We start from the raw sequence: 68660 nt of genomic DNA, 5'->3' as shown, positions 1-68660 counted from the left end.
TTCATGGTGCAGTAGGTGAGCTCCAAATCTGAAGACCTGCTGGATTTTGCAGGTTTTGGGATTCAGGTGGAAAGGCTGGGATAGTGCATTAGAGAAATAAAGGCCAGTTGTGAAACATAGATCCACATCTGAAACGATTTGGATCTTGCTGCAGACTAAACAACTGTGATTCCGCAAGGCTTCTTAGACGATACACACTGCGAACAGGGACAGTTGCTTACATATGCATTAGACGTGTCTCTTCTGCTTTGCAAGAAGCAGCAGTTTGTTGTGAAAATGTAGAAAGAATTTGAATTTTTTCTTACAGGGTAGGATTTAACTGAGGAATAAGGGAATGCTGTCAGTCTTGGTTCCAACCCCACCTGCAGCAAAGGTGAAGCAAAGTAAATAAGGGGGGTAATGTGCGGATGCTTTCTTAAGTTAGTGATGTACACAGGATTAGCTTAACCTATTGGGAATCTAATGCTAAATACATCTGGTTAGGCAGCTAAATACATCTGGTTACAAATTCTGTATCTGCTAGGGTTTTTTTTTTTTCTGTGAGGGGAATGGTTTTGTCCCTTCTGCTTAGCAGCTGGAGGTGCAAAGGGTGTTTGCTGCTGAAGGAGATTTGCTCCAGACTAATTAGGGATCTTTCTGCCCTTCCTTCATCAGCCAACAGCCAGGACCTGCCCCAAGCATTCCCCTCTCCTTGCTGCCAGGCCAAGTCTCCCCTCAGATTTCCAGTTAAGGGGTGGCACTGCTTAGAGCTGAGCTTCACAGCCCGTGCAGGCAAGCAGTGGGGTTCAGAGATGCTTCCACACGTGTCTGCGCACGCAGATGTGTTTGTGCACACACGAACAGATGCAGCGTTAGCCTGGGATGCTGCGTTCACAGATTGTGCCTGGGCCTGATAGCTGTGCATTTTCACTGTGGTCTGGGCAGTGTTTGCTCCCTACAGTTTTCTCTTAAACTCTAGAGAACTGAAGAGAGAAGACCCCTATAGCCTTTAAGTCCCCCCTCCCTTCCAGTGAACAATTGATAGGCTGGGTTTTTTTTTTTTCTTTTTTGGTAATCCTTCAGCCTGTAGTGGAAATCAGTGTTTCTGTAGCAGCTGCCTGGTCTTTCCCGAGCAGCATTACGTGCATATTCACACTGGTCTGTGCAGTGTTTGCTCCCTGCAGTCTGTTTTCTCTTAAATTAAGCTATCTGAATTGCTCTCTGCTTGATGTTACTGAGAAACAAGAGCACGTAGAGAGCATTAGAAGGTGAGTTTGGAGGGAGCTGGGTGGGATTTGTAAGTGATTCAGGACTCCATGTCAAAACATCCCCACCCCATTCCTTGCATGGCTGGGATGGTTTGCAAAAAGCTCAGGCTTCTCAGTAAATTGCAGAGAAATTGGCACAAAAGTGACTCTCAGAGGGGCCTGGTCCCGGTCCCATAAAATCCACAGGGAGTCTTGTTTCGCTATGCTGCTGTAGCCACTGGTCACTGAAATTGTGCTTATTTCACTTAAATTTTAAGCTGGCAGAGAAGGGGCAGATGCCAAAGCTTGTTACGAGCAGTATAAATCAGGAGCAAAGTGGTGGTGTGGGGTTGAGAAGAGTCAGGCTGAAGTTAGACTTAGTTTGCCAGCTCTGCTGCCTGTGGACAGCAGCATCCTCAATACTGTTGCAAGCTGGTCCCAACACCTCTGTCCTGTTCACGCTGTCAAGCACCTGCCTCAGGTACAAACCTAGGGATAATCTTGGAATCGGAGCTGTGATGATGGCAGGGTTTTAGGAGGCTCAGGGGCAAGACGTGCTGATGCTGCCTCTGCCTTGTGCTGCTGGAGGACCTGGATGGACAAGCACCGCCAGGCTGCTATGGGTTGTTTTCTTTGCTTGAGTGAAGAATTTGGGGGTCTTTCCTGGTTGGGGTGGCAACAGGATTGGAACAGATCAACCCACTTTAGGAAGGAGAGATTGAAATGCTGACCCTTCCCAGAACCAAGTGGTGAATAAGAGCTGCAGCCAAGAGGCTATTTTGAGCTGTGAGCCAGGTTTTTAACCAGTGCAGAGGGCCGGAGCGTTGCTGCAGTCAAGGGCTGGTTTATAAATTCAAAGATGTAACTCTGAGTTGCTTCTTACTCTACTTAAGGTCTCATCAAGGACTGAGAAGCTTCCAGCAAGGCAGAAGTTCATGTTTCTGGGTTACAGTCAGACATTTTGTATTAAAATTCAATCCTGCCAACCACCAAATCCTTTACCTTGGTCCAGCTGGGCTCCCCCAGGACCTTGCCAAGTCAGGGGCATTTCTCTGGATCCACTTAGATAACATGTGTTGTATAACCTGCAGAGCTCACTCCAGATATGTATGTGGGCGAATCCTCCAGGGAGAACTGAATTCGGTGCTCAGGTCAGAACACGTCCCATAGGTGTTTGTTGCCATGAGCGTGAGCTGGCTGTCCGGGCAGCTGCCAGCGGAGCACATATGGATGGAGTCGTCCTGCTGCATCCAGAGACTCCACACCACCTCGGTGCACTCCAAACTGCGTTGGAGAAAGCACTGACATGGAGGCTGAACACCGAACCGTTTGTGGGAGCAAAGGGCTTGTCTGATGCTACCTCGGGTCTGCCTCTTAAGGGGAATAAAGATGTTGCATGCTGCGAAGATTCAGGTTTCCCCTGGGCAAATCCAAGGCTAAATGAGTTTCAGGATTTTTGTAGTGTCTTGTGGTTCACTGCTTTAAAATAAAAAGCCATTTGGGGTTGTTCCCTCTTGTCTAGCTTGACTTTTGGGGTCCCGGTTTTTGCGTGTTCTCTGTTGGAGGGCTAGAGCTTTGGTTTGAACTAGGAGAGCAACCGTTCTTCCATGTTGCTCTGACTTCAGGAACTGGGACTTAAAACAGTGTCACCCACTGGGCGAGCTGGCACTGGGGGGATAACACTGAAGTTACACCTGCTTCTATCCAGTGAAGTGCTAAGGGGATGCTGGACTGACCTTGTTGAGGTCAGTGGGACAGGCAGGTGTAAATCTAGAGTGGATCTGCAGCTATGGATCTGAATAGGTGTTATCCTACTCCTTGTCTGGTATTTCGAACCTCTGCAAACTATCCAAAAGGCTCCAAATCAGCATTAACAGTGGTAGTGGTGTCTTTCAGCCCTACTGCACTTATCCTGCACAAAGGAGCTGACAGGTCACTTTGGCTACATGATAAGGCTCTGGAAGAGTTGGAAACCAAGCCCCAGATGTTTTATATTCCCTGTAAGTGTGAATGTTTTTCCTGTGTGTGTGGTGGGGGGGCAGCTCAAATGGGCCAATGTTTGTTGGGTGACAGAGATTCCCGGCCAGGGAAGGTCTTGGTGTTGCACTGGGATATCACCAGCCTGAGAAATGTTGGAGGCGAAGGAGATTTTGTGACTCTTGGAGTTGATCTCAGTGCCATGGAGGTGGGTAAAGCTGGGCATTAGGGAGCTGGGAAACGTGCAGGCCAGGTTTGCTAATGCTAAAAAAAAAAAAGCCAGTCCTGTTTCCATGAGCAGAAGTTGGGCCGTGATGGCACCAGCCCCGCTTTGCACGAGGAGCTGGGTGCTGGGTGACACTAGCAGAGTCCTTTGCGCAGAGGGGGCTGCCTTGCCCTGCAGGATCCCCTTGCAGGGCTGCAGCCCGGCTTCCCTGACCCTCTCCCCGGCGTTCCCAGCCCCGATTGCTTCCTGCGTCAGAGCCCCGCCGTGAGTCACGGCTGGGATTCCTCAGCTCTGAAGTGGTTCCTTCCCTTTTTTCTTTCTCCCCCCTCCTCCCCAGGTGCTGAGCTCTTTTTCCAAAGCCTTGAATCGAAGGGTGTGTCTATGAAATCTCGCAAACACACGCAGGCCCCGGCAGGAATGGGTGAGCACTGTTCCCATTATGTTATGAATACCTGGCTGATTGCCACGGGGATCCTGCCAGGCTGAGCAGCCAATCTCAAGCACCTAGACCTGCTGAGCTCTGGGGTTTTGCTCCTCTCGCTAAGTCATTGCTTTGCAGAGATGGACAGTTTTAATCTCCTTTCAGCAACAGCCATGTTTTTGTACCCGCTTGGCCTGCTGCGATATCCCAGTTCCCACGGTTAGCAGCTTCCCAGGGTACTGTGCTGGTAGGGGTGGAGAGTTGAGCAGGCAGCTCCGGCAGCTGGACTGCCCATCCTTGTGTGTGACTCATCCCGTCCAACCTGCATTCTCAAATATTTTCTGTTGCCCTGCCCTACACACTGGGCACTGCCCCAGCTCGCCCAGGCCCCTCCATGGATCTCCACTCGCTGTGCTGCATCAGGGTTGGAGGCTGCCTGGTGTATTTGTGCATTGGAGTGATCTGTCGGGCTGGGAGGGAGCACAGCTGGGCGGTCTGGACCTGAACCAGGGTGGACATGTGCCGTGTGTTGGGCTTCTTCCACTTCCTCCAGTGCACCACAAGCCCTTGGTTGTTTCTGCTGAGGATGTTGAGGGATATGTGTTGTTTAAGTAGCCGTGCTTAAAGCTGGCAGAGAGGGTGCAGTAGCTGAGACTTCAGCATCACCTCTCAAGTGGACACCAAACCCCGAACCCCAGTTACAAGCTCTGGTTTCTAATGTCCACAGAGGCCGAAGGGAGCAGGTCTCTGGGCTAGCAGTGCCAGTGCAGGTCTGCAACCCGTGCCAGGATGTGCTGTCAGGCTCCACGGTTAAAAGCTGTCTCGGACACAGCTGTCGTCTGTGCCGAGCGGAGATGGTGGGTGTGAGGTTCTAAATGGTCTCTGGACCATACTGGGCTTGGAGCACATGAAACCTGGTGCAGACAGAACCTGATCTGAGCTGCAAAATCTCAGTCCTGATCACTAGTAGTAATTTGACCTGAGCTTCCTTCTGTTTTCCTTTGTTTGCTCAGCAAAATGGACAACAGCTCATGCACATCTATCCTTGGCATCCTGGCTGCCCTCTGGACAGACTGGCCTTTCCAAGCCCTGATGAACGTTCCACACTGGGAAGAGGAGCGTCCCCATCTGTGCCGAGACCCGATGGAGGTTAGCACGGGCCATGATCCACACTCCCCTCCTGCCAGGCATGGACAGGCTTGTCATGTCCCCCACTCCGTGGGCAGAGCCACTGCCTTTCCCAGTGCCCCTTCGCTTCTTGCACTGGATTCCCAGAGACTCCCACTGCCGCTGGGTGATGTTGCTCTGTAGCATAAATGGTGTGTGGGTAGAGGGGAGAGCAGGTCAGGAGATTGCTGGGAAATATTATTTTGACTCGTGCCTTCCAGGGAGCGAAACGTTGCCTTCCCATGCACATTGGTCCCCACCCTTTTTTGCCCCCTCATCTGGGCTCTGTCCTCCTGGAGGGCTGTGCAGGATTAAATGTGGGCAAACATCAAATGGCCATTTCGTTTCAGGTGAGGCTTCCTCCAGGCCTGTGAGGCCTTGTGGATATGCAGGAATTTGGGCTGGGTGGGGAGTGTGTTGAAGCAGCAGCTGCTGCTGCCTCGCTGCGTGTGCGAGTCCCTGGCATGCCCGGAGGCAGAGGTGTGGGACCTGTTGGCACTCCCACCCTGTAAAGCCCAAGGGCAGTGAGCTGACACAACTCTCCTGGAATCTGTCCCGCTCTAACCAGGATTGTTGGCAGGCGGGTACCGAATCTTGGCAGCACAACAAGGGAGCACTAGTTTCTCTGAAATTCTTGGGCTCGTTTGGTCAGGGCGCTGGCACGCGGAGTCAGGGCAGAGTTGGTGTGTGTGTCGCTGCGGCAGGCGGCGAGGCCTGGAGACGGGACTGTGGGGCTGGTGGCTCAGGGTCTCTCCTGTGTCCCTCCTGGCTGGTAGTAGCTTGGGTCTACCTTTTTTTTCACTAATCTTGGGGTGCCAAGAGATGAGCCAACTTGTCCTTCATTCTTCCTCTCACCTCGGACTGAGGCAGTGAGATGTGGTACCGAGACTGGGAGCCACTGGGCGAGAAGGCTGCCAGCCCTGTCACACGCTGGTTTTGGTACTGCTGGGTGTCCCAGCCATAACAGGGCGACTCATGGAGTCCCCGCACCGTGATCCAGTTCCCCTGAACTAAGGCCAGGCTGAGGACATCTCAGAGGTGAAGCTCCCGTAGCAGGTCTGTGCAGGCTCCTGTCTCCCGGGTGCTGTCTGGGAGGTAGAGACCCCAGGGCTGCTCTGCGCCAGCCAGGTGCAGGCGGGGATGGAAACGAAGCAGCAGGGATGGCTGCGGGACAGAAGAAGAGAGTTCACATGTCTGGGATGGTGAATAACTGGAAATAGTTGAAAGAAAGGGGCAACGCAGCCTTGCAGCGGCAACCTTAGCTCATTTTGGCCACCCTGGGGAGTCTGAAGGGTTGCAGGAGAGGAAAGCCCCGGCTGGGCCACTGTCCCCAGTGATGAAATTATTGTGCAGGGCAGAATTTCCCCCTGGTTTGTGCCAAACATGGAGTGGGCTGTGTGGAAGCGGCCTCCCCTCTGCTGCAGGGATTGCTCGGCACACCTGGCCGAGGACGCAGGGTGTGGGCAGGGGAGGGTGGGCCCTGGCAAACCGGGCAAGGCTCAGGTGTTCACATTCCTCCCCGGATTGGCCACGGAGAGAAAAACCTGGCCTTATTTGGTCAAAAATGCCAGTGCCGGCTGCTCCTCCTCCTCCTCCCTGCCAAGGGACGACGTGTGGAGAGGTGTGGATGGGCTGATGGGGTCGGGCATGTTTTCCTCCACCCTTCCCTGCTCTCCCCTCCCTTCTCCCGGTGCCCTGGAGACAAATACAGTGTTGGCTTTGCAGCCAGCGTGGCTCATTTCTGGGGCTTGCGAAGAGACTGGTTCCCCGCAGCGAGTGTGGCTGGTTTTGTGTCCTCCGAGAGGCAGGGAGGTGATGGGTGAGCAGCCAAGGGTGCCCCTTGGTGGGGCTGGAGATCTCTTCAAGCTCAAGTACACACCAGGGACAGTGAAAATCACTGATGGTTAAGCCTCTTTCCTGCTTGCTAAATTCCCTTCTCTCTGTCCTGGGCTGGAACGTTTGGTTAGGAAAACTAAATTACCGCTCCCCCTCAACTTGATCCCATCTTAGGCTGCAGGCAAAAACAAACAGGAGAAACCGAGGCATAGTTTTGTCCAAGGACATGCAGGGAAAAGAAATTAAACTCTTGTTTTTGCCCAAGACTGGGGGAGTTTCTTTTCCCAATGTCTCATTTCTTGGGTTTTGCTGCTTCAATTCCTGGAAATGGCTGTGCCAGGCCACAGGCCTGGGAGATGAGCCTGGAGGATCCATCTTTCTCCTCCTGTCTTGTGCCCTGTCTCCTGGAGTCGTTCCAGACATGAGCTGGAACCAGGGGGAGCAGCTGCGGGTGAACTGGGACTGGCAGATTAAACTGGGTTGGAAATTGGAGTGGGCTTGAGGGTATTTTTGGAAGAGCACAATTGCCCGCAGTGGGGCTAGGTGTAGTGGAAAGTCTCTAGAGCTCTAGGCCATCCTTTCACCACCCCAGGAACACATTTCCATCTCACTTCCCACACATTTAACAACATGGAACATGTGGAGGGATTTTTTTCCGCCCCTCCGGTACAGAGCATGAACACAGCTTGTGCCAGATTTCCCCAGTCTAAATGTACTTGTCTGTGTGAGCCTGGCTGCTCGGTGCCCTGGGGAGCACTAGAATATCTCTGCTTCTGCCCAGAGGAGCATCCCTACATCTGGAGGGAACGGAGAGCTGGGAGAAGAACCAGAAATGCTCCCACGTGCAGCTGGGGAACTGTTTCATGGGGAGCAAATGGGCTGAAAGCTGAGTTTCCAAAGGAAAACATGGTTCATCTCTTTATGAAGTTATTTTCAGTGTTTTCTTGCAGGATTTAGCCCTAAAAGGACCAAGAAGTGGTGTGTCTCTGCAGGTTAGAAATGGTCCATGGCCTTTTTCAGAGTGGGGCTGGCAGCACAGCCCCCAGCCAGAGCTTTCTGGAGTTAGCCACCAAAGCCAGACACCGAGGAGGGGAAGGTGACGGGCTCATCCCCTGGACTGGTGGGATCTGATTGCGGGAGGTGTTTCTCACTCTTGATAACTCTGCTGGGAACCGATTTGCCCTCCCCAAGCAGATCCCCAGACTGATTCGAAAGTGTGTGTGGGCTATGAAGGAATGAGATCTCAGTCTGTGTGCGGTGAAACAAATCTAGGCCAGCCAGACGGGGTTACAGGCATGATTTCCACCGGGATGTGAGTTCTTGGTGGATGAGGAACACGCTTTAGGATCAGGCAAACCTCTGTGTCTCAGTCTACCTCTGTACTCAACCACTGTTCTACCCTCTTGAAGCATTCAGGGAAGGATCTTGACCATGCTTTGGTGTCCTCTTTCTCAGTGCCTGGGAGATGTTTTCCCGTTCTCCTGGGAGGCTGGGCTTGCTGGAAGGAAGGAGGGGGTGGTTTGGGATGTGGCAGCTTAAGGGATTCAGGGCTTGGAGGCCTCTGAGCCTCCTCTTTGGAGGCGTTTGCAATGGTGTCACCTGCCCAGGAGAGGGAGCCTGGAGCTCACACTTGGGTGCTCCCCACCCCAGGAGGCTGCGGCCCAGGTATGCGGTGCCCTTAGATGTGGTCTGGGGCTCAGACTCTCCCTGCTTGGAAGACAGCAGAGGAGCCCTGCCGCTTCCCTCTGTCTGCTCTGGCTTGTCTTCTGGACTCCAGCCCAGTTGCTGTTGCGCGGACGTGAATATTTCCCTGGTGATCTTCCCTGTCCCACTAAAATCAGCTCTGCCCCCTGCTTTCAGCACGCGGATTTATCTGTCCCTGGGTTTTGCCCCTGGGCTTTGACTTGCAACTGGGCCGTGTCCTGGACATCTGATGTCTCCTTTCCCCACGCTTGGGCAGATACTCCAATCTTTGGCTCCAGACAGGGTTTGAGATCATCTTTGGGAAGCCTGTTGCAGTTGAAACTGATACGACTTCACCTGGAGATGGCTGTGCTTTGGATTGCACTGATGTATCTCGCCAGATAACATGGATGAGCTTGCCTTTATTCCACTGATCCCCTTAGCAGCAGCTAAATCTGTGTTGATTACTGTGCTGGCTCAGCATCCTTGCCTTTGTAGGACTGTCCCCCAACACCCCAAAGGGAAGCCTGACATCCTGAGTTGATGGTATTGCCCTGGTATTTCTCGAGGGGCGTGATGCCCTTCAGTGGACAAAGAAAAAAAGATACAGAATTCCCCAGTGGATTTAACAGCTGGGTTTAGGGCTGGCTGTGTCTCTGGTGTAAGAATAGCTTCTGAAGTTAGTCCTGAGGAAGGGGCTGGTCCTTCAGGTGAGGTCAGTGCTTAAGGGGTAGTATGGTGGAGGAGGGAGGACGGGTGCACGGGCAGATACAGATGTCCCAAAGCAATGTGACTATCTCAGGCGTAGGTCAGCTCCCATCAGTGGGGTACAGGAATTATTCTGCTGCATAAAATCATTGCCCTGATGTGGCTTGATACACCCTTTCCAATTGTCAGTAGGGAAACTGAGGCACAGAGCAGTGAAGTGACTGAGACAGTGAAATAGTGAGTTGGGTCCTTCTCTCCTCTGTCCTAGAACAGTAAACTGGACCCAGGAGTCCAGTTTCCTAGTCTGGCCTCAGGGCTCTCTCCCATTCCCCTGGCTGGTGAAGGCTCAGAAGCAGTAGAAAAAAACAAAACAAAAAAACATATGGCAGGGAGGGAAACAGCTAGAAACTCTCTTCTTTCAGGACCGGGCTGCTGTTGAGCCTCTGCCCTTTCCAGCCTGACTGCGAACACACATCTCTGACCTCCCTCTCCTCCAGTTCCCCCAGGCTGAATGTTCAGGGCTCCCAAACCCTCCCTTTCCATTCAGGCTTCATTCTGGGCAACACTAGAAACTCTGTGTTTCTCGTCCCCCCTCCTTGCTCACAGAGCCTCAGACACCCCCCCCCCATCACAAGGACGCTGGGCTGTTCAGTGCAGCCATTCATCTTCTGGGCCTCACGCACCTTTGCGCCTTGCACAAACCCAGCATTGTTCCTCCAGCTGGAAGGGCTTTTGTCGAAGGGCTCTGCTGAGTCCTGCCTCCAGGGGAAGCTCTGCACTAAAGCGCCGTCTCCTTCTGAGCTGCAAATGGCTTGTACTGCTGGGAGCTCACTCATAGCTCCCCCCTTTCCCACCCCTGCCAGTTTGAGAAACCAGATTTAGCAGGTGGGGACTCTCTCTGCTGGCCTGGACTGTCCTCCCCTCCGCTGCCCCTGGCCCCTTTGAGCTGACCCTGGAAGTGCAGGGTTTCTCTTGGGTGGGCTGCAAACCGCAGAGCAGAGATGCTCCCCATCTCAGGTCCTCTAGCACCCCTGGAGGCCTCGTCTCTTTTGGATCTCCCACATAAGTCCCTTGGAGGAGGGTGGTTTTGAGCAAGAAGCACCAAGAAAACCCCTGTGCTCTGGAGGGGCACCTCTGGAATGAAGGGTGTAAGTGTGAAGCACGGAAGTGTGGTTCCCCAGGACAGATGTGGGCCCCAGCTGCACAGAAGTTCCCCTTTGCGCAGGCGCAGGGGGAGTTCAGCGAGGGGAAGCTCCGTGTAGGTGAGTACGGGGGTGAGAGTGTGGTGGCCTGTGCAATAACCCTTCATCTCCTGAAACATGCTTGAGCTGCTCTGGGATTTGAAGCCACATGGGAGCCTGGTGGCAAAACAGCAGTGAGCTCACCAAAGCCTTGGCTGCTGGCCCTGTGTCTGCCCCTCCAGGGCCGTGTACTTCTCCTGATGGGGACCAAATCAAACCTGGGATGCAATTTCAGCTTCAGCCAGAGTTTAGCCAGAGCCCTCAGCTGCGACCTGCTGGCAGCTGGGGAAGGAATTCCTGCTTCAGGTGGGCTGTTGTAAGAAATTTGGAGAAAACCGACAATACAATGCATTCTGTGTGACACTCAGTGCTTTATTATAACAGCCATAACCCCAGAGAGCCAGTGTTCTGGCTACAGAGACGCTACAGTAGTTGTCTATCCTACAGCAATGTGGAAATACTGCAATGCACTCAGTGGAAATACGCCAAGAGACTATTAACAACTCCTCCTGGGAACTCAAAATCTGGGAACTCAAGTGGGGCTGTGTGGCAGTGGCTGAGGCCAGAGCCTGGCCTCATAAAGGAAAACACTGCAGGGCACTGTCTATGTTAGTTTGTGCAAGAAGGCCCCAGAAATGTCTGTGTGGAGACCAGAACATCCCCCCCACCTTGCTCGCAGGGGGACACGGCATCTACAGAGTTGGCTCTGGTAGCTTTGGTGCGACCTGACCGGTGTGCACTGGCTGGTATCAGCCAGGTAAAGGTAAAAGCTGCTGTGTGAGTTCAATAAATACAAAGACAACTCCCGCTCCTTGCTTTGAAATGGGAACCAATATCCCATTTCTAGGACTGAGCACCACTGTGTGTGGAGTCTGGAGAGCCTTTACATGAGACAAGCGGAGATGCTCTGTTAGAGATGGCTTCTGAAAATAAAAGTTTGGAAAAGTTTTAGCTTTGGTGGCTTGGGAAGCAATGAAGGGTCACCCAAAAGGCACTAAAATCAGTTAAATACTCTGGAGTGGCCCAGGCTCCCCTGGCATGTTTGTCACCAGATATGCAAATCCAGATGTCGCAGATGTACCTGGCTCGGGTTGTTTACCTCCACCTCCCCACCAGCCTTCCTCCAAAAGCCACATCAGTGACACCTCACAGACACACACAGAGCAGGGACAGAGCAGAGAGAATGATTTTGTAATACTGGTAAAATGGCTGGGCTGATGGCTTCTGGCTGTTGTGTTAAAAGCTTGTGTAGTAATACTTTCCCCTCCTGCCAAGTTTCCTATAGGTACATCTCAAAGGTGGTGAATGCAAATCCTCTGGGGAAACAGATCTAGAGAGGATGATGTTGGTGTGGGTATCTGAGTGGGAGAGTCTCTAAAATCCTGGGTTGGTTTCTGCTTGTAACTGGTAACAGAGATGTTAACTGGGATGTTGTAAAGACAAACTTAAAAGAGACAGCCTGGAGTGGATGCTCATCCTTTGTCCTCGGACATTGGCTTGAGTTCAGGAGAAAGTGCTTTGGCCTCATTTGGCTACAGATGCCAACGGGTCTTGTGTTTATGCTGCAGGGCTCCAGGTCTCTTAGGAGCATTCTTCAGCGGGCAGGGAACTGAGTTTTGGCCGGACACTGGTGCTGAGGGCATCTGCTTCAGGTGTCACTGAGCCCTCACTGTGGCTTCTGGAGGGCAGGATCTTTGTGCTGCCTCCGTTGGCCTTCGTCTCACCATTGGTGCTGCCTGTTCCTCTTGCAAACAGCTTGGAGTTTCTGAAGGTGCTGGCAGAAACTGCAGGGGTGGGGGGAAATGAGAGCAGGGAGGTTAGAAACGTTTCATTCACACTCTGCTTTACCAAACTGTAGGAATAAAACCACTTACGGTGCTTTGGTCTGGAGTGGACGGTGCTGATGACTGTGGGTATTGGTTGCTCCATGCTGTGTACACAAGGACAGAGTGTGAGGACATGTATTAACCTCTGCAGTGCCAGAGAGATGTAGAGTTTGGCCCACGTGAGCTGGGCTACACGGGTAGAGCCAAGTGCATGGTTGGATGGTGAAGGCTAACTCAACAGCATCTGGGCAAAGCATCATCTAGAGGAGTGCTGGAACCCTCCAACCTGGCGCATCTAGGGAAAGCTTCAGAGCAAGAAACAGGGCTGAACTGTATGGGATCTGCTGGGATTTGTGCTTTCTTTGATCAAACCTTCAATACCAGACTCAAAGCTTGGGATGTCTGCTTTCTCCCTAGGTGTTTGGGTGCATCCCTTCCCCTCTTCAGGCACAAGGAAGCCCAACTTACCTGTTCTCTTCCCCTTCCATCAGCTTCCTGTAGGTGAGGATCTCCACATCCAGTGCCAGCTTGATGTTCATCAGCTCCTGATACTCTTTCACCAGGTGAGCCATATCCTCCTTGCTCTTCTGTAGGGCTGCTTCTAGCTTGACCAGTTTGGCTTTGGCATCCTTGAGGGCCATCTCACCGTGCTCCCCTGCTTCTTTGATATGTTCCTCTAAGTGCAGGCACTGGTATTGCAAAGGGAGAAGGGTGGTGGAGGTGTTAGGTGTGTTGTAGTTTCAGACCTGTACGTCAGAGTGTTGTCACCCACCCCAGGACATACCTGGCTCTTTTGGGACACGATGCAGGACCTCAGCTTCTGGATCTGTATGTTCAGGTCTGCGATCTCCCGTCGGCTGTCAAGGAGGTGACCCCCATAGGTGCCTGACTGGGTGCTTCCTTCATTCAGCTGCAGGAGAGATGAAAGAGTGGGCTATCTGCACGCCTCCTCTGCTGTAGCAAAGGGATCTGCCAGGATTCCCACTGCCCTGGAGGAGAAACACCCGACAGGGGAAGACTAGCGGGTGTGTGGAAGGATTTAGGGCTCATTGTGATGTCCTCTTTTGGCTGTAGCTGTGCCAGGTACAGAGCGCAGTCTCTTGGGGTTAACCACATTCTTGCTCTGCTGGAGGAGGCACCAGTGGAAGGTCATTTGTGTCTTAGGTGGGACAAGCTGCCGCTGGGAGATGTCGTTGCCTTTCTCCACTGGCAGCGTGGAGAGCCTAGAGCAATGAGACTGCTAATTTACACACCCGAGTTAGGAGGAGTTGATCTGGGCTAGCACCCTGTCCCTCCCCCCGTTCCCAGGTGTAGTCTGTCCCTCCACATCTTGCTGATTCCTGTAGTTTCTAGGCTGATCTCTCTCCATCTTCTTTCCCTGCCTCTCCCCTGGATCAATCAGATAAGGAGACAAAATACCTTTCTCCTGGTAAGTGCTTCAGCCTCCTCCCAGCTCCGAAGAGCCAGGGCTTCGTACTGGGCCCTCACTTCTTCCACAATTCTGCTCAGATCAAGTTTGCATGCATTGTCAATTCCCAGTACAACAGAAATGTCCTTAATTTCTGTCAGCAGCTCCTCGAGTTCCTGAATAACAAAGAGAGAATAGGACTGAGATACCAAGTAGTCAACAAAGCTACAAGGCAGGAGAGAGCTGAACCCTGGCAGAGCTGCTGTGCTTGGCCAGGCAAAGCATCTGCCATACGCAGTGTGGAGATGGTGAGATTTCCTCGGTTTTCACTCTCCAAAGTTTGGAAGCTGATATTATTTTCTCCATGAAATCCAGACTCAGGTACTAAAGTGTTGGTTTGGGATCTTTGGATACAATTTGTTAAGAGTCGGACAAAATAGTGCATTTGTACTGGATCAAGACCAGGTTAATTGAACTGCTGATCATGCTTCGATATCTATCAGTATTCAGATGATGGGCATCTATTCCTGGGTAAGAAATAGGGCAGCATGAATCATTCTGCAGGCTGGTGATGCTAGAAAGATGCCTTTGCTGAGCTCTGCTTCAGTATCTAGAGAGGCTGTGGCTGCCACTTCTGTTATTATAGTCTGCTTTGTGTCTGGTTAGAGGAGGGAGAGCCTTCTCAGAATCACAGAATCCTCTTGGCTGGAAAAGCCCTTGAAGCTCCTCCAGCCCCACCATGAACCTCCCCCTGACCGTTCCCAACTCCACCAGATCCCTCAGCGCTGGCTCAACCCGACTCTTCAACCCCTCCAGGGATGGGGACTCCCCCCCTGCCCTGGGCAGCCCATTCCAACGCCCAACAGCCCCTTCTGCAAAGAAATCCTTCCGAAGAGCCAGTCTGACCCTGCCCTGGCGCAGCTTGAGGCCATTCCCTCTTGACCTGCCGCTGGGTCCTTGGCTCAAGAGACTCCTCCCCCCTCTCTGCACCCTCCTTTCAGGGAGTTGCAGAGGGCCAGGAGGTCTCCCCTCAGCCTCCTCTTCTCCACACTAAACCCCCCCAGTTCCCTCAGCCGCTCCCCATCAGACCTGTGCTCCAGACCCTGCACCAGCTCCGTTGCCCTTCTCTGGACACGCTCGAGTCATTCAAGGGCCTTTTTGGGGTGAGGGGCCCAAAACTGAACCCACTCATCGAGGGGCGGCCTCACCAGTGCCGAGCACAGGGGTCAGATCCCTCCCCTGTCCCTGCTGGCCACGCTGGTGCTGGTACAAGCCAGGATGCCACTGGCCTTCTTGGCCACCTGGGCACACTGCTGACTCCTGCCCAGCTGGCTAGCAATCAACCCCCCCAGGTCCCTCTCTGACTGGCAGGCCCGTACTCGACGCACATCCATCACTAGCAGACCTAGTCTGCTCCCCAGAGCTGCTCTCATACACTGGGAAAACTCAAGGCGGCCTGGGGGAAGCAGGAGCGTGCACACACAGGCCGCGGTATCACTGTCAGGGATGTTTGCTCTTGATAGCTGACTAGGTCACAGCTTTAGAAAAAGGAGCCAAACAATGATGAATGCAGACTCCCCTCAGTGAACCTAAAAAGGACCCTTAATCCGTGCCTGTAAACTGCGCTCCTGGGTGGTTTATATCCAGGCAAGACGTGACTTGATGTTGAGCAGATGGTGTACATGTTCACTTGGCAGCTGCCCCCACAGCCTCAGACTGTTTCTGCAGGGATGTCACTCTTATCAGTACCTCTGCAGTTGCTTCTGATTTACACCAGTGTTAAAAGGAGAGCAACATACATCTTTCCCCATCTCTTACCTTTCATCTTGATGTTTTTGTTCTTCCCTTTTGTGCTGAGGGCTCTAATCTCTTTAGAGAAGCGTTTGAATATGTTGTTTGCCTTGTCTTCCCCTGACTGGGGAGACAAAGGGCACCCTGACATGGTCATTCCTGAATAACAGAAAAATACCCCACCATTCTTCCAAAGAGCAGGATTATCAGTGTATTTTTTCCCCACTGGTGGTTAATCCTCAAGCCTCTTTGTTAATCTTTGAGTTATATGAGAAAATGCATGTTTATTGCAAACACTTGAGCATCCTCTGCTGGGGGGGTGGGGGGGGAAAGAACCTTATTAAGGAGGATAGAGGCTGGGATTTCTTCTGATTCACACCGACATGCTGTGAGCAAAGCTGTCAAGAAAAGTTTTCCTCTTTTGCCCTTCCACTGCATATGTGTGCCTGTACGGTGATGTCAGTCAAATCAACAGGTACGGGCGAGAAGGTGACTAACCTGCAGACAGGCTGTTGGGAGGAAAGGGCAGAAAGAGAGGTGGAGGGTAATTTCTTTGCATGAAGCATGGGTAAAAAAATGCAACTTTCTGCCAGGACAGCAGTGTGGAACCTGGAGGAAATCCGCTCAAGGAGATCCTCACAGCAGGATGTGATTTCCAGCTACCCTTGTGAATTGCCTTGCACCAGGAATAATCTTATAATTTTTGAGAAAGTAAGGCTTCGTGGTTAGTTGCAGGCAGGGCTTGTGGTCTAATATAGTTCTGATATGCAGGTCCTTCCGCCGCTCTGTGCCTCAGTTTCCACACAGGAATGTTAACATTCCTCTCTCAAGCATTTTAATTGTTTGTATTTGTAGAATTCAGACAAATCATTAGTATTCCCAAAACACTGCCCAGCCTGCTTGGTAACATTTTAGAGGCTCTGAGTAAGTGGCTGTAATCGCTTCACCCTGTTTGAGTAGATACGGGCACGCTGCAGCCTTTGGGTTTGTCTGAAGGGCTGCAGACTCCGTCCTTCCCCCCTGACCGCGCACGTCTCGTTTCAGTGGAAACAGAGTCTGGTGGATTGTGCTAAAGAGCATCCAGCACCTCACCCACGTTCGCCACGGCTTGTCCTGTTTTGTTGTGAGCCCTTCCTCTGACTCTGACTAGAATAATACTCAGTTTACGTGTGACCTGGAGCGCTTGGTCTCAAGGCAGATGCTGTCAGTGGGGGTTGGGAGCTGAGCCCCAAAACATCCAACTCAGGAGTTAGGGGGGGGTCCTGACTGTTGGAGAGGAGACCTGCTGGAGCAGCCTCTCTGCAGTAGCTGCGGGGCAGAAGGAACATCCCGATCAGATTTTAAATGGAGCTGGTTTAGTTAAGGGAAGGGGATTAGCACATGAGACCCTGCCTTAAGCCATCTGATGTCTGCAACACCATGCAACTCCCCTGGCCAAGCTCTCCTTTTGCTGTAAATCTGGAACAATGCCCTCTCTGTAGTGGAACTATCCACAAAAATGCCATTTTTTTGTGTAGCAGCTTGTGTATTCCCAGGCCACTCTCCCAGTTGCATTTTTACCTGCTCGTAGATGGTTTTTTTCAAATCCATCAGCTCTTGGAGCCCCTTGAGTTTTACCTCCAGCTCAGTTCTGTGTAAGGAGCTCACATCTAAATCCTACGGGAGATGGAAAGGGTGTTAATCAATAGTTTGTCTTTGAGTTTGTAGCAAGAAGTCTTTCCCACTGCCACCTCTCCCCCAGCAAGTGCCCTGTTTGCTGTTTATTGGCAGACACTTGTGAAACTGCTCTCCTGCTCTGCAAGTAGGGAGGCTCCTTTGTGGACCTTTTTCCTGTGCAGTGTTTGTTGGGGTGGTTTTTTTTTGAGTGAGCGCTTTGGTGGAAGTCTCAAATGAGGTAGGGTGGAGAAGGAAGCAGGCAGGGCTGGTCCATACCCACTCATCTTTTGTTCACCACAAAAAGCACACGTTATTGAAAACTCTGATGTCGTCCACAAAAGTCACCAGAACTGCCCTTACTGGCTGATGAGTGTCTCAGGGAAAACATGCAATTAGCCATAATGATCACTTGTGGAGAACGTTTCCTCTGTCTAATAATACCCTGCATTCCTGCACCTTGGACTTTTTTTTTTTTTTTAATATAAAGGCTGTGCACAAAGCCTCCCATTTCAGCTGATATTCAAATGCAGCTACTTCTGGGGCGGGATGTTTAAACAGGGTGTGGCCATGTGACAGGAAACAAAAGCAAACACATTTATCAATTTCTAGCCTTTCCCAACCTATGGTGTCATTCTGAGAGAAACCACGCCAGGGAGGAGAGGAGTTGCCTCACAGGGTCCTGGGGTACAGACCCCTGGGGGCCAGATCTGGCCAGTGCAGTTGTAGTGTGGTTGGCTCTGACCCCCAGGCTCTTCTGCCACGAGCCACAGGGCTTGTTTGTAACCACAAGTGGCCCAGACTCACTTGTGCTTTTCCTACTGAAATGGTGACTGCATTCACCGCTCTGCTGCCCTCTTCAAGACCTTATTACCCCCCAAAACATCTGTGATACGAGGACTAGCTCGGACTGTCTTAGCTGAGCCTGGACCATCTTGCCTCGCCAGGCTCTTCTGTGCCTACACCGATCTGGTGTCGAGCCCGTCCAGATGAAAAGCTTCTCTTGCCACTGACCTTTTTGAGCTCCATGAAGGTGTATTCCATGCCGCTACAGAGGCGAATTTCATCCTCGTATCTAAGGAGAGTGAAAAAAGCAGTAAGAAATTGCCCATGGTGAAAGCCTCTGGGATGCTTAAGGTTGTGTTGCTGGCCCCAAGAAGTGTTGGTATCAAAGCTTTCCGCTTTTACTACAATGTCCCACCTCCTTGATGTACACTAGGCAGCAAGGAGAGATGTCTCCTAGGTGTGGGCATCTTGGACAAGAGAGAGGATAACAAGCTGCTACATGCCAGCTGCTCTGTAGCAACACCATGAGCGCTTCAAGTCTGAAAAGCCCCAGAGTCGAGAGGAGGTAGCTTTAATTCTAATTTAATTTGAGGGCTAAGCAACCTCAGGTTACCTCACATTTGCCACAGAAAGAGAGAGTAGGCATGGAGAAGTGGGGTGTGGTGCGTTATTTTCTGTGAAACCCAGTCTCATGCCCAAAGACTCCTAAATCTTCACCCTAAGCCTTCCTCTTCTGTTTCTTTCAGGTACTCTCAGCATTTAATTTCCAGAGTCTGGAGTCTTCAAAAGGAAGATGTTGACTTGTGAAAATTCTGAGAATACTGGACCAGTGTCATAACTTATCCTAAATGTAGCGCAGTTTGTGAAGTAACACAGGACCAGGCAAAGCAATTCATGGAAAACGGTGCCCACAGAGCAGAAGGTAACAAAAACCGGACGGGATAGGGTGGAGGCCTAATGGCTGAATATCCAGCAGAGGAACCAACCCCGCAGGTGTCTGAAAACAGGTTTGATAAGGCAGGACCAGGATAGCAAAGACTTAGTCCGGGGGCAAATGCATTTCTTGATGGCCAGCAGCAGACACGAGAGAGTAGCTCAGGGAACACACCAACCCTTCTTGGCTCCGGGGACCAGCACGTGGCTAGCCCTGATGTTGCTAAAAGCAGGTGTCTGGAAGCCACAGGGTCTCTTTCGGGCCTGGTGTGTGACCAGCAGCAGTTGGTTCGTTTACCGTGCAGGAGCGTTATGTGGTGGGTGTTTGGTATCTCCCACTGTGCTGCTGGACACACTTTGGGCTCTTCTGCTGAGACCAGAGCGGGTTGCGCTCTCAGGGAGGTCATGGCTTCCCTGCTCTTCCATGATACCTCAGGCTCCTTTTAGCCTAACATGCACATAGTGATTCCAGGCTGTGGATGAAACCTTCCCGTGGTTCTCAGAGATGGCACCAAATTAATATGGGGAAGGCTGAGACTTTGGGAATGAGGTAAAATGGCATCTCCTAACCGAGCACTGATGATAAAAATCAGGAATGACAGCCATGACAGCCATGTTCTGTTGTTTGGTGTCTGGTGCATCATCACTCCAGTTACTCTGAAGAGCCTTCCCTGCTGTCGTACAAACCTTTAGGAGGAAGAGGAGCTGTGCCTAGGAGCAGGAAGAGGAGAAGGTATTGGGAACACAGCACAGGGCAAGGGGGTAAATCAGCTCAGGAGCTGATCTGAAATATCAAAAACAGCTCCCTGGAGCTGTCGCTTCCTCAACAGAGGGGCTAATGAGGACAGGGAGGGGATCTGACAGTCCCGGGCTCTACAGTCAGGCACTTCTAAGGTTCCTCTTGAGTACCTCCATGGTGTTAAACTCGCCCTCTCCTTGCCTGCTTTTGTAAGGCCGGGTAGTGTGGCTAACGAGATTTACCTGTCTGGTTTCTCTGCTCTCTAGCTGGAATGTTAGCCATGCTGCCAGCAACTATGTACTGAGCTTAATTACAGCCTGCCACTCTTCCTTCATCCTCATTGCATCTCAGCCCAATCCCAGTCTGTCCCAGCCTGCCGAAGCAGCTTCACACATTGCCAGGCGCTGACATAATCTTACATATTGAACAAACAACAGTCCTGACTGAAAGAGAGCAGGCCCAGCCAGCCAAACGTGCTCACCGCACGGCTCCGGAGGGACCTGGCGGCCGGGAGATGATTCACATGGGGATGGAGCATTCCACAAACACATTACAGCATTTATCTCCTCAGAGATAATCCTCAAGCAGTCATGCATTCAGGTGTAAATCCATCCCAGCTTGATTCGTGCACTTAAGACACACTTGAGACAGGCGTCTGGCCGCCTTGGGCTCCTTCCATAAGCAGTGAAGCAAAAGCAGAGGTGAACCAAATCTCAGGCAGGCTGTGTTCCTCTCTGGATGTGCCTTCAAGACTACTTTAGGGTGAAGATATAGTGGTGGGATTGATCTGAGCCTGGTGGCATGAATTAAGTCAGTCTTCCTCTTGTGGAGCAAGGAAGTGGGACGGGAAGTAGCTGAAAACCAACTGCAGAGGTTGAAGGTAGAGGGGTGTTGGCTGTCTAGTCTTCAGGGGCAAGATTTGACTGACAGAATCCCTGGATCTCAGAGATGGATGCTCTAAGGGCTGTATGCCCCGTATTTTCCTGCAGTATCTCCCCAGTGCTGCACTAGAGTAGGTCAGCACGGGCGAAAATTTCCTGCCCCACACACGTGGGGAGCTGAAGCAAACCCTTGTGTAGCTGAGCATCCCTATTCGGTATGTTTTGGTATTTGATTTTTAGCTTGACTTCCTAAAGAAGCAGGGTTTGAGATCCTGCGGCAGCCTCCAACCTGCATCCCTGTCCCCTCTCCATTCTCCTCTGCATTTGGAATTGCTGGTCAGTGAGAACCTAATTTGAGGAGGAGGTACAGGTATCCCAGCTACTTAAACCTCCCGTATGGTTTTTGGAAAGCAGGCCCTGCGTAGACAAGACAGACGAATTACGGCCTTATAGAGGGGCACTGAAGGCAGATTTCACCTCTGAAGTGACCTGCTGGGCAGCAGCTCGTTGGATGGTCCCTGGGTGCATGGCGTGTTCCCTCTGGAGCGCGTGGATGGGAGCGTACCCAGTTCAGTTAGCCAGGGAAGTTATTAGCTTTTCCTCCCCCCAAAAATTTCCCTTGGGAAAAGAAACCTCCAGAGGAGTTGGAAGCCTTCAAAATTTGCATGGCTTAGGCAGACCATTTGCTGGGCTGAGGCAGCCTTGTTGAAGGCAGCGTGCAGGACTCAACAGAGCCAGCGTGGGTTAGGACGGGCTTGGATCGCTGCCTGCAGAAGGCTCAGCAGAAGCAGCAGTTCTCTCCCCGTGAATCACTAACCGCTGGGAGCAGCGCTGTGGATTGTCACTGTCACAGAAATCCACCTGCGCTGGCTTTGGGTGTTAACAGCACCCAATGACAGGGTGGGTTTTGCCCGTTTGCTGCTTAGGTCACCCCCGGCAGAGCTTGTGCCTTGCAGCTCACAGACGGGAGAAAGCGGAAGGGGAAGGCTCCGCAAATGAAGGAAAAACGCTTTGAGGAGCAGTGTAATTTCTGAACGCTGTTTTCCCGTGGCTGTGAAGTCCCACAAAGCGGGAACTCTTCTCAAGACCGATAGCTGGGCTAGTCATAAGCTGGTGTCCGTTGCGGATTCTCTGCTGTCTAATACTGCGCCTGTGCACAGGCTGCATCCTTATCTTCTGCGTGTGTTGGGTGTGGGGTGGGTTCCTCTAGCCAGTCTCTTTTCCTAATTTTGAGGGATATAACATCCCTATCATGTCTTATCCCGTTGTCTAGCTAGGTAGTAACTGTCCAAGAAAACCAAAACATAGGGGGAAAACAAACAGACAGCCAGTTTGTGTAAGCACCTTTGTCCTTAAGAAATCAGGCTGAAAAATAAACGAAGCGCCAGACGTAGGCAATTAATGAGGCAATTGCTGAGTACAAATATGAGTACAAACTGTGAGAGCAGATAGGGGTGACTGATCTGACATTTATTCACCAGCCCAACCATTTTCCCATCTGGGTTTTCCTGGCTATCAGGGAATAAACCAAGAAGTATCTTTTATAACTGTGGGGCCACAGGGCAGTTACTTCCTCGGGGAAGTGCTAGGAAGAGCAAGTGCTCCAGAGAGGGATGACAGGTTTTAACCTTTTTAGGGCAGGGAGTAAATGGCACAGTCCACATTGTGGCTTTGATCGAAGCACAGGGTTGCTACGTGTCAGCGAAGCAAGTGTCCGTGAGCTCAAGTCTTGTAGCAAAACCAACATCCAAGTACAGAGCAGACAGACACCCACTGCGAGGAATTTAGGTGTTTCTAGGCACCTGGGTTTCACTGCATCACTGCTTGAAGGATGCTGAGCATAATGATTTCAGCATAAGGTCAAGAACCAAACTCCTGGGTCCTATTCTGGCTCTGCCACCAGCTCGCTCTGTGAGCCTGGGTGAGACATTTAACTGCTGTGTCTCCGTTAAGACATCTGTGAAGTGGAGGTATCAGTCCTTCCCCTAATTTGCAGACACATTGAGTAGCTGGTTTAATCAAAGTCTGCAAAGAGCTTTAAGATCCTTGGGCTAAACTCTCTGAAGAGGGCACTGTTATTATTTCTGCATCACTTTGTACATGAGGAAGAGGTTTGGGCTGTTACTACAGTGATGTAGACGGGAAGGGGAGTCCCTTAGCATCGCTGTTCTGACAGTGCCCATGCATGGCTCTTTGCTACAAATCAGCATGGAAGACTCCAGAGATCTCGTGTAGGCAGATGGGTGTAACTGTAAAGGAAAGTATCTAATTGTGGTTCATCTGTGGTATGCAAATGACACCAATAATAAGAAAAGCATTGTCTTCTTGAATGAGCCATGGCACATCTCAGAGGCTCTTATCTGAAGATCTCAAAGCTCTTGGCAAAAGCAGCGATACGCACGTGGCAGCTGGTCCTCACTTAAACTTTCAGCTGCCTCAATATTTTCTGTCAACAGGTTTTCTGGGTAAAAGTCTGACTTTTTGGACTAAAGCAGAATTTTGCATTAAATGTTGTAGGGTGAAGGGGGAAAGGAAGGGATGTTTGTTAATACTAAGCAGCCTAGATCCATAAATGGTTTGGGGATAAAGTTCTGGTTTGTGATAACAGCAGGGACAAGAAATATTTCTCTGCTTTAGTGATTGTCATTCCTGGTAATACTGTTCCCCAGGGCTGTTCTCTGGCCTGAGGCATTTCTCAGATGCCATGCACTCTTTGGTATTTCACTTTTTATGGGTTTCCTTTCATCTCTAATTAATCAGGAAGAGGGCTGGATGCTAACCTCTCAAATACACCGTTCTGTGCACACCAGACTAGGAGTTTGTTCCTGGGAATAACAGTCTGTGTTAAATCAATCCCACGCTACTGTTCATGCACACGCTGAACCGATACCTTCCAAACCCATCCCCCCTTGTAATATCCAGCTAAGCCAGATACCTACTTGCTTCGAAAGTTATCCATGGTGTTCAGGACCTTTGTCAGCTCCGACTCGAGATTTTCCTGCTCGTAGTTGAGCGCTTTCATCTCTTGATTCATTTTGCTCATGTACTGATCATAGATGGCCTTGATGTCTGACTCGGAGTGGGAATTGTCTTGATCCTTCAGGAAGTTCCACCTTGTCATCAGGATCTTGTTCTGTTGTTCCAAGCACTGGACCTACAGAAGACGTTTCAGAGATATTAGTAACACTGACAGCCAAAATCAAAGCTGACTGCTTCTGGCAGGACAGGAGACATTGACCTGGAGACCTTCAGAGTAGTGAGAAGCTGCTGGAATTAGCAGAGATTTCCAGGTAAGAATGAGAAATCCCTTGAAAATTAGGCCTGAGGATGGAGGGTTATAGGGACTTTTAGAGGTTTTACACATTACCTATTAATTAATTTCTTGATAGAACATGTTCACATGAAAATGAATGAGCATCTTTTATTAAGTCTCAGAAAAACAAGGACTGTTCAATGCTAGTCCCCTTCGCCTGTGAACAGATCGAAGCAAAGGCTGAAAATCCACCACAGGTCATGCACAGATGTCCAGGGTGAAGGAAAGTCAGATTTACTACCTCAGAGTGGCACAAACAAAGATAACTCCTCTCAAATCTGTAGGATTACACCATGGTGAAGTCTGGGTAGTGAATCAGAGTCCTGGTTTGTATTGCAAAGCAACACAGACAAGGCCTATGGGAACTCTAGAGAATAAGCAAAATAATTACAGACTCCACGTGAGCTCTGCATGTGCGTGCGCCTGTCTGCTTGAGAGAGGAGACACTGCATTTCATCCACCCACCAGCTGATGAATCTGGCACTCTTCTTTCCTAATATTCACAACCTTAACAGTAATGCTCAGTGTTTAACAGTTTGCATTTTCAAAGCTCTTGGTTAACTTCAATCAATTATCTCATTGCTACCCCTCTCTCCATTTGCTCTGTGAACAAAACCGAATGCCCTCAGTCACCTTTTGGCTGGTGATTGGTGAGTTGCCTCCAACAACATCCTCCGCTCTATAATGGGGATGATTCAGTGCTGATACTGTGCCCTGTGTGGTGTGGGCAGTGGGGTGCAGATGCTATCTGGCCTTGACCTTCTGCTTGGCCTTCAGCTTTGATGAACTTTCTGTGGCCCGAAGCAGCACCAGTGCCTTGAAGAGACAGAGCTCCCAGCTGCTGACCACTGCACGGATACACACGGGGAGAGACAACATCTTCCCACACTGCTTCTTGGCCGAGCAGAGAGCGAGAAGCAGGAGCAGAGGCACTCCGATGCTCAGTTTTCAGCAGAAGGGATGTGAGTGTTGAGATCTTCCAGGTCTCACTGTTAGAGACCTGATCCTTTCTTCCCAATATCTTAACACATGGCCATAGACATCCCGTCAGTAGCCTAGCCTGCTGACTGGCTCCTTTGTCCTGGCACAAAACCAGTGGCACACTGGGTGCATGTGTGAAGCTGAGAGCCAGAAAGGGGCATCGCAGGTGGCACAAGTGGCCTCTGGGGCTACCAGGAGCCAATTGGGCCATTTGTTCTCTCCATCTGAGGCATCTCGGGGACTGTGATAGAGCATCCCTCCGGGGGGCTGGAGTCAACCTGTGGGATTGGCTGTAAGGAACAGCCTCTCATTTTAAGGCAGCTTCCCCATTTGCTGCTGGGATGGTAAATGGTTGAATGTGTTGGCTGTTGTTCTAGGTCCATCTTTGACCCTCAAATCAAGTCTCAGTTCCTGACCTTGCTCCTAATCCTTAGCTGCTCTTTTTCTCCCTCCCTCAAACTCTTCAGTTCCTCTCCTGTTCCCAAACCATACCCATCCATGGGGCTGAACTGCTTACATCTTGGCTTCTTATACAGCGTCCCTCTTAGCAGAAATTCTTCCTCGCAAAGTCTTTTAACATGAGCTTTGCAGCAGAAGAATCACCCAGATCTGGTCTCATTTCCCGGAAGATCAAGCCTGAACGTAGAAGTGACCAAAGGTGCTGCTCAGGCTAAAGGTAGAGCTTCAAACGGGGACTTCATGACTTGGCTTTTCCCTCTCTTCCACCTGGACATACCTGGATGGAAAATAAACACTAGCAGATCTGGAACAGCCTGCTGGAAAACTATCAGCAGCAAACTCCTAAAGTTAGTGTGGTCAATTAGCTGAGGAATTAGCCACTCAGGTTTGAGACCATCTGAATTCCTGATTAAAAAGACAAGTTCTCTTTGACAAGGAAGTGTCATTACTTTCCTCTGGAATGAGAGCCTGAGGCAGATGGCTGAAGTTTGCCACTTGATGCACCACTTGAAGCTACAGCCTTCAAAGCCAAACGCAGGAGCTGCTAGCACCGAGGTCAAAGCCACCCAACAACGGTGGGGTGTTTGTGTCTTCTGTCCATCAGGCCACCAGATTGGGTTTATCAGGAAACCTGGAGGCTCTCTTGCTTCTTCCATCCCTGTTTGCACAGAACAGGCTTCTGCATGTGATCTGGCTCACGTACATGTTGTCACTGCGTGGTCTTGTCCCATCCCCCCTACCCCCATTCCTCCTGCTGAGGTCTGGTTTCTGAGCAGGGCTGACATCCACACAAAACCTGACCTTTCAATCTGGACCAGTCCTGCAGCACGTGCAACACAACCCACCTGGGTGATTTCCACACCAGGGCTTCTCCAAATTCACATTGCCAAGATCTGTGCTTGGAGAAGCACCGACGTGGAGGCTGCCATGTCCCCTCCATCCAAGGTCAGCCCCTTGGTACTGCCGCACGCCTGTTCGCACACGCGGGTGTGGTTGGTTCACAGCTATTCAGGTTGGAGAGATGCTATGGGAGATGGTTCCCCCGCCCTTCTCCTTCCCAGTGTGAACTCAGGTCCTCTTAGAGGTAGAGTTAAAACAAAAAAAAAAAACGAAGCCATAGTAGCTTGGCATTGAGTGCCTGTATTGTAGACTGCAGTGAAGCAATCCTCCTAGGAGATTACCATCTGTTTACAGAGCACCAGGGCTTTGCAGAAACCTGCCTCGGCTAGATGAGTTGTTTTCCTTTGAGAAAACCTTCTGCCTTCTCATGCATCTTAAGAGATGAAAGCGACACTTTCTTGGCTAAGCACGCAACCCCTCACAGTAAAAACCACAGAGGAGGGAGGTGGGGGGGGGGGGGGGGGGGGTCTCCCTTGCCCACCACATTGCTACGGAGGTGAATTTCCAGCTCTCTTTAGCAGTCAGAGAAGACTTGAGCTGCCACCTTATTCAGCGTCACCACCCGTGGCTGTGTGTCCACTCCGGGAGCCAAGGCCTCTCTCTGCAGCACTGTGCCTCCGTGGCCCTGCCTGTGCTGCTCGGGCAGGGCAGGGTCCCCGGGGGCAGAGCTGCCTGTCCTCCCCACGGACCATCCGGCGCAGCAGAGGAGATGCCTGACGCCACTGACCATGGATGCGGCCCGGCTTCACCTAGAGATGATGCTAGCCCTTGTTAAAACAGATAGCACTGAAGGAATAACTAATTGGGTAATTAGCCTAATATTCAGAGCCTGGCAATGGTTAGCTGCAGTTCTTGATAAGTCTCCTGAGGGTCAGGTTAGTGTTTGCTTCCCCACCACCATCCTTGTCCCCATCCTGCACCGTGGTCCTCAGTAGCTCACCTTACCTTCTCAATTAGGGTCACGAACTGGTTGTTGAGCAGCTTGATGTCCTCTTTCTCCTGCTGCCGTATGGCTTGGAAGTCTGAGTCGATATCAAGGTTCACGGGGGCCAGGAGTCTCCCGCTGATGGAGAAGGAGGGGTAAGAGGAGCACCAGTATCCACCATCCCCATGAAGGCTGAGAGAGCTGTAGCCATTGCTGGCCACCCCATCGGGACTGCAGCGGCCCAGGCGATCCGGGGACGTGCTGGCTGCTTTTCCTCTGCTCATCTTCCCTGACACCTCCCAAGAGGAGAGGGAGCCACTGGTGAAGGCTTTGCAAGGGTTAGTCATGCTCAGCTTGTGGCTCTGCAGCTCGAGGGAAGGGGAGGGAAAGGGAGAGGGAAAAAAAAAAAGATGAAGTTTTCTTGCTGCTGCTGCCTCAAAGGGAAAGAGAGTAGTGGCACACTGAGGAGTTTGGTCGGCTTAATTCCTGTCTCCTCAGCTCGTGGGTTGGCTAATGAATTACAAGCACCTGTTCTCCTATGTTCATTAAACGGAGGAGGGTGTAACCGTTGATGTAATCCAGATCAACCTGTTGGCTTTTTATTTTTTTTTTTTTCCCTCCTCTGTCTGTACCCTCCTTTCTTCAGGAGCTTGTTTGTGTGGTGAGGGCATAGGCACTCACAGCAAAAACAAATCACTCACAGGTAATTCGCTGGGCCCCAAGCAGCTGCTTTCCTCATCCTTAAATGGTGAAGAAAACAGTCAAAGGTGCTGGGCTGCAGCAGGCTCGGGGAGGACGGCTCTGAGCACGGCTTCTGCACTAGTACCTAGCACATGGAGCCTGGGTTCAGCCCCTGGCTGGTTTCCAGCCAAAATCTGCAGGAAGGAATTGTGATTTTTTTGGAGCGTGTGTGTGTGTTAAAATCATAAAGAAAAAGACTGAATTGGCTAAAGGTAGGAGTTTGGAAACACATCTCAAGCTCATTGTGCTTAGAGGTGCTCATGGCCTTCCCTTGAGCACACGGGCACATCATGGAAACTTCTGGTGCTCTGAGTGTTTTAGGGGTGCTGAGTCTGGTTTTGAGACCCCTGGGTGTGGGAACCAAGAGTCCTGAGGTTATTCAGTCATCTGGTCTGGCAACAGCAGAGACCTTCAAAACCTCTAGACACAGAGTTGGATCTCAAAAGTGCCCAAGTCCATCTTTGACTACCACGCTCCACATTCCTTGAAAGCCCTTTAAAAGCTTGAGCTGGAGACACCAAAAACCACTGTCTTTTAATGAATTCTAGGCTGCTAAGGTGGCACGCCCTTAAATACCTGTTTGGACCTAGGTATAAATCAATGCTGGACATGGCTCTCTTGAAAGCATTTTCCTGCTTTAACTCAGTTTCACATGTGAAAAATCAGGACAGAACACCTGTTTCTGCCTCTTTTTGTCTGTTGGCATTGTGGAGTTCTCAGGAAAGGGGATGGTCTTCTCTGGCCAAAATTTGGCAGTTCCATTTTGTGGGAAAGCTGCTGTTTTATGGTCTGGTTCTGCCCCGTGTTGAAAGACAAGCTGGGAATTTCCCTACCAAGTGCAGTGAAAGAAAGCTTGGATCTGTCACAGACCTGCTTCAACAAGAAACATGTCTGATGATGTAGTAGTTTTTGCCTTAAGAAGGACTTCAGAAGGAAGATGACCCATTCCAGTAGGGTTAACCTTTTCTTCAAGCATAGTTTCAGTATTTTTTCAAGAACCGTGTGCTTCCACAGGGCGCGTCCATCTTACCAAAACACCCTTTTCAGGGAAAATGTTTCCCCTGATGATCCATTTGAATACCAAGTCCCTCACTTAACGAATCCTTGTCAGGACTTCTGAGTTTAATCCTGATGGTTTATTTTAAGGACTAAAACAAAACTTATGGCTGGGAGATGACAAAGCTCATGGTTCTTGCAAGATGAGGTGAGATGAGCTATCTCATCGTGGGCTGCTCTTTGTGGCTTTGCGGTTGCAGGCACATCAGTGTTCCTGATTAGCATCAGGTCATGGGGTCACCTGGCAGGTTTTTTGCTTCGTCTGGTACTGAGGGCAGTTGTGATGGCTCCCTAGAAATGATCCCTCTGAGGGAAGGAGATAGAGGTGAAATTAGGCTAGTTCAATTTAATAGCGGCGAAGAGCGGTGTTCTGCACTGAGCCAGGCGGGATATTGCGCGGTTACGCTTTGCAAGATCCCAGGAAGCGCTGCTGGTCATCGCATCGGCAGCCACATCTACCTGTGCATCAATCCCTACTCCTTTCTCCTCTAAGTATCAATTTTTTCTCTCACCCCCCCCTTTTTTTTTTTTTTCTTGAAATGAAATTTCTAGCGCTGGAACCAGCCTGTGAGTTTGGCTGAAGTAGCATCTCCCAGTGCACAATGGCACAAAAACCTCTTGAGGTGATCAGATCTAATTGTGACATGTTGCTGGATGCCTTTTGAGTCCCGGTTCCTGCACAGCAGCACATGCTCTATCCCACATCCTCTCTATTAGATGCTGGAGGCAGAGGCCGAATCATTCTGCCACAGAAAGATGCAGAAGGATGATTGTTCAGGATTACAGCTGCCTTTAGGAAAAGGCAGGGTGAAAAGCCGTTTTTCAGTGGGAGCACTGGGGCCACTCTACTCTGAGATGAGCAAGGCTTTTCAAAGTCCTGCCTCCTTCCGGAAGGATGGGTATAATTTGCAATAACCCTCTAAGGAAAGTGTTTGCAAGTGGTCATCTCTGCTGGCAGGTGATGTGAGGATGTGTGGGAAGAGCTTGCAGAGAGAGGATTAACTTGCTTTCTAACCTCTCCCTTCTAGGTGCCAAGGCTGAAGTTCCTGTGTCCCACCTGCTAGACAGAGGGGCGAGGTGGGGGATCCAAGAATTTCAGTCTAACCAGCCTAATTTCAATCCAACAGCCTGATGCTGAAATGAGACTGCTCTTTGGCATCGTAGGTGCGCTTAGCAGTGCAGAAACCTGTCACCTCCCGCTGTCTTTTCAAGGATGGAGAAGGGAGGGCTGCTTTACATCAGCAGCCAAAATCTTGCTATGTGTTTCTCTCCCTTGCTCTCTTCCCAGCCCTATGGGAGAGGCAGTGCTGAGTCAGGGTGTTTCTTCCTTTCCTGCCGATGTTCTCGATGCTCCTCCTTGGCTAGGTATTTGGTTCAATTTGGAATGGGCTGGTCTCTAAAACTGGGCTTTAAGATTTGGCGCCAGCCTTCTTGGCTACGCGGCAAAACAAGCTAAAAAAGGATGGGGACGAGAGGAAGGTGGTAGCAAGGTGGAGAAGGCTCTGGAAGATGCGATGAAAGGTCTGGTCACCTCCAGCTAAACAGCTGTGTCCTCCTGCTCCCATAGTGTTGCCTGTGTCCTCGCAGCCTGGGCTGGCTTGTCTCCTGATCCGTTTGGATGGAGTCATCACCATCCAAAGATGCTGAGTGGACCCAGGATCTCTTCTGGATCTGTCTGGAGGAAAACAACGTGTTGCTTTGAGTTTGCAGTGTGGTTGTTTGGTAGGTTGAAGTTTGCAGACGGGCACAGGGTGGCTTGGGAGTGCTTAAACCTTTGCAGACAAACCTAGAGAGTCTTGTCACCCTTCCCTTGATACATGGAGACTTATCCCAGCCATCTGGAAAATCACCTTTTAGGGTTATTAGCTCAATATGTATACACATAGGAGAATAATTCATTTATCAAGGTTCCATAAGTAATTGCTGTTTATTAAGTATGGGTAATGTATGAAGCATAAACAACGAATCAGCATTTGCCCCAAGGAATCCGAAGGATGAAGGTTAAGCAAGACAGAGACAGGGCTGAAGGATGCAGAGAGCTGTGGAGGTAATGAGTGGGTCAGCAGGACTTATTTAAGCCTCATCAGGCACGCGAGGAGCGTCTGGAGTGGGAACTGAGTGTGTTAAGCCCAGTGACACATCGCAGGGGAATGGCTGATACTGTGGCCACAGGTAGGACAAGGCAGAGCAGCTGCAGGTTCCTGGTTCCGGAGAACCAGGTTCAGTCCACTGAGCTCACTTCAGGCTCAAAAAAAAAAAAAACCAACAGAAGAGGAGGGCCTATTTTGTTAAATGTTTGTTTTGCTTGTGATAAATTTGGCTGCTGGCCCTCATCCTGTGACAGGAGAGGCATTTACCTGCTCTGGGGCATAGGCTGGAGAGAGGTTGATTATGCGGGGTCACAGGCCAGCACCACTGCCCAGAGCTGGGTCTGTGGTGAGGGACTTTGATTGCAGAGACACCTTCGTTCAGCTGTTCTCAGCCCATCTCTGCAGTGCCCAGTGCAGGAGGGACAGGCCTGGGCTGAGCTGGAGGCATGCCCAGACCAGTGCTGTGGTAGGACAGCCAGGGACACGCCACTGACCACAGGGCTCCATGCTAATTTGGGCACGCATGTGGTTTGCCATCGCTCTCCCTGTCCGACCCTCCCCAGCCCTGGGGGACAGTGGATGGGCGCTGAGGGAAGTGCTGTAGCCACCTTGTCCATGCTGGGATTGGGGCATGGTGGCAGGGGGCAGGAGAATTTTGCCCTGGACAGTGGCTCTTTGTGGGCCCTGGTTTGGGGGATGGCTGGGGATAGCTCTGCAGCCTTCCCTGCACGTACTCCATCCCTGCTCCTTCCTTCTCTCTCACTTGTTCCTTCTTTCCCTGCTCATCCACCCTTCTAGTGTCCCATTTCCATTCTCACTTCCTCCTTTCATTCCTTCACGTGCCTGCCCAGAGCCATCCACATCCCCTTCCTCCTGCCAACCCTCTTCCCTCCATGCTCCTTTTTGATTTCTGGGTGAAGCAGTGAGTAGCTAAAACTGCCATCTAAATTGCTTCCCCAAAATAAACGTCACTTGCAAAGAATTTATAGAAGGGTTTGGAAGGCAGGACGGGACGTGCCCACATCCACTTCACACTCAGGAAGGTTTCCAATCCATCTGCTGCGCTTTTGCTCACGTAGTTTCCAGGAAATTTCAGGTATTGAAAAAAAAAAAAAAAGTAGGACTAATTAAGGGGTGGTGACATCACTCGTTTGTGCTGGGGTGCTGCAGGCTCTTCCCTTCCCACTGTACAAAGAGGCTGGGTGATACTGTCCGTGCCTGGGGCTGGGGAAGCAGCTGCTGGGCGCTAGATCTCCCCCAGGCAGCTGCATGGTATCATCTCCCAAATAAAGGCACTCTGCTCCATCTTAGAAACCGCTGCTTTATTTTCCCAGTTGAAGGCTGTCCCAGGGTCTCTGAATCGCCGTGTGTTCTCGGCTCTCTGTCACCGCCCCCCCCCCTGGTCCCTGTGGCAGCCACTCTCCGAGCCCACTCTTTTGATCTATGCTGGGAGCCTGAAGGTTGCCAGTTCCCTTTTTAATAATCTGTCCTGTTACTTTGGCAAATGGCTTCTTCTTTCTCAATATCCCTGCTTATAAAAAGAGCATAAATGAGACACACAGCATGAGGATTTACTGCTGAGTGTTTCTCAATCCACACTTGAGCAAATGACTTCATTCCTTTTAGACAGCACCCAGTATCCACCACTCTGATTACAGTCTGGCTCTGTGCTCTTGTGTCACTTTTAATTAGGCATTTTGTTTCTGCATTGTGTGTCATTCTCACATGGTTTGCAGCATAAATAATGATGTATTGTGTTTCAGTGGGTACTGCGAACTCTTAGCTCTTAATGAGGTTGCATGGATATTTATGAGGCCATCTACCTGGTTTGCAACATGCAGATTCTGAGGCTAAAATACACTGGGATCTTTTTTCAGGGGGGGGGAAAAGACTTAAGACATCAAAGTGATAGTTAGAAGGTGGACATTTGCCTTGGGAATTGCAGAAACGGATCATTTTGCCCCAAGGTGGGGATTGGTGGATGGTCAGAGCAACATTAGTGTAGCAGGAGTGAGCCCAGAACTTTGAGGGATGGCACATGAGGTGAGATGTCTTTGGGTGTATTTTTTCTCCATGAGGGCAGGGATTTGGGCTCCTGCTACATTTGTCATCAGGTGGGAGCCGCAGCCAGGAACAGGGACATGGTGAGGATGGGAATGGGAGAAAGGGACAGTGTCACTGCTTGATGCAGCAGCTGTGTTAGGACAAACGGAGGGACAGTTTGCTGTGAGATCCCACGAAGATCAACGTGGGAGCTCCTTGTGCTGGAGAACCAGTGCCTCTATGCCCCCTCCCTTGATAGCTGCCTTCTGCCCACACTTTTCAGAGGCTACATGCCCAAATAGTCAGGCAAAAGGTCTGAGTTTATTTTTTTCCTGGCCACTTATGTGAATTGGAGTCTCAGTCTCCCACTTTTTACCTTGTGCCACCAACACCTTTCTGGAATAAATGCAGAGTGGGCGTTTGGCCATGCCTACACCTCACCACAGCTTTCCTGGCGCGGTTTGTCGTGCTGCATACTTCCCAAATGATGCAACCCAACCCCTCCGCAGGGGCACGGCCCGCTCTGCTCCTGCTCCTTGCTTGAATTACTGTGAAGGGGCAGTTGCTGTGTGCGTGGTTTTGGTGCTGGGATCCCCCCGGGGGCTGGTTAACTCCTGGAGCCTCCTCTTAGCAGTGCAGCGTGCGGTCGGGAGCTGCTTGTCGTCCCGACGTGGCTGCAAGGGAAACTTTGGCACCAAATGGTGTGCCCTGTAGCGTAGCTCAACGGGTTCGTAGCGTGCAGGCGGTGCAGGCACGGGCCCAAGTCAGCACCTTGAGGCAGAGGGAGGAATCGCCCGCTTGCTTCGCTCTGCCTCGGCTTTGCGAGGATGTTATGACGTGGCGTGGCTGGGCTGCATGTGCCTGTGCGACAGCCCCGCGCAACCCCACGTGTGTGCGTGTGTCAGGGCCACACCGGCACTGAGCCCAGGAGCCAGTCTGTAATCCCTCTTAAATCTGGTACCAGATCTGATTCATCCTGGTTTTTAACTCCTGGGGTCAAATTCTGCGCGACTGATTCATCCTGGTGCACGCCTGGTGAACGCGGTAAACTGGAAGCTCAGTCCTGCTTTGAAGAGCCCTTATGTCTTTTTTCATGCTGGGTAAAGCTCTTCCCCGGCACTGAGGAGCTGCAGCCCACGGTACGTGGGAAGGAAGCACCCTCAGCATCACGGAGACCTGTTCTTGCTCTTGGCACCATTTTCCTCTTCTTCTTTGTCCAGCAAGCCTTTCTCCTCCCACACTATCCTCATGTAATGTGGAAACCTGCCGCAAGCAGAGCTGATGGCCGGAGGTGGCTTTGGGGTGCTGGTGGGTGGAGGGAGGAGGCAGCTGGGTGCTGGGGCTGGAGGAACTTTCTCTGAGCAGCAGACATGGCCGTGGGTAGCTCCAGCTCCATCCGGTGCTGGACCTGATCATCCCTCCCCTCCCACAGACCTGGAAAGAGTCAGTCATGTCATAGGCAATGTGGGCAGACACAAAATAATTATAATCATAGTTATTATTGTCATAATTGAATGTATTGATTATGATGGTGCCAGACACAGACCTACCACACCCTCTGCTGCCATCAGCACCCAGGGCTTGGCTCCCCAGCAGGTCCAAGGCTGCAATCTTGCCCTTTGCTCGTACTGTAAAACCTGATACCAAGTCCCAAGCTGGGAGAAGGCGAGAGGAAAGGGGGGTTGCGCCTTCCTTTTGGCTTTCCTTTGGAAGCTTCCAACTCTGTCATACTTGGTAAAAGCTGGGTGCTGCAGCAGTGCATCTTGCTGGCTGAGATATAAATGCTGAGATAAAATACCTGGCTGGTGCGACAGCAGACAGATGGGAGGTACTGAAGCCGAGATCTTGGGAGCACGATTCTCCTTGTTTCTGTATTTCCCATGTTTGCAATTGTAGGAAAAAACCCTTGTCTCCCTGAGGGCCTGAATTGGCCCCTCTGTGAGCAGAGATAACCATCTCAGCTGGGTGATTATAGCCATAATAAAATACTTGTAGCAAATTAATCATTTGAAATTTTTTTTTGCCCTTCTCTTCTTCCGACACTGACTCATCTGCGAGGAGGTCCTACACCTCTTTGGTTTAGCCCCCCTGCCTTTGCTTTTCCACTTCTCTGCCTTTCACAAAATTGTTTGTATGTTCACAGGTTGAGCTGTTTTGGGCAGATTCTGCGAGCTCCCATTTTTACAAGTTGAATGTGTTAAATTCCTGCGGTTGCACATGGAAAACATCCCTGCTGTGGACATCCCTGGTGCTTGTCCAGGAGAAACCGTCTCGGGAACCCCTGGCTGGTACAAACAACCCTCTGTAGCAGGAGGACAGTTTATATGGGATCTGATGGAGCTTTTGCAATCCAAGGGCCTGAAGATTCAAACGAATATTCACAGCCACAGTTTGGCAACGTGTCACCCCGTGCGTAGGGAGCGGAGGGAGGTGATACGGGTTTTACTCCTGCCTCTCTCACGTACTTCCTGCCTGCAGGACAGTTTATCTCTAAAACACCACATACAGTTTTCTGTTTTCCTTTGTTGTTTTTCTTCCTTAGGAGCATTTATTGGGCAACAGATTTGTTTGGACAGCTTTGATTTTGCAAAAGATCTTGGAATTTGTAATTGGGACCAGAGGTTGTGGAGCAGCTTTGTTCCCGTGTAGTCACCAGGGTGAAGATGGTTATTTATGTTGTGGTAGCTATTAAGAAACCCAGTCATTGTCCACAATTACGTTGCGCCAAGGGCTGTACAAATACGGGTGAATTAGGGTGGCTGACATTTTGGATGCTTAGTACTTTGGGGGAAGTAAGACCTTAATCCATCCTGGAATTGGAGAGGGAGGATCAGTTGCTGTGAAGCGGCATCGTGCCGTTGACTCTGCCCGAGCTGTGTCGGATGAAGCACAATTTTGATAAGAGCATTTCTCGTTGATGACTGTGCTAGATTGTTCCTCTCCTTCCTTGCTCTATTCACTTTGCGGCGTTATCCTTTAACCTAGGCATGAATCAGGCCCTCAAACTCCTGAAATAATGCTGAGTGCTGTTGCACTAGTTTTATTTCAGCTCCTATAAACTGGTGGTGTTCCCTTGACTGGAGTGAAATGAGCTCACGGTTTCCATCTGCTCTGAATGGGGCACGTTAGTTTGCAATTGAGTTAATTAAAACAGGAACACGGGAGGATCTTCTCATGCCACGTGCAATCTCATTGCCGCAGGCTGTAGCGAGCAGCACGAATTTAACCGAGGAGTGGAACAGTAATGGGGAGAGAGGACCAGCAGCAGCGGTTAAACGTGCTGGTCAAGATGCAACCTCCAACTTGGGAAGGGTTAAACACCTGATGGCTGGAGGCTGGAGAAATGGCCAGAGGAAGATCACTTTATAATTGCCCTGTATTTTGGGGCTGGCCAACGTGTATTACTGGCTCAAGATAGATGGACTCTGATCTGACCCGGCTTGCCTGCTCTGTACCGTGTGAGCATCCGCAGAGGTTAGATCAGATCAGCTGTCAGGAACTGGAACAGCCCAACAGATTCAATGGGCAGGACTCAGAAGTTGCCTGTGATTTCGTGGGGACAGAACATGGATTTTCCATTCTCTTCTGAGATGTGCCGTTTCCAGAAAAACTGAGCTCAGCGTTACCAGGCCTTTCACCTCGGCTCTCAGAAATGTAGTGGTTTTTTGTTTGTTTGTTTGTTTGTTTTTCCTTAAGGCTTTAGCTGTGGGAGTGACTCTCAACTTTCATGTAAAAATTATCCATGTAATGATGATTATACATAATTATAACTATATTTATAGTTATTCCTTCATGATTTCTTGTAATCATAAGATCTTGTAATTTGGGGGAGAGGGGAAAAAACCAGCTTTAGGTGCATGTAAAATAGGCTGGAAGGGGGGAAAGTCCGTAGCTTGAATGCCTGCACCGTGCGTCAGGCAGAGAGCTCTTCTGATGAGCTGGTGCCCCGCCACGTGCTGTGTCCCCAGGAAGGATCCCCGCAGCCCATCTGTGTGCGCTGGGTTTGCTTGTTTGTCCAGGAACTCCTGGCAACGTGTGGAGGTTCCCACTGCTGCAGCGTGGGGTGTAAACGCTCCTTCTGCAAAGAGGACAGGGGGCACATGGGGCTCTGTCCGTGGGGCATCGCTGTGCTGAGCAGCTGGAAAATGTTGGAGGGGGAGAGACTCCAGCGGCAGCAATTCCTTTGGGGGGTTCAGGTTGTTCCTGGAGTGGTTTTGTGCTGTCATCTAAACACCTTGAGGTTTAGCCCGATGCTCTTCGGGGATTTCAGCTAACAGAACAAGCGTGGCCAATTCTGAGCTCGAGGCGTTTCTCAGCCGTGGATTACAGAGCCAGCAGCAGGAAGCTTCCCAGGAGTGGCCAGGCAGCAAGGAGCCGAGCTGAGAGCTTCCCAGCCTCAGAGGGGTGGGCAGAGGGAGGAGGGAAGGTGAGAGGCAGCTCCTGGAGGGACAGGAGCTTGCTGGAAGCCTTAACAGGGAGCTGGCTCTGGTCCCCAGCAGGGCTCTGTCACCCCAGGTAAGCTGTGTCCAGCTATTCCTACTGGTCCCAGGGGTGCCCCCTTAGGCTGTTCTGCTTTGTTGTAAAAAGGAGAGGTGGAGCTGGAAGACAGTGTAGTTCAGGTGAGACCCATCATACCAGCCTCTAGCACTGATTGAGACCTGGGGCTGTTACAGCTGCCGGGCTCTAAGAGCAAAATGTGGTTTCCACGTGTGAAACCACATGAAGTTGCAGCGCGAACAACACCGATGCATGTGTCAAGGGCACTGGAGCAGAGAGAGGCCACAGAAGTGATTTCAAGTCCTCAGAAAAGTCACCTGTCTATGAAAGATGTGAGGATTTCAGCCCATTCAGTTTATCCAATGTAAGATGAAAAGGGTGGTGGCTTAACACTAATAGGGGAATGACACCAGGTTCAGGAGAGCCACTGAAGTGCTTTGGCAGTGAGCAGTGGCAGAAAACTAAAGGCACCAATTAAACAACTTCAAATGAGACATGAGGCCCTGAGTTATAGCAGGAGGATTCCTGTTGCAAGGCAATGAACTGTACCGAGGTACCAACCTTTGGAACAAATGAATCCTTCAAATCAGCCAGCCGTCGCCTTTCTGGAGAAGCCGCTTGTCTGTCGTTGAGATACAAGGCTGAAGAGCTGCGTCATTATATTGGGCTTTATAGCCTGACACAGGAAGTAGGACTAAACCAGTCAATAAAACTTCACGATAGATAGTCACCTCATCCTAACACGCTCTTTTGCGCATCAACTTGTTGACATATGGCGGCTGCATTTGGGACAGTAAGAGAACAAGTTCCCTCTGGAGCAATCGCTCAATATTTGCAGGAATTATTGATGAGCTGGAAATTTTTATTGATGAGCTGGGAATTTTTATTAATGAGGCTGCTTAGATCCTGAAAAGGGAAGGTGTGATCGCAGCGTGGGGAGAATCTTCAGCAGGGCAGTTTTATGGCTGCAGGTGCTGGTGGAAGTGTTGCTGTGTTGGCGTTGCGTTTGGGTGTTAACAAGAGTAACAGCTTGACAGTGTTGTTACGACAGCCCCATGAGCGCCCCGTTGTGCTCTTGCGATACCCCAATCATGCGACCACCAAAATACTGCTTATCGTTAGGACACTAATTAATTTATGACTCATCGCCAAAGCACTTGGGAGCAGTAATCACAAACTAGGACTGCACTGTGCAAACACAGAACCTAAGGGCACTCCCTGCTCCAGAAAGCTTTCAATCCAAACATCGCAATCTAAGCACACAGCAAGAGACGGCCCGTGGGGTGCGGAGAGAAGATGTGGAAACAACAGGCCGACATCGATCAGCAGAATAACATGTTCTTAACACACAGTTTCGCTGGCCTGCAAAGATTTCTTCCTTTTCCATTAGGTCATGACATATTTGATTATTTTTGGTTTTTGCAGCACCACTTTCTGGGCTGGAATTGAGAGCTTGGTTCATTTTCCCAAGGGCTTATGGAGGGATTTATCATTTGTGACTCTTTCATCAGCTTTGTGAGCGTCGGTGCCCAGCAGCGGGCTGTTTCTGGGTGTGCAGGGACTGGGCTGGCTTGTTGTGACACCAAGCACAGCAGTCGCAATGTCAAAGCATTCCCTTCCCCAAAAGGGGTTTTAACCAGTCAATAATGTCTTCTGTGTTACCAAACCTGAATCCCTGGGGTCATTCTCATGGGCTTGGAAGTATTTACCAGTCCATGCGGTTGTGAAACTATGCAGTGTTGCCATGGCATCCCAACAACACAAGCAAACTCTGCTCAAGATGTTTCTGGATCACCGGATCCTGCGCTGACTTAACCTGAATTGAAACCGGATTTAAATGGGGAACGTTCGTTTGCAGGATGGGTGCGAGGGATCTAAACTGCCCGGCTGCCACACTGGGAGCTGGGGAGCATATAGCAGCAAGGTAAATGAGGCCTTCCTGAGCCTCTCCTGCAGTGGCTGCGTTGCTGATGGTACAGAAAACTTGAACTTTGAATGGAAAACAGACTCATCCTTCCCTAAAATCAGTGGTGCTGCATGGCGGTAATTAAGATTAGAGAACGGCTTTTCATTGATCTGGCCTGTGATAGTGCAAGCCAGGGTGAGGTTCAGTTCTCTTACTGCTGAACTGGTGTTTCTGCCAAGGCTGCTGAGAACAGCTTTGCCTTTGTGGTAGTTTATCTGTCGGCAGGCTCGTATTTTACCTGGCTGGATTGTTTTCTGCTTTGCGTGTTGTGTTGTGCAAAAAAATCCCTGTCTGCTGATACGAAGGAGTTGAGGCTGGAACACAGCCGAATAAAATCCAGCAGCCGGGGCTTACTTTGGTGGGGGTTATTCTTGCCTGACTGTAGGACTCTAAATCATGCTTTCAGATTCCATCCCTGTCTTCTCAAGGCAACCCAGAGGAGTTGAAAGAGTGCAGCCTGACTCTGTCTGTGAACTCGGAAGGACCTGGAGCTACACAAAGCAGCTGGAGGCTTCTGCCTTGTTGCTGGCTTTGTACAGATGAAACGAACCCTGGCCTGCCTGCATCAGCCGTCGGGTCAAGCACAGCTGGGTGTGCACAACACGCCAGTTTGCTTTACACTCAATGGATTATTTTTTTCACTGGTGGAAGCCAAGCCAGCTTGAAGGGCAGGAAGGAATCTTGCCTCATATGTCTCTGTCTGGCTCAATCTCCCCCTTTCCCTCCCTCAAAAAGAGAATTTCCTTTTAGTAGCTGGGATCTCCAGCCAACTTGTATTCTTCCCGCAAAGACGGAAGTACATATTTTGAATAGGCTGTGGCCAGAATACGTAGGCAGTTCTATCTTGCTGTCCTGATGAGGGGAAGAGCTGAAGGGTGACACATTCAGGCCAGACTTTGAAATCTCATGGAGGATTTATGACCTGATAGTAAGGAGACCTGTCCCTTCAAGGATATTTGAAAACGCAGAAAGCCCGTAAAACTAATTTTTGTCTCCGCCTCTTCTGCATAGGAACTTAAAAATTTAATCAGGAACTTGTCCTGTCTCCTTTTGAGTGTGGACTAGCACTGTTGGGTATTTCCATGTGCAGGGTCCAGCCCACCTAATCCACCTTTATTTTAGCACTAACAGGAGAGAGAAGGCAAACCCGAGGTGTCCAGTGATAGCTGTGGCATCTCTCATCTGCTGCCCTCATTCCCCTGCATGGCACAGACTCACTGGGAGAGTAAAGTGCTGGCAGAGCACAGTGTGTGTGTCCAAGGCTTCAGCTGGCTTTGGTTTATATTAAACTAGGCTGGACCTGGCGTTAAGCTGAGGCCTCTCATCTCCTTCCTACTGTTGCACAGGGGAGCTACCTGCTCTGCAATAGAGTTAAAAAATCGATGCGTATTCCCCCTCTTCTCATTTCAGCATCTAAGCGGGGAGGAATGGAGAAGCCTTGAGGAAATGGGATTGGACCTGTCCTGTTAGAACTCTCTGCCCGGGGAGCCCAGAAGAGCCTGTGCTTCATGTCCCTTGGCTGCACATGTGGCAGAGGCAAAGGGAGGTGTGGAACAAAGCCAGGTCTGAGCATGGGGACACGGCGCCAGGTGTGTCCTGGCCCTTCCTGGCCCTTCCCTTCTTGCCTGCTCGAATTCAGGAGGTTGACAGAGGGTGGGAAAGCAGCCAGGCACACCCAGCTCTCCGAGGCAGTAAAATGATCCCTCTTTTGCCCTTGGGCCAAGCCCAGCTTTTCTAACGGATAAAAGGAGAAGCAGTCAGGAGAACTCTCTCACTTCCCTGGTCTCCAGCACAGCTTCCCTGAGCTTTTGAAGGGTGGGGGTACTGCAAACACCCTCGGAGCAGCCATGTCCCGGTCTGTGAGTTTCAGCTCTCGCTCTGCAGCCGTCCCAGGGATCAGCCAAGTGCGGGTCAGCACCGTCTCCTCGACCCGTGGACTAGGAGGGGGTGCCGGCTTAAGCAGGGCAGGTGGCTTTGGCAGCTCCAGCCTCTACAACCTTGGCTCTGCCAACAAGCGGATCTCCCTTGGAGGTGGCAGCTCCTACAGCGTTCGCTCTGGATATGGCTATGGCGGCATGGGGTTCGGTGGGGCGCTCGGCCCCGCAGGCATTCAGGAGGTCACCATCAACCAGAGCCTCCTGACGCCCCTGAATCTGGAGATTGACCCCAATATCCAGCGGGTGCGCAAGGAGGAGAAGGAGCAAATCAAGACACTCAACAACAGATTCGCCTCCTTCATTGACAAGGTGAGGTGTTGGAAGGACTGATAGCTCTGTGGACACTGCTTCAAAGCACGTCTGACCCCAAGCTCGCTTAACCCAGTGGGGGATTCACAAACGTGCTCAGGGTCAGGTGCTCAAGAGCATGGTGTGATTTGCCTACTGCAATCCAATAACTCTTATTGAAGCCCCACTTGCATTGCTGTCAGTAGAGGGTTGTGCCCTGCTGTAGGTCAGCTTTGCACCCCCCTTATTTAGCTGGTTTTGCCCATAATGTGGGTTCAGGCTTTAAAGCTCAAATCTGCACCCAAGCACACCACCACCAAACCCAGGGAAGAGGGGGCCTCTTGGAGAGGAATCGTCCCAATAGAACAGATCTTGACGTGGGTCAGAGTTTGCTGTGTTTGTTTGCTGCCCTGTAGCCCTGTGGCTTTACTGTCTTGCACTAATTGATCCCACGTCCTGTGTAAACTTCAGCTCTGGCATCCTGAAAATGCAAGGAATCCAGACCTGGAGTTTGAGTAATTGGCTGACTTTGAGGTCTGTGGATGGCCTCTGTCAAGTGTCAGGCAAGAAGAATCTGCTTATCTTTAATTCATACAAAGCCTTAAAGTCATAAACCAAGCCCCAGAGTAGCAGTGCTCCCTCATGGTCTTTATCACCCTCCAGAGTTTAGGTGCTTCATATGAGCAATCTGAATTCTTCAGATACCGTCGGAAGCTGTCCTTCCCCAGGATCCAAACTCTGGCATGTCAGCTCCCCCTTCCTCCCACTTTCACAAATGACCCCTTGGTTGCTTTCCAGGTCCGATTCCTGGAGCAGCAAAACAAAATGCTGGAGACCAAATGGAGCCTCCTCCAGGACCAGAAGACTGCCCGCAGTAACATTGCTCCCCTGTTTGAGACCTACATCAGCAACCTGCGACGTCAGCTGGATGGGTTGCTGAATGACAAAGGGCGTTTGGAGGGCGAACTGAAGAACATGCAGGATCTTGTTGAGGATTTCAAGACCAAGTAACGTATAATCTTCCCATCTAACGGTGTAGTTGAGCTGGCAGGTTGGTCCGTAGCTTGGCAGAGACTTCCCCAGGTTTTCTGCTGGGGAGGGTGATTTTTTCCCAGCCGTGAGTGAGGTGTCTAGTCCAGGGAAGCTGCCTGGATTCTTCTTGCCTCAACTGCTCGTTGTTCCTGGCACCTTGTTCCCGTGTGCTCTTCAGTGGCTCCATCCTCCTGGCTTTGCTCTGGGGCCTCCTCAGGGCTGGCTTCGTACTTGGGGTTGGACGGGCCAGTTTGGGTCCATAAGAGCCCCACGGGAGCTCAGCAGGTTGGCAGGCGGTGGGGGAACTGCTGCTTGTTTTGTGGGTGGGTAATGGAGCAGGTGACCTGCAATTTTTAAGCAACTTTTCAGTCCGAATTGTGTCACTTGGGAGGAGTCCCGTGAAGAAAGTAGCCTTTGTCCCAGCCTTGCCCAACCCAGCTCTACAGGGGAATGCCTCTAATAAAAAAAAAAAAAAAAAAAAAAAAAGGAAAGAAAGAAAAGAGGGAGCTGGCAAACTGGATCAAGCAGGAACTAAAACCAAATAGATCTGATAATCCCCAGGGTGTGTTTAGGGAAAGTCAATAGCCAGTGATTCCCAAGGAGGTACATGGGAATGATGTTTCCCCCAACCCTGCTCAGTTCTTTCCACTCGGTGCTCACCCACAGTTGTACTGTGCATCTCTGCGAGGCAGCAGCAAGGAGCTGGTTGATCCCAGAGGAATTACAGCCCTAATTTTAGTTGCATGTCACGTGAATACAGGGTGCACAGGGGCATATTTATTCCTCCAGCTTACAGGTCCATGTAAAACCATAAGCCTCCATGTGCTAAGAGAAGGAAGCAGGAATTAGGAGCCTAAGATGCTAGTGCAGCAGCGGGGGGAGGATGTCGTGACTGGATTTCAGAACCTGCTTTTCCCCATTTAAATGAAGAAAATCTCAACTTCTAAGTTGAGTATCTTAAGTAGATATATCTAAAGTAGAATATTTAAGTAGAATATCTAAAAGAAGACCAGTTCTTTATGTGTCTGTTGCCTCTTTTTTGTATGTCCGATTGACAGGGTAACTCTCTCTGGGGTAGGAGAGGAGATGTGTCTGCACGAGGCTCCAGGGCATGAGATTCAGTCCTTGATTCAGTAACTGCATTGACTAAGGGCGCGGTTCAGGGCGAGCAGGGGTAGGAGCAGACTGTTCTGTCCATGTGGCTTGGTGCAGGGCGTGCCGAGGTGTGATAGTGCACTGGGCTTCCCGAGGCACCTCAGGAGTTAATGGAGAACATCCAGTGATTTGTCAGTTTGTTGACCAGCTTGGTGGAGCTTCCCCCAGGAAATGAGGAGTTTGACAAACCGCTCTGAATAATTCAGTCTTTTTACCTACCTCTGATTATCCATTCTGCACTGCAGGCTGTGCGTACGCAGCACGATCGTGTCATTTCCAGGTCATATATTACTCTGCAATAGCAACAAAATCAATTCATCGACCTCGAAAAGGACGTCCATTTATGCCAGTGGGGGTGGGCAAGCTTCCAGTGTGGAGCAGAAGGGGAGGAACATGAAGGCCGTTGAAAGTGAAGTAGCTCACGCTTTGGAAGGCAAATTACAGCACTAGCCATGCGGGAACTGTGTAAATAAACAGAGCAGTGCTCTAACTTTGGCAACGGCAATTCCGAAACAGCCAGAGAAAGTGGTTCCTGCTCTGTTCCTTGGATGACTTTCAGGATTCATACAGTAGATTCTGGCTGTTTGTTGCAGCAGGTTGGCTTCTGTAGAATGGTGTAAGGCAGGCTCTGAGATCCAGGCTTGCAAGTGGTGCAAATCTGTGAAGTCCCCTAAAGTCAACAGAGCATGATTGTTACCTGCTGAGGATCCAGCTCATTACATCTAAAGATGAACACCCAAGGAAGGGATGTAGCCAATATTAGAAGTTTGTGTGACTTTGTGCAGAATGAGAATAATTATACTCCGCTCTTACCAGGACAGTGGCATGGGATTGACACCTGCAAAATGTTCTCAGATGTCTCTCATAAGGAAGTGCACAGTGAAAGTAGTGTCAGCAGGTGCTTTGATCAGCAGAGAGGAATTTGTTGAATCTCCTTGCACCTCTCTGCATTTGTATTTGCTCTCTCAAGGGGCAGGTGACAAAGCTGAGAGCCGCAGGACATACACTGCCATCCTGCAGCTGTCCGTGACGGGGCATAAGGAGCAGAAATCTTAAGTGCAGTGAGTTTTGATGAATGTGGGAAATGCTTTCCAGGTTAGCGGTCATGGTGGCGTGGACCAGGACAGCTTTTAGGTGTCAGCTCATCCAAACTGTACCCTGGTACCTCTTGTGTAAATACTGCACATGCCACGGCGGTACGGCAAACCTCTGCCCGGGCTGACCTGCTCGGGGAACTCACAGGCTCTGCTGAGGTGGTTCACAAAGAGGGAAATGAGGGAAAGAGAAGGGATTCAGGGTAGCTCTTCACTGGGACATTTTTTCCTTTTACCCAGGCTCTAACTTCGCTCCAATCCCTTTTTTTCTGGCAGATATGAAGATGAAATCAACAAGCGCACGGCAGCAGAGAACGAGTTTGTGGTGCTCAAGAAGGTGCGTGCCGTGGGTATTAGCTGTGTGTTTGCAGCCCTCGTCCCCCTTTAGCCCCTGCACTGCCTTTGCTACAGCTGTGCCTAGAGACCTGCAGGTGAAGAATTACAGCTCTCATTTCTGGGTAAAGGCTGCCTCAGTGTAGGCACTGAAGCCTCTATAGGAAGCTGGGAATATGATCCAGATCCCATGGATATCATCGATTACAGCTAGATCTTTCTTTGGGAAATTTCCAAAGACCTTCCCCGAGTGTCTGAACTGACAGTGGACTTGCAAACCCAGGTCCAGGGGACCCTACAGAACATGCGGGATCCTGCACACCAATATTTAGTACACTGGTAGATAATTTTTAGGACGTGGTGGGTCGTTGGGCAGACGGACATGGAGAGCAGACAGCCTGGGGAATGTGATGGGCTCATGGCTGCTTTTGAAGCCATCAAAGGCTAGGTGGACTTAATTATCAAAGCTATGGCAATCTCAGTGGATTATCACTCTTTTTTAGGATGTGGATGCCGCCTACATGAACAAAGTGGAGCTGGAGGCCAAGGTGGATGCGTTGACGGATGAGATTGACTTCCTGAGGGGTCTCTATGAAGCGGTAAGGTCCTTTCTGCTTCTCGTGGCTGCTGCAGTGCAGCTCCACCCGTGGGTGAAGAGAAAATTAATGTGCTGGTGCCAGAGACAGGGAAGGTGATGGAGACGTGGAGTCTTCCCTTGCAGAAGCAGAAATAAGCCTGCAAGTAAAGTGCACGTCCTGTGAGTTGTCACAGTGATTTCTCCCTATCTGGGATGTGAGATGGATTTGTTGCAAATGTAGCCAGGACATGCATTATTTTTTTGATGCTGTTAGTGTGAAAACAAAGAAAACCGGTGTATTGTAGCCAGTGCTGTAGTGCTGGTGTGTGCTTGTGTGTGTGCGGTGTGAGAGAAAGGAAGGAAAGCTCCTTGTCCCAGAGGCCTTTGTCTTACCCATTATTTACAAGAGAAGAGTTTGATTGAACTGGACACTTGCATCCTTGGGTGAGGTGGTGGAATTTGGCCCTCGCTTTGTTGTGAAGCTGATGCTCAAGTTTCTTGGACTGGGATTTCATGCAGGGTTCTTATCTCAGGATAAACTAACCTGGCTGTCAGAATGTGGGTGATAAGAAGTAGCTCCATTTCTGCTGTTTGTTACTTTGTGCTTTGCAAGTTGATGTGATTCAGTTGGTTTCCTTCGAGTTAATGACTGTTTTGATCGAATTCTTATCTGCCTCCCTTTCTCTTTTCTTCTCAGATTCTCTCTTTAATTGGCTTCCAGAAGAAAGGCCCTTACAAGTCAGTGATTAATGGTATTGTTTTTAATGCAACTGGCAGGAACTTCGTGAGCTGCAGGCCCAGATCTCTGACACCTCTGTGGTGCTGTCCATGGATAACAGTCGGAACCTGGACCTGGACAGCATCATCGCAGAGGTCAAAGCGCAGTACGAGGAGATCGCCAACAGGAGCCGGGCAGAGGCCGAGTCCTGGTACCAAACCAAGGTGAGTTATGGGAGAGATAAAGGCAGTTACAGCTTCTGTTAGTAGGTGTATCCTGTGTGTCATGAGTGGGAGAGATTTTAGCCAGCTAATTGACTGCCAGCCTGACTCCATCCTTTTCTCTTACACTGTCTGATGTCGCAGTATGAGGCACTGCAGCTCACTGCTGGGAAGCACGGAGATGATCTGCGCAACACAAAGAATGAGATCTCGGAGATAAACCGGGTGATCCAGAGGCTGCAGGGTGAAATCGAAAATGCCAAGGCCCAGGTGAGGAGCTGCTCTTGTTCTCCTGCTGCAGAGCAGTGGGTTTAGCAGCAGCACATGTGCCAGGGATCTGGGTGTAACACAACATCTGCAGAAGCAGTTTGGGGGCGGCTGCACAGTGCTCACCTCAAAAACTCTCTGTTCTACTGGAGGGAGAAACTGTTGTGAACAACATAATGCTGAGAGGCGGCTGAAGTAGGTGAGAGCCAGCCCGGCCGCGACCCCAGAGCACAGGGGGGAAGCAATGCAGAGCCCTTTCCAAAGGGCGAGGCTGCTTGTGGCCTCCCTCCCAGCCACACACATTCCTCGTGCCCTCTTGCTTCTGGGCTCTTTGTCCACTCCCTTTTTGCAGAAGGCAACACCATGTTGGGGCAGAATTTTTCAGCTATAGGGGAGTTCTGTTTGCTTTCTCCAGGGACCGTTATCACTTTATCAAATGGCTGGTGAAAGCCAGACCAGTGAGTGCTTCAGACCTTGTTCATTTGGGGCTGGAAACTGGCTGTGAATAACCAGAGTGCACAAAGCTGGAGATAAGCCATTGTGATTCATCTGTTTGTGTTTATTTGGTTTCAGGGCAGGGAGGCTTCAACACACACTTACAAGCGAAGAGCTGACCCGGTGCAGCTCCCTTGAATAATGAACAAGAGTATAAAGGACATGTGTTCACTGTGAGCCCTTTCTGCCAAACATGGGGCTTTTTTGGAGGTGCAGGGGGCACAGTTGTGGGTGCCTTAGATTGCCAGCTTGGTGTGGCCCCACAGGGATGCTTTTGGGTTAGGTCTGCATTGTTTGTTAACTGCAGGTCTGCTCGAGTCCATGCTTGCCTCACATCAAAGCTTGTTGGAGCCCAACTGGCACTGAACAAGCTCTGGGGCATAATAGGAGGGAAAACCTGAGCTTGCATTAACCCTGAGTGTTGTGTTGTTGTGTGTGGTGTGGGTGGGCTGAGAAGCAGAGGATCACCTGAAGAAAGCCTTCCAAAACTGTAGCTGGTGGAGAGAAATAGGGTCTTCCTTTTGGAATAACATGTCTTGAGATGGAAATGAGTTTCTTTCACAGGCTGATTTCCATCCGGCACCCAAAAAAATGTGTAGGTATGAACTTCTGGGGATCTAAGTTGAGCAGATGGCTCCAGAACTCTGCAGATGCACAGAGATGGACTGGCCAGTAGATATCAGAGGTCCATGGGTTGTAGTGACCCCACCAAGGGGGGAGATGCCCACTGACATACCTCGCTCCGTCCCTGCAGCGTGCCAAGCTGGAGGCAGCCATCGCTGAAGCTGAGGAACGTGGCGAGTTGGCTGTCAAAGACGCCAAGGCAAAGCTGGAGGAGCTGGAGGCCGCTCTGCAGAAGGCGAAGCAGGACATGGCCCGGCAGCTCCGCGAGTACCAGGAGCTGATGAACGTCAAGCTGGCCCTGGACATCGAGATCGCGACCTACAGGAAGCTGCTGGAGGGCGAGGAGAGCAGGTGGGGGCAGCCTGTGGGTTTTACATGAGGAAGGGTCCAGCCCTTCATTCCCTTTGCTTGGGGACATTGTGAGGGCCCAGTTCCAATTTCTGCAAGGAAATGCAGAAGAGAAAACCTTGCATTTTAAACTGATTTTTGGTCCTGAAAATGCTTTGGCTGAAGAGCCAAACTGGCAAGTTCCGGGGAAAATTTTATAGTTCTGGTGAAAACATGCAAAGAAGAAAAAAGTTGTTTTCCATCATATGTTCAGAAAATTTCCAAGTGGCTCAAAGCTGCGTGGAATTAGGGCAGAGCGCCTGTGTTTTTTCAGCCCCCCCAGGTGATAACAGACCTTGTAAATGTAGGGCCAGAACAAAGCGCTGGATGGCACACTTATCTTGTCTGAATTATTTACAACAGCAGTAATAACTCACTGCCATTGTCTTCATCCTCAGCGCTGAGGCCCTGGGGGAACACTGAGTAATGCAGAGTCTAACCCGTCCTCTTCCTTTTTGCCTTTGTGTTTTTCTCCTCCAACAGGTTGGCTGGCGATGGGGTTGGCAACGTCAACATCTGTGAGTTGATTTTCTAATTTATAATAGTCACACATAGTCATGTGCCTCTAGAAAATGGAGGTGAGCACCAGCTGGGTCTGCGTGCAGAAGCCTCGTAGCACCCTGCCGTAGCTTCTGCCACCCAGTTAAGCCCCTTCTTAAATGGGAGCCCCCCGAGAGAGAAGTTTAGAGTGCTGTTGGCTCCATGGCAGCCTTCGGCTCAAACTCACCTGTATGAAATTTAACTTGGGGGAATATTGATCTTTCTTTCCTCCCATTTTTGTATGGAGAAGAAGGTACTAATGAGAACAGGCATTGCCTGGGTTAGAAGTTAGTGCAAGGGTGACGTTTGAGGGTGTCTCCAGCGTGGGAAGCACTGGGTGCTCACCGTGCCTGGGCCTCAGGCAAATGCTGGTGTCTACAGCTCTAAACCAGTGGCTCTACTTTTCATTCACTTAATTGCCACTGGTGGCTGGTGACCCCCATGCCCACAGCCTCTTTGGTGCCCCGAGGGATGAGCTGGATGTGGTTGTGATACCATGCTGCAGGGGGTCCTGAGCCAGACTGAGTGGTGGAGAAGCAGATGGGCTGCTCAACCCTCACATGCAGCTGGCTTGGCACAGAGAATAAATGCTCTGGGCCAAAATGTAACAAGAGATTAGTGTCCCAGGCCCTGTGTTCTGCAGGAGATCGGAGAGAGTTTTCATCTGGTTACTGCAGACTAAAAACGCCCTTTGTGAGGGCGCCTTCGAGGGTTGGAAGTTTGCTGGCGCTTACGTTGGGTTTGCTTCTCTCTGTGCCGCAGCCGTGGTCAGCTCCAGCGGTGCAGGTGGCTATGGTGGCTCCGGTGGGTTCCTGGGAGGAGGAATCGGTGGAGGCCTCAGCCTGGGAGCGGGCATGGGCAGCGGGGCGCTCGGCTTCTCCTCGGGGGGCGGCTCCAAATCCTACACCGTCACCACAACCTCGTCCAGCAGGAGAAGCTTCAGGAAGTAACTCGAGGAGCGGAGATCAGCGGTACCCATTACGTGGGAGCAGGGAAACCATAGAAAGAAAAGTCTTGTTGCCTTTTATAGGACAAATTGGCTGCAAAACTTCTGCAGTGATGAATGAATTGGAATAAGACATACCAGAGTACCTGACCCTGCCACATCACGCCTAAGGCTTGATCCTGCACTGCTGAACTTAGTGGGAACCATTCCACTGAGAGCAGGTTCAAGCCTGTAGGGTGAAATTCATCCGGTGAAGCAGGCGGGATAACGCTTTTGTTACTTGTGTGCTTGGTACCCCCTGCTCAGGGCTGGATTTCACCCTTTGAAGGGCAAAGCAATCATTTGAGTGGCAAACTATTCCACGTTTCTGCTGTGGTTTTGCAAAAGAGACCAGAAGATTATCTCCCTCTTAATATGATTTGGAAGACTTAATTCCCTTAGGCTCCTCAGAAAATGCCAACCCTTGTTAAGATTTCAGCCTGGGTTTATTTTCTTAAAGTATACCAAGAAGAAAACACTGAAACTGTTTTGGGTTTCTCCTTATTTTCTTTGGAAATGGGCTCAGAAATGGAATTCAACAATTCTCCTCTGAATGAAGCTGATTTCTTACCAAAGGCAACGCAGACAGATTTACTTTCAGCTTCTTTATAGCGAAGTGACTCATAAACAAGCTCCCCCACCCATTCCCTCTCCTTGAAAGAAGCCCAAAGCTTAAGGGATATGAAGTTGCTTAAAATTCTAAGTAGCACACTAAAATGGGAGATAACATTCCCCATCCCTGCGTGTCTCTGTTTACCACCCCACATTTCAAAGCGTATCTAGTGATATCTGGTGTCATTACTACAGCTAGGGGGAAAAACATGTTTCGTTGATGCATCATTACAATAACTACTTGTTCCTGCCAAAATGTGTCTTCAACTTAAACATGCCAGGGAAAATAGTTAGGTCATTACTGCAGTAGGAAGAATTATTAGATAAATAACTCGGAGAAGCTGCACAGAATTGTTGTACTGCATGCTCAGCCATGTCCTAGCCGTGTATCTTCGGTTGACGTTTTATGCCTTTGTGGTCTGAGACCTTGTCATGAGGCCATTAATAAAGTTTCCCTGTTGCGTGCTTCTTCAGTCCCAGCTGAGTTCCTTGTCTGTGCCACCCTGGATGCTCAGGAGCTCTGGAAAACGACCAGCGTTGTCACCTTCCTCCTGTCTCCAGAGCCTGCTCGGGGCTGTGTCCCCTGGAGCGGTGCCACACTGTGCTTGGGGTCGGGATTTAGGGTTCGCTGCCTGCCCAGGCTCCGTTCCTGGGGGAGTTTCCCCTGCCCGCTTTGCACCCAGTCTGGGCAGCGGGATGACGCGACTGGTTTTGTTCAAGCACTTGGCTTCAGCCCCGCCCCTGATCGGGACTGAAACTGAGACCAATCCCTCTCCGAGCACCATCTTCCTCCGCTGAGCTGAGAGGAGCTAAACATTGGAGGAAACTCCTCTCTTGCAGATGGCCGAAGCTTGGGGAGGTGAATCTGGGCCTTGCTGCGTGTGGGCAACTCCTTCCCGCTCCTGTTGGGGCGGCGTAGGGTGAGAAGGGCTCACCCCAGGGTGGTTTGTGCTTGTTCCCGTTCTTGCAGGGCCACGGTGCAGAAGCTGGAGCTGCTGGTGCAGAAGGCATCGCCCCGGGGGGGATGGGACCAGGCAGAGCTTTTGTACTCACTGAGAAAAGCTGTTTCCTGCAGGGTGAGGATGGTGACGAGGCTGCCAGGGCCTTGAAGGGTGCTTGACCCACCTCTGCACTACCCAGACCTCGTCACGCCAGCCCCGACACAGCCCAGCACCTCGCGCAGCGCTGAGCCCGTGTGTAGTTTCACTACAGAGGCGGCACTAAAGGCAGGGAGGGAGGAAGCCGGGGTGCCCAGCAGAGCTGTTATCGGTGGCCCGGCACACCCAGCTCACCGCTTTTATGTCATGGCCAAAAAGTAGAATGAAAAAAATCCCCTGAAGTTAATTTTAATGAAAAGCTCAAAGACGGACCTTGCCCAGATGTTTTTGGCAGGAGGTGCCGCTGTTTGCTGTCACGATGAATTGTGGGTCTCTTAGCCTTACAGGAGATTAGCAGGGCTCCGTTCCTGTTTCTGGAATTTTCAGGACTGGCCTGGGAAGGGGGAATCTGCAGTCTGCGTGGCTGCAGCTTTCCCACATTAGCAGAACCACGAACACTGCACAGTGCTGATGGGGAAAAGGGGATCTGTGCGCACCAGGAAATGCCGTGACATAGAGACAGATGCCCTTTGTGCTTGTTCTTTGGATCCGATCTTGGCTCAGTTTGGGGTCATAAGTGGAGCTGGTCGAAATTCAGTCTCTGCTCAGAGGGGTTGCTGATATTATCACAGAATCAGAATCATCTAGGTTGGAAAAGACCTTGAAGATCATCCAGTCCAACCATTGACCTAACACTGACCGTTCCCAACTCCACCAGATCCCTCAGCGCTGGCTCAACCCGACTCTTCAACCCCTCCAGGGATGGGGACTCCCTCCCTGCCCTGGGCAGCCCATTCCAACGCCCAACAGCCCCTTCTGCAAAGAAATCCTTCCTAAGAGCCAGTCTGACCCTGCCCTGGCGCAGCTTGAGGCCATTCCCTCTTGGCCTGCCGCTGGGTCCTTGGCTCAAGAGACTCCTCCCCCCTCTCTGCACCCTCCTTTCAGGGAGTTGCAGAGGGCCAGGAGGTCTCCCCTCAGCCTCCTCTTCTCCACACTAAACCCCCCCAGTTCCCTCAGCCGCTCCCCATCAGACCTGTGCTCCAGACCCTGCACCAGCTCCGTTGCCCTTCTCTGGACACGCTCGAGTCATTCAAGGGCCTTTTTGGGGTGAGGGGCCCAAAACTGAACCCACTCATCGAGGGGCGGCCTCACCAGTGCCCAGCACAGGGGTCAGATCCCTTCCCTGTCCCTGCTGGCCACGCTGGTGCTGGTACAAGCCAGGATGCCACTGGCCTTCTTGGCCACCTGGGCACACTGCTGGCTCATGTTCAGCCAGCTGTCAATCAACACCCTCAGGTCCCTCTCTGACTGGCAACTCTCCAGCCACTCCTCCCCAAGCTGCCTTATGAAGGCAGAGTGCCCTGAATTAGTGTAAAAGCAGGTGTATTGAAAGTTTCCTGCTGAGTGCAATTTCTGCAAGTCGTATTCAGGAGAAATAATGCAGCTTCAGAAGCAACTTTGCAACAGAGCAAATTTTTGCACTTTCAGAAAAGGAGACAGACGTGACCCAGCGAAAGGCAGCACCCTCCCACTCCAGAGCCCTCCACCACTGCCAGACGGAGCAGGCTCTGAGCTGCTGTCGGTGCCGGCGCCCGCTCTGCGGCCGGCAGAGCCCTCACCCAGCTCTTGTCGCTTGGGCTGAGTCTCTGGGTGCCAGACTTTGCCTCCCAGTGCTTGTCTGGACAGCAGCTGAGCTGCCCGTGCTGGTGGGCAGGATGTCACTGCTGGAGAGAATAGAGGCAAAAAAGAACGATGATGGGAGTGTGGAGGCCTCAGAGGTATTAAAAGGTAGAAAAAGGTGTCAAACGACCCACAAAGCAGGATTTTTTTGCCTCCCTGATTTGCAGCAGTGAGTAAGAAGAATAACAAGCATCTGAGATGTGCATGAAATCATACACAGACAAAGGATGTTCGTGTTGGCTGGTCTGGATGTCGGAGTGACCTGACAAGGTTCATGGAGGAGCTGTGAGTTTGGGCTCAAAGGATTTAGGGAAAGCTGGAGGTCATTTAGCTTCGCAAATGTGAGTTGAGGGAAAGATGGAACCCAGCAGAGAGCAAAAGACAATTGCAGAGGGCAATTCCTCCTCAAATGGGCAAGTCCTTTGAGCCATCTGGTGCCATCCCAGGGACACTGTCCTGTTCATGCGCTGGGACATCCCAGCCCCGTTTTCCCTCCTGTTAGATTTAGGCAGGTAATACTCCACAGTCAGGAGCACATCCGTCTTTCTATGCTCTGCTGTGTAGTTTCAGCCTTCCACAGCACAGCTCCATCACTGTAGGTGTTGCCTTCATCACTGAAACGTCTCAAAGCCCTCAGTTATTATCACATCAGTTAAACATTAAGTTAAACAGTAAGTTTGCAGACGACACCAAGTTGGGTGGGAGTGTTGATCTGCTCGAGTGTAGGGAGGCTCTGCAGAGGGATTTGGACAGGCTGGAGCGATGGGCTGAGCCCAGCCGGGGGAGTTTCACTAAGGCCAAATGCCCGGTGCTGCCCTTGGGCCACAACAACCCCCAGCAGCGCTCCAGGCCTGGGGAGGAGTGGCTGGAGAGCTGCCGGTCAGAGAGGGACCTGGGGGGGATTGGTAATGAGCCAGCAGCGTGCCCAGGTGGCCAAGAAGGCCAGTGGCATCCTGGCTTGTACCAGCACCAGCGTGGCCAGCAGGGACAGGGGAGGGATCTGACCCCTGTGTTCGGCACTGGTGAGGCCGCCCCTCGATGAGTGGGTTCAGTTTTGTGCCCCTCACCCCAAAAAGGCCCTTGAATGACTCGAGCGTGTCCAGAGAAGGGCAACGGAGCTGGTGCAGGGTCTGGAGCACAGGTCTGATGGGGAGCGGCTGAGGGAACTGGGGGGGTTTAGTGTGGAGAAGAGGAGGCTGAGGGGAGACCTCATGGCCCTCTGCAACTCCCTGAAAGGAGGGTGCAGAGAGGGGGGAGGAGTCTCTTGAGCCAAGGAGCCAGCGGCAGGCCAAGAGGGAATGGCCTCAAGCTGCGCCAGGGCAGGGTCAGACTGGCTCTTAGGAAGGATTTCTTTGCAGAAGGGGCTGTTGGGCGTTGGAATGGGCTGCCCAGGGCAGGGGGGGAGTCCCCATCCCTGGAGGGGTTGAAGAGTCGGGTTGAGCCAGCGCTGAGGGATCTGGTGGAGTTGGGAACTGTCAGTGTTAGGTCAATGGTTGGACTGGATGATCTTCAAGGTCTTTTCCAACCTAGACGATTCTGTGATTCTGTCACATCTTGATAGCTCTGCCCTGGCCAGGGCGTTAACGGCTGGGGAGGTCGCTCCATGCGTGCGCTTTACTCACAGAATCGAAGATGCCCAGTTGGTTTCATTTGATGGTCACTAGTATTTCCTCTTTCCAAGCCAACTCTCAAGGAAATCTTGCTGCTTCCTGACCTCATAAAAGCTGTGAAACTGATTTTTTTCCTTCTTACAGTGTTGCTGGTTTCCATGGAGGTGCAAAGCCCAGCTACCCCTGCCAAGGCTCAGAGCACTTCAGCTTCACCCTCTTGCTCTCTGCAGGGTAAAATGCACAATAATTATACATCATAATACTTATTTAAGTATACTTTGTAAGTTTTTATCTAATACTTTAAGCAATACTTCTTTGAGTGTTTCTGCCCTCTGCTTGCTCTTAGCCTCTGTATTTCTCCCCTCCTAGTGAGCTGTCCTGATTTTCTCTCTCCAGTTTGGTGCCCCAGCTGAACGCTCTCTACTTGCTGACTGTCCCTGGAGGTTTCTTCTGGGCAGCGTTGCAGGATGCGGTCGCTCCACTGCATCCACCTGCCCCTGCGGCACTGCTGTACCGGCAGCTGCCAGCGCTGGGATGCGAGGTGGACACACGTTATTGTAATAACAGGACTGAGGTCACTGGCAACGCGGTTCTGTCCACAGATGTCAGAGGGTTTTATAAAGGAGGTAAGTTCTGTTCTCTAGGGAAACTGAGGCAGGGGAAGGGTGAGGACTTGGATGCAAGCAGGCTGGGGAAGACAGCTGCAGAAGGTGGGGAGCTTTCTTCTGTTCCCCAGTGTTTAAACTGAATTTGCTTCATTTTCCATCATTTTTTGAGTAACTACTAAGGCTAAAACCCTGCTCTGAGGTGGATTGAGATTTTCATCTTATGTTTAAAAGGAATTAAATGGCATGAAACCAGTGTGGACTGGGGGCAGGTAGCATGGGCTGGGAGTTGGGTCTGCTTTGCCTGGGGGGTTACTGCAATGAGCTGAGTGGGGCCTGGTCTGGTGCCGGGATGAGAGGAAGGACAAGGGGGTGTAAAACCATCCAGCAGCTCCTGGTGTCTGACTTTGAGGAGTCCCCAGGCAACTCGAGGCAGTCGGTGATGGTTTTAAGGGAATTTAGCAGTCAGTAATAGTAATAAAAAGTTTCAGTTAGCTTTATGCCAATTGCTAGAGCATCTTTGCTTAGTCAGTGCCCTCTAAATGCTTTTGTTTGTTTGTTTTTCCTGGGGGAAAAATCATTTGGGGCTCCACCCTCTCCTAATGAAGACATCTAACTGGGAAGCACCTGTTTCTCCTGCCTTCTTGGCAGCCATCTGTGTCGTAAACACCCATCATTGAGTGGAATGGATCCTGCTCCTCGTGTGCGGGTGTGAGGAAGAAGAGAGCTGTGCCTTCAGCTCAGTGGTGCTCTGGAGAGAGGTTATAAGCCCTCTCCTTGCTTAGCTGCTCATGTGCACGGAGGATAGATGCGCTGGGGGGTATGGGAGACCGCTGAGGTATGGTGTCAGGGTTGGGAAGGAAGAGCTCCCAGCGGATGGAGGGCTTGGCCTGGGCCTGGTTTAGACCCCTGTGGGCTTTGGCATTTGAGATCCTGGAGCAGAGACAAGAATTAACCCTCCTTTCCCCAGATGAAGGTAACTAAGTTGCTCTGTCAATTTATTGGAGAAGCAAGACTGAAGTTAGAAGAAAAGCCACTGGCAAAATACATGGTCATTAGAAGTAAATCACTACTTCCCCTTTTCCTTCAAATAGGGTTCATGTACTTAATTAGCAGTTCAGTGTGTTGGGTCCTGGACGACTGGGAAGGGAATTGATGCTGGTCCCACATATTTAAGGTTGGGTTTGGATCCCTTGAACAAGATCACAGAGGAGCTTTGTGTCTTAGGGCCAGACATGCTGATGGATCATCCCCCTCCATACCCAACAGTGGGCTCTGGCCCCCGGACCCTTCAGTTATGACGGCATTTATGGTAACAGAGGAGCCAGGCTGTTAAAAAGCCAGAAGAAAAGGGGAAGTTGAGGATCAGTTTCAAAACAGATAATGCAAGTACATAAGCAAACTGCCTTCAAACAGCAACAGCCCTTGAAATCTGTCCTTAGGTGAGTTCAGCTCGTGCCACGAGTATATATGTAATCTAAAAAACTGACAAAACTAGGTTGATCTGGGGTGGGAGCTGCTAAGACAACTGGGCCAGATAAAGCTCTAGGCAGAAGGTGCCCTCTCTCTCATTTCATTTTAATCCTTGAATCTGTAGGAGTGGGAAGACCAGGGAACTACACCCAAGGCATCTTGTTTTAACTGCATAATGGGAGCGATGAAGGGGATTTTAGCCCTCCCAGCTCCTAGATTCCCTAGCAGAAATAACAAAACTCTTGAGCATAGAAGAGACCTCTTTGCCTTTTGTATCCCCATGTAATAGGACAAGAGGGAATGGCCTCAAGCTGCGCCAGGGCAGGGTCAGACTGGCTCTTCGGAAGGATTTCTTTGCAGAAGGGGCTGTTGGGCGTTGGAATGGGCTGCCCAGGGCAGGGGGGGAGTCCCCATCCCTGGAGGGGTTGAAGAGTCGGGTTGAGCCAGCGCTGAGGGATCTGGTGGAGTTGGGAACGGTCAGGGGGAGGTTCATGGTGGGGCTGGAGGAGCTTCAGGGGCTTTTCCAACCCGGATGATTCTGGGATTCTGGGATTCTGTAATGGAAAATGGGCATGCAGTCTGGGGTTGGTGAGGGCACACTGGCTCTGGCTTGGCTGTTGCTGTGTGTTGTCAAAAAGGGACACATGTGGCTTTGTTTTCAGCCTTGCCATTTATCTACAGCTCTTTACATGTTGCTCCTGGCTGACTTGGGCATGGACACCACCTTCATGTGGGAGCTCCTCGTGCTCCTGCTGCTAACACCGTCACCACAGCTCACCGCTGTGCCTCGGGCCCCCACGCTGCTGGTCCAGCATGAGTTTCTGTTGGCTGATGCATGGGCACTTGCAAAGCCAGGCTCTGGGCTGTAGGTGAGAAAGGCAAGAAGCTGCAAAAGGCAGAGCAAAGATGAGTTTTGGCTTCAGGAATTCCCTGGAAAAAAGTCAGAAGATGCCTCAGCTTGGTAGAAGGTGAATACCTCAAGTTCCAGATGTTGATGGCGAAGCGGTCTTCTGCACAGAGCCTGTAGAGCATGGGAGGAGCTTGCACATTATCAATCTACCTTCACATGCAAAGCCCTTTAGACTCAGATGTGAGCCTGACTCTCTCCAGCCCGTCTCTCGCTGTTTGGAGGCACCAGGGCTGGCTGTTTGGGTGGGTTTGCACCAGTGGAGCTCTGTTAGGACTGATGGCAGGAACTGATCTACATCAGGACTGTGTGGTTGATTTACAGCATGGCAGCTCTGAAATAGCACTGTTCAGTCGTTTTCCCTTCCAACAAATGCATCTAAAGTAGCTTGTTTATCACCCACCTGCTCTCCTTGCCCTCCAGCATCTTCCTGTAGGTGACAATCTCGACATCCAGGGCCAGCTTGATGTTCATGAGTTCCTGGTACTCACGGAGCTGCTGGGCCAGGTCCGCCTTGGTCTGCTGCAGGGCTGTCTCCAGCTCGGAGAGTTTGTGCTTTGCATCCTTGGCAGTCGTTTCCCCACGCTGCTCAGTGTCAGCCACGGCAGCTTCCAGCTTGCGGCGCTGCAAGGAGCACGACATGGTCAGTCCTAGCTGTCTCTTGCTGTCTTCAAATGTGATGAATTATCAAGAGATGGGTTTAAAGTCTGGTTGCTCATTCAGCCCAGCGGTAAGATGGACACGCAGTCCCCTCCAGCAGGGGTTTGAGGGAGCTGGATATGCAGTTTCAGTGCTCCCTTGTGTTGCTCGCAGGGATTGGGATGCTGTAACTGCATCCACCTTCAGGTACTGCATGAGTTTGGCTTTAACGCAGCCCTAGTTGGAGCAGCAGAGTCCCAGCTTGTGAACACCCTTTGTAAGGTGCTACAGCACCATTTAATTTAGTTGTGGGAGCTTGCAGGAACAGCAATTCACTCTGCCCTGCTGAAACAACCAGACCTGGCTGTGCTCACCTGGGCCTTGGCACTCCTCACTCCTCCATTCAGTCTCTGGACTGTCCGTGTCAGCTCAGCTATCTCGGTTTTTGTCTCTCGCAGGCTGTCAGCGCTTCTGCCTGCAGTGACTCGCAACTCCTCGAGCTAAAAAAACCCCAAAAGACATTGTTGCCTATCCCCAAAACTTGAGTTGAATCACAGCAAATCAGGAGAGTGGGGGGTGTTTCTCTAGGCTTGAAGTTGGTCTGAAGAGAGAAACTGCACCCAAACCCTCCCTCTGCCAGGTTTTCTCACCTTCCTTTCATACCAGGCCTGCGCTTCTGCCCGGCCCCTGTGGGCAACGTCCTCGTACTGAGCCTCGACATCCGCAGTGATGCCCTCCGAGCCAAGATCTTGGCTGTTGTCCATCTGCATGAGCACCGAAGTATCTGAGATCTGCGCCCACAGCTGGTGGATTTCCTGCTGGCGACATGGGGTTGAGCTGGGCAGGGGGATGCTGGTCCCACTGTGCTCCCAGTCCAGCCCCAGACTGGTGTGTCACCCACACTGGGTGCCTTGGTCCCCCTTCGTGGTGACCATGCAGAGATGAATCGCTGATTCTCACCATTCACCCTCGTTACCACCTTTTCCCCTGTCCTTTGGGATAAGCAGCTTCAAAATCCAGCTGGGAAATGTAAGCGATGGCTGGAGCCATAGGGAGGCTTCTTACCTCTTCATAGAACATTCTCAGGAATTCAGCCTCTTCTTTCAGGCTTTCTACCTTGGCTTCCAGCTCTGCTTTGTTTAAGAAAAAACAGTCCGCGCGTCCTGCAGACGCGTTGGGGATAGAAGAAGGAAGTTTGTTAGCGAGAGCGGACTCAGGGCTGCCCTTGGGGTGAGGGACTTTCAGTGCTGGTACCGTGACCATGCGCCAGCTCCCAATTACGCCGTTGCTGCTGATTTGAGTTCAAGCAAACCCAAGCACCGGCTCCTGCTTGTACTTGTTTTGTGTGCTGCTTTTGGGAAATAAATCACCGCGTGCACCCCAAAGACCTCAACCTGGAGAGGAGAGTTCAAACAGCCCCTTGCTCACCTTCTTCAGGGCAATAAACTCACTCTCAGTGCACGTCCGCTGGCTGCATTCGTCCTTGTACCTGCGTGGGAAAATGGGAGATGTTGTTTGAGTTCGGCGCAATTACATCTTTGTTTGGGTTTCTGCAGGCCTTCTTTCAAGAAGTGAAACTCTTAATTTTTTTCCTTCTCCCCAAACAGTGTTTTGGGATGCTTTGGTCTTGTTTCATAGCCCATGGGAAAGCAAACGTTTTCAGAGAGGTTTCTGCATCTTTACAAAATTGCAGCAGAACTGTTTTCATTTGACCTTGGCGACAGCAAATAGCTGCTGAACATTTCTAAATGTTAATTCTTTGAATTAGGAAGGAGAGAAGGAGAACCCGGAAGAGGAACATCCTCTGTTTCCTCCATCTCTCTGTAAATTGGGACCTTGTTTTATATACTGAGATCCTGGTAGATCTCTCCATCTACTTACTAGTTCTCTGGGAACCATTTACTACCACAAAAAGTTCATGGTCTCTGCCTGTTTACACACCTTGAACAACATTTTGAACCCTGCACTCACATTTCTCTGTTTTTTACTTACATTTTCTTGTTGGTTTCCAAAACCTGCTGTGCTGCTTTCAGGTCTGTTTCTAACTGGGCTCTGTTGCACCCCAGTGCTTCCAGCTCCTTCTTCAGGTTACCAATATGAGCCTCCAACCTGGGTGTGAGGGTGTTCCTGCAGTGGTTTTGTCCCTGCAGAAGGTTCCACTTAGTCTCTAGCACCTTGTTCTGCTGTTCCAGGAATCGAACCTGAATCCCAGAAAACAAAATAGGAAACAAGATGAGGATTAAGAGCTCGTGAGAGCCAGTGTCCATGTAACAGCAGTGAAATGTGCTCCTGCTCTTGGTACACGTGAATGCAGCATTTCCTCATCCAGTGTGCTTTTGTTCTCAGGCACCCATGTGGAAATGCACAAAAAAACTAAGCACTTCTAGAAAGGACAGAGTTCCAATAAATTCACGATGTGCGTAGAGGAATGGGAAGGAACTGGAAGGCTGATGAAACTGGTTTTAGCTTGTTCCCTCCCTGTAGTCAGGCCTAGAGGCAATAGTGCCTGTACACTGAAGCTTCCCCAGTGGCTCATAAACACCTCGATGCTCAACCGGCACCCTTATGCGAGTTGCCCTCAATGTCTTACACGGGTTCCCTGCCCTTTCCATGCTAGACACCTCACTTGGACTCTAGTGCCTGCAAACTGGACCTGGGGAGGGTGTTCTCAGCTCACCTTCTCAATGGAAGAAGCAAGTTTGTTGTTGAGGGTCTTGATCTGCTCCTTCTCTTGGTACTTCACCGTTTGCATATTGGGATCGAGTCCCAGTCTGAGCGGTTGGAGCAGTCGCTTGTTGATGGTGATGGGTGTGATGGTGCATGGCCTGGAGACTCCACCAACTCCGTAGCCAAATCCAGCACCTCTGTAGCCGAACCCCGTGCCAGCTGCACCAAAGCCATATCCACGTCTCGGAGGAGAACATCTTCCAACAACTGTTCTGGGCCTGGAACACACCAGGCCATCAAGACTTCTGCTGCTGAAGGAACCCAAACCACGGTAGCCCATGCCACCACCCCAGTGACACCAGGCAGCGCTGAAATTACATCGGCTCCTGGGAACAGCTACAGAGGAAGAGCTGAATTTCCTGACGGCATGGCCAGAGCTGATGCTGTAGGAGCAGCAGGACATGGCTGCTGGTGGGAGAGGGCTTGAGACAGGCGACGAGCTGCGTGCAGTTCCCTCTGACCACAGTGGAGCACCTTCTTCCTTTTATTTGCCTGGGAAATGGGGCGAGGCTGCATGAAACTTCCACAAAATGTTTATGATGCAAAGAATGTCAACTACTTAACATATATTCTGCTTACCAGCAGAGAAAGCATCAGCATATTTGCCCCATTTACCAGCAGAGAAAGCAGGAGCATATTTGCCCCATAAAGGGTTGAAGAATGCTGTTAAGTCAGAGGGGTCGTATTTAGATCTTGTGTAATAGCAACAAAAATTAGGGCAGTTGGGCTGGGTGAATTGTTTTCAGGACATGGTAAAAATTGCATGTTCCCCTTTTTATAGGTTGGATGGAGCGGCACTGAGACTTTGAAAATGTAAAACACTTTTCTATCAAAGGAGATCGTTATGTTTTGTTGATACCTCAGCTTGTGAGTAAGAGCTTTGAAGGAGAACGTGATTCAACCTCCTGTTTAATAAAAACTATCAGTAATAAATGTGGATTTACTGAGAATTAATGAACGAAGTCTTGCAGGCAGGTTAGTGGTAAATGACCAGGTTTTGTTGGTTCTGCCTGTAAAAGGCAACGAGTGTTAATGATGGGGAAGCATCTGCAGGGCCAAATCTATTTCTCAAGGTGATTTTGCACAGGTTGCTGATACGTGTTTTCCAATGTGTTAATTTATTGGGGGGGAATTGCTGATTAGTTGAAGTTGAAACCGATACTTGGAACATGGTAGCTTTTGCAGACACTCTTATTGGCCAAACCCTCAGAAAACTGGTGTGTCCTCATCCCTCAGCTTGAAGTTTGGGTTCCCACCTGGTTTGGGGCAGGGCCAGGCTTGGTCCTTCGCCTCCTACGCTGGGCAGGTGCCCTCATTGCGGTGTCAGGGCTCCAACTCTTCCTGGCTTTGCTGTTCACACGCGTGTGTGTCCGGGTCCCTGGAAGGACAGGGATAGCGTTGGCGCCCGCGTCGCTGTGTGGGAGGGTGGCATGGTTTGTAGGGGCAGGGTGGATGTTTCAAACTAATGATTTTGTTTTGTTCACTGCATTTCTTTCCCCTTCCTTATTCCGTGGTTGGCTACAATTGCAAGCTGAAATTACCAGCGTTGCTGTAGGGATCTGGGAGCTCTTGGACACTTTGGCTCCAGGACTCACGGACATCCTTAGGGGAATGGGGCATGAGAAGATCTAGAGCTGATCTTGGGGTTGTCCTCAATCCTGGTGTCAGATCATGTATGTTCTGGCTCTGGCTGCATCTCTTCTCTCCACATTGTCCTCCTAGGAAACACTTTCTGCTTTTGATGAGACAACTGACACCAAATGCAACTGTCCAGCTTTTGGAGAGAGATCTGAGGACAGGGGTTGCAGGAGGCCGAGCTTGGAGGGAGCCTGACCCAAAAGGAGAGAGGGACAGTGGATAAAGCTGCAGGGTCTCCGATGCAACAGGGAAAGGCAGTTGAATATGTTGTTGAACTGACTCCAAAAAACCCCAAAATGTTTTGAGCTAGCTTAATTAAACCAAATAATTCAAATTGGGTTGAGCATGTTGGGAGTGAGACCTTTTGGTGCTACATTTTATTTTAATGGAAAAATCTTAATTTAAAAAAAAAAAAAAGAAAAAAGGTTTTGTTTCAGAAAAACTTTTTGATGCAAGAATTCCTCTTCTTCCAGCCTACCACAGGCTTCAGAGCAGGAAAATATCCCATGGTTTTGTTCCTGTTCTTGTGATCTCTCGCATCCCAGCTGCATTCCGCACTCTGGCTGTAGCCACTTTTAGCATGTCTGTCATACTGTGGTGATTTTCAGCCCCCAGGGAGTTTCCCCTCCTCTTTCATCCTGGTTTTAGGGGATTAGGTCCAGGGGTGTGATGGTCACTGCGTGATGGACATGAGAGGAGTGTGGTGGGGGAGATGTGCTGTGACCCGATCTCCTCACCCCCTCCCTGTTCCCATGGACCAGCTCTGCACCCACATTTTCCAACAGCCAGTGGGTCTCTTGGGGGCTCTGAGAGATGGTCTCGACCTTGATTTGAGTTTGAGTTTGTTGATTATTTGGTTTTTTTCAATTGTCTCCTGAATGTGTGTTTTGTGACTCTGAAAAGAGGAGCTATATCATGTGATCTCAGATTTGCTGTGTCAGTTTATTGGGGAGAAATAGAGAAAAAACAAGATAAAGGCAAGATCCAGGCAAGACTCCTCTCTACCCTTTGATTTTTAACTTTTCATTGCAATCATGTCCACGCACTGGAGGAGCAGAAACTTCTATTACTTGGTATTTTTAAACCAGTTATCTTCCCAGGCAAATGGTTCCTTAATACCTATGCTGTGCTAACTATTCACTGCCTTGTTAAAACAGCATTGCTGCCAGGCTTTGCTAGACCTACTCAACCCAGGAGGAACAGGTAAACTTTGGGAAGAGCCAGTTTGTAAGCCTACAGCATAAGGTAATGAAAAGAGCAAGTTTCATACCAGTACTGAATGTTGCAGGGAATAAGCAACGCGGACTGGACTGAAAGCTTTAAAATCCCCCCCATGTTTTCTGTGTGTGTGCTGCTAGCAGGCTGCTGCTGATAGGAACTGGGGGAGTGAGGACCCTCCTTTCAAATGCTTGTTGGTTTTTTAGTATTTTGACATGTAGGAGGTTGTAGAGGACATAAGTTTGACACTGGAGCTCTTCCCACTCCCAGCACTGTATCCTGTGGTGGTACAAGGAGCACAGATGTCTCCAGAGCCAGCGATGCTTTTGCCACAGACGCCTTCTCCGGTCACTAGGCCTCTACTTCTGAATAGGGATCTGCTGCTGGAAGAGTAGCTGCCACCAAAGCATGGGTCAGTATTGCATGTGATTCTTCCTGGGGATCGGCACACAGCTGCAAAGAAAACATTCCAGCTCAGGATTTCTGTCCTACAGATTAGATCTGGGGGGATTAGTAGGAATAGGGATTTGTCTGGTACTTACAAATACTCACAGGGCAGCCATCATCTGCCTTAGGGGAAAACGGAGATGTGTAAAAACCAGAGTCTGTATTTAGTGTGTGTCCCCGTAACTGGCCAATAACTGGGAAGTCTGGGGGTGTGGGAAGCTGCCGACAGGCCAGGCAAGTGCTTTGGACCTACCATGACTCGACTGCTCAGCTCATGCCTGGGAGGAAGATTTCCCGAGTTCGGTGTCGTGCCCAAGGAGGGAAAGGGGTTTGCTTTGGCTCCATGTGTGTAAGTGCGAGCAAGTCCTGGCCAAGGGCTTTCTCTGTCCCCTCAATTAGCTTGCGTGTGAGTAGGTACCCAGACATTTTGGCTGGAGTGGCAAAGGTGGCCAGGCACGACTGTGGCTGAGCCTTTGGCTTGATGAAACCTGAGGCTACACAAGACGTCATCTTTATTCATGCAAAGTCTTCCATTTGGGGGAAAACCTGAGCGTCTGAGCGCATTAGAAGCTTTTGACGTTGTAAGGCATTTGGGTCCATAAATGCTGTGAGGTGCTTTGGAACACGTCGCTCCCTAGGACATGGGGTCTCGGTGGGATTTACTACCACTGGGTGGTGGCTCAGCGGGTGGTTGTGGGGTTAGATGTGTTACTGCTGCTTCCTTGCAAACATCCTGCAGGGTTGTACCAGCACCCACCTGCTCTCCCCTCCATCCTGCAGCTTCCTGTAGGTCGCCATCTCAATGTCCAGGGCCAGCTTGACGTTCATCAGCTCCTGGTACTCACAGGCTGTGTCTTGCTTTGCCGGCTGCAGGGATGCCTCCAGCTCAGAGAGTCTGCACTTCGCATCCTCGCCAACCACTGCCCCGAGGTCCTCAGCAATAGCTCCTTCCAGTTTGTATCTCTGCAGGTAGGAGATTTTCACTACTGCCACTTATTTACATGCGCTTTGAATAGTTCAGAGCTCTTGAATCTGCCTGTCTGTGTGTTCATCCTCCTGCACTTTGTTATATTTTCAGACTCTGCAGGTAAACCTCAAACTCTAGGACGATTCTCTGCCTAGCTGAGACTTTGGTGTATGTGTTGTCTTCTCACTGCAGTCTCTATTGATGGTAGTTCAGTTATCAGTCATAATAGACCATTTTACTCTGTACTTTGGATTACAGGCAAGTCTTAGAGTTGAGCATCTGACATGTATTCCATCAAAACTGGCTTTATTGCTCCCTTGCTCTAGCAGAGGAGTTTTGGAAAGCCACAACCTGGGAATTGCGATGAAGACATTATTGCCCCTGAGTCATCCTAACCTGGACTTTGGTGTTTTCACATTCTCCCGTGAGTCTCTGAATCACCCAATTCAGCTCCACAATTTGATTCTTTGTGTTATGCAAGCTGTCATCATGTTTGCTAGTGGTTTCTCTCAGTTCCTCATACTGAGGAGAGAGAAAACGCAATGAAAATAAATACCAGAGTGAGGAGATGAGTCAGTAATTAAACCTGCTGTGTGGTTCTGGGGCCACAGTCCCGGATCTTCAGCTTTAAGGCAAAAACCTTTGTCACTGGGGGACACGAATGACTCATTTACACAGCTCTGTGTGTGAAGACGTTAACAGAGGATGTATCACACGTAGGGAGAACATAGCAGGTGGCTAAGAAAGCAGACCTTTAAAAAGCCTGTTCAACCCAAATTAGGACATATGAAGAAGCAGAGCCTGTAGCAGAAGTGGGGCATAACTACTTCTGTGAGAGTCCATCATGACTCACCTGGCTGTAGTACCAGGACTCTGCATCAGCCCATTGGCAATGTCGTGGTGTTGAGCTTTGACATCAGCAATGATGTCATCCATGTCCAGGCTCCAGCCGTTGTCCATTTGCACAATAAAAGAGGTGTCTGAAACAGATGCTTGGAGCTGAGTGGTTTCCCAGAGGCAGCAGCAAGATTGTCAGTTGTTTGCACTGGAGGCGTTTTCCCTGTGGATCACTGTGGCGTGAGACAAGGAGATGCGGTGGGCTCCACGTACCATGACTTCAGGCTCGCTGCAGAAAACCCAAAGAGGGATTTTCTGGTTTAATCTCTCTGGCTTCTACCTTCACCATCAAGTTGAAACAGATTCCTTAAGATATCGCCTGTGTGGTGCAAGAGTAACTCCTCTGAAATCCGGAGCAATCAACAGAGGTACACATGAAACACCAAAAATCTCTGTGATCTGTAGTGATGGGTTGTGGGAGCCTAATTGCACAGAGCCCCTGAAGAGTCATGGGGTGGAGGGAGAGGGAGTGGAAAAGGAAAAGCCGTTACCACTTCATACAGCCTCCTCAGGGAGTTGATCTCTTGGACGAGGGACTCCACCTTGGCTTCCAGTTCAACTTTGTTCACATAGGCGCAATCCGTGTCCTGAAGCGTATCAAGGGTTTATGAAATGAAAGAGCAAACTGCTTAATGCCAGTGAGTGATGAGATTGCAAACTCTTAGGGCTACTCTTTTCAAGGACATAGATTTTACCATGCTATTAAATTGTTTTGCTCTCCTGTCCTCTTAGGCAGAAGACAAAAAATCACTATACACAGAGAAGGAAAGGTTTTGACCAGTTGGGGTACACAAACATCCCAAGTGAACAAGCTCAGCTAAAACTGACCCATTTTAGAGTGGGATTCAACTCTTTTAATTAAATCTTCCCAAAAGTTGGCCTTTAGGTCCCTCCAGAGTCTCTGGAGAGTGAGAGGCAGTCTCACCCTCTTTCCAGGAATATTGGCTGCTGTTCATACTAAAAACCCAGAATAAGTGTTTGAGTTGAAGTGTTCTTACCTTTTTGAACTTAACAAACTCATTCTCTGCACATTTGCCAGTGGGTTTCCTCTTCATACCTGTGAGGAGAAGAAAAAAGATCACTTCGCTCCTCATTATTCAGCTTAAGCAAGAATATGAATCTAGTCTTCCTCTACCACCTCCAAATGCTCAACCTCAGCATGGAAACCAACAGCTGATGCCAGTCATAGACGTGTACATCTGGAGGAGATCCTGCAGCCTTGGCCATCCAAAAATTAAATGAGGGTCAGTTCTAGCCCTAGTTTTGGAGCTTTCATAGTTTTTAACCTTACTTTTTCTTGTAATCTTCCATGATACCCTGCATGGTCCCCAGTTCTGTTTCCAGCTTGGCTCTGTTTCTTCCCAGAACATGCAGCTGCCTCTTCAAGTTGCCAATATAAGTTTCAAACATTGGCTCAGTGTTGCTCCTGTAACACTTCTGTTCCTGTAGAAATCCCTGTTTGGTCTCCAGCACCTTGTTCTGTTGCTCCAGGAACTGGACTTGAAACCCAGAAGTAAGGCATTCAAAGTACAGTGATTTGTTATACTGGTGGCACAGAAATGAACATTACAGTCCCAGAACTGAAAAACTGAAAGATAAAATCTGAGTTATTCAGGATAGGCATGCATTTAAAATCTGTTGAACAGTGTCTCCTCATAAGAAGGTTCTTTAGAAAAATGTCTTGGTTGTTACTATGCAAAGAGGACCAAAGCAGAGTGGGGTAACTCAGAGGTAATTCTACTAAAGTTAGGGTTCAAGAGATGTAAAAACGGGGCATTAGAGAATCAGTTTCTCTGCATGTAACAGCAAAGCTTGATTGTCATTTGCAATAAGACTTTACACCACTCTTGGAGCATGAAAATACCTTCTTGCCCCTACTGAAGGCTCCTTTTCACTCTGAGGTGGTGCAAAATATCCTCCTCGTAAAACCCGAACAGGCCCTTACTGCAAAGCCAGGCTGCGAGTTTTGGCTGCTGTTGCTAGTTAGCCGTTTGGCAAATGCATTCCTTGTCTCGGC

The 68660-nt window shown here is 50.4% G+C and overlaps 4 protein-coding genes across 4 annotated transcripts in view; 1 reads left to right on the top strand and 3 right to left on the bottom strand.

Moving 5' to 3' along the window:
- Positions 1 to 12066: 12066 nt before the first annotated feature.
- On the bottom strand, positions 12067 to 27427 carry LOC141915910 (keratin, type II cytoskeletal 80-like). Its single transcript, XM_074807825.1, has 9 exons — positions 27101 to 27427; positions 23442 to 23656; positions 18178 to 18238; positions 17071 to 17166; positions 13731 to 13895; positions 13096 to 13221; positions 12780 to 13000; positions 12360 to 12415; positions 12067 to 12269 (listed from the first exon to the last, which is right to left on the bottom strand). The coding sequence occupies exons 1-9, from the start codon at positions 27425 to 27427 to the stop codon at positions 12067 to 12069; spliced, it is 1470 nt and encodes a 489-aa protein (XP_074663926.1).
- Positions 27428 to 41154: 13727 nt separating this feature from the next.
- Positions 41155 to 51211, top strand: LOC141915911 (keratin, type II cytoskeletal cochleal-like). The gene is given in 11 exon segments (XM_074807826.1): positions 41155 to 41172; positions 41175 to 41280; positions 41283 to 41719; positions 42497 to 42705; positions 45256 to 45316; positions 45816 to 45911; positions 46667 to 46831; positions 46973 to 47098; positions 48345 to 48565; positions 49085 to 49119; positions 49904 to 51211. Coding segments are annotated over 11 exon segments (1647 nt in total). The 5' UTR covers positions 41155 to 41169; the 3' UTR covers positions 50092 to 51211.
- Positions 51212 to 58287: 7076 nt separating this feature from the next.
- On the bottom strand, positions 58288 to 61879 carry LOC141915806 (keratin, type II cuticular Hb4-like). Its single transcript, XM_074807681.1, has 8 exons — positions 61427 to 61879; positions 60742 to 60950; positions 60174 to 60238; positions 59815 to 59912; positions 59400 to 59564; positions 59124 to 59249; positions 58514 to 58734; positions 58288 to 58324 (listed from the first exon to the last, which is right to left on the bottom strand). The coding sequence occupies exons 1-8, from the start codon at positions 61877 to 61879 to the stop codon at positions 58288 to 58290; spliced, it is 1374 nt and encodes a 457-aa protein (XP_074663782.1).
- An 81-nt stretch (positions 61880 to 61960) lies between these two features.
- The window catches only part of LOC141915805 (keratin, type II cytoskeletal cochleal-like), an 8415-nt gene continuing 1715 nt past the window's right edge, over positions 61961 to 68660 (bottom strand). The window contains 14 exon segments of the mRNA XM_074807680.1: positions 61961 to 61968; positions 62056 to 62168; positions 63232 to 63305; positions 63593 to 63706; positions 64885 to 64902; positions 65198 to 65306; positions 65537 to 65742; positions 66143 to 66268; positions 66600 to 66631; positions 66634 to 66759; positions 67137 to 67230; positions 67642 to 67675; positions 67677 to 67700; positions 67935 to 68145. Coding sequence (XP_074663781.1) covers positions 61961 to 61968; positions 62056 to 62168; positions 63232 to 63305; positions 63593 to 63706; positions 64885 to 64902; positions 65198 to 65306; positions 65537 to 65742; positions 66143 to 66268; positions 66600 to 66631; positions 66634 to 66759; positions 67137 to 67230; positions 67642 to 67675; positions 67677 to 67700; positions 67935 to 68145 — 1289 coding nt within the window.

Source organism: Strix aluco, chromosome 27 (genome assembly GCF_031877795.1).
Source record: "Strix aluco isolate bStrAlu1 chromosome 27, bStrAlu1.hap1, whole genome shotgun sequence".
Taxonomy (NCBI): Eukaryota; Metazoa; Chordata; class Aves; order Strigiformes; family Strigidae; genus Strix; species Strix aluco.
The sequence above is the reverse complement of the archived record's forward strand: the minus strand, read 5'-3'. Positions and strand labels throughout refer to the sequence as shown.

Bases quoted from the DNA above. Each gene is read 5' to 3' on its own strand.
- LOC141915910 (XM_074807825.1), bottom strand. From the start codon at position 27,427: ATGACTAACCCTTGCAAAGCCTTCACCAGTGGCTCCCTCTCCTCTTGG. The intron at 18,239-23,441 runs GTAGGTATCTGG...CACTCTCCTTAG, and splicing joins ATGGATAACTTTCGAAGCAA to ATACGAGGATGAAATTCGCC. The intron at 12,270-12,359 runs GTAAGTGGTTTT...CCACCCCTGCAG, and splicing joins CCACTCCAGACCAAAGCACC to TTTCTGCCAGCACCTTCAGA.
- LOC141915806 (XM_074807681.1), bottom strand. From the start codon at position 61,879: ATGTCCTGCTGCTCCTACAGCATCAGCTCTGGCCATGCCGTCAGGAAA. The intron at 60,951-61,426 runs GTGAGCTGAGAA...TCTGGGATTCAG, and splicing joins TTGCTTCTTCCATTGAGAAG to GTTCGATTCCTGGAACAGCA. The intron at 59,913-60,173 runs GCAAGGGGCTGT...ACGCGTCTGCAG, and splicing joins TATTGCCCTGAAGAAGGTGA to GACGCGCGGACTGTTTTTTC.